This window comes from Hibiscus syriacus, unplaced genomic scaffold (genome assembly GCF_006381635.1).
Source record: "Hibiscus syriacus cultivar Baekdansim isolate YM2019G1 unplaced genomic scaffold, ASM638163v2 tig00111387_pilon, whole genome shotgun sequence".
In the NCBI taxonomy this organism is placed as follows: Eukaryota; Viridiplantae; Streptophyta; class Magnoliopsida; order Malvales; family Malvaceae; genus Hibiscus; species Hibiscus syriacus.
The window spans coordinates 286,879-358,967 of record NW_024063075.1 but is presented as its reverse complement, the minus strand read 5'-3'; the positions used below and the strand labels follow the sequence as shown (position 1 = coordinate 358,967).

Below are 72,089 nucleotides of genomic sequence, written 5' to 3'. Positions count from 1 at the left end.
AATAAACCTTTCCGAGATTATCTTTGCTGAGATCGTTGAAACCGTTAACTTAGTGCCAAATAAGAAACTCTGTTCTTCACTAGTTTACGGTTGTATCCTTAGTAATCTCTTTTCTAAAGCCGAACTCCGAGTTGGTCTAGATGCCTCATTTTCTCTTAAGAAACAAATCAATCTTCTTTCTTTAACAAGAGCGGGATGGGTCAAAAATAAGGAAACCAGTGCATGGGTTCGATCTTCTACTCCGGGAGCTAGTTCTTCACAAGCTCCACCCGAAGCTGACGAAGATCCCGAGTTTGAACAATTAATGAGGGATATCGATGAAGCTGAAGAAGAACCTGAACAACCCGAGGAGCACGCACAACAATCGACTCAAATGCCTCCATATTTTCAATCCTTTATGGAGACATTTGATTTCCGTTATGCGACAATAGATTCGCGCTTTTCCTCTATAGAGTCTCATTTATCCACAATGGGAGCTCAACAATTAGAGATTCTTCAGGAGATGCGTGCAAACAATGAAGCAACCAATTCTCGTATTAATGAACTAACTCATGAAATGGCTGCTATGCGAGCCCGTTTTCCTCCTACCGATCCGGATGCTTGATTTTGTGTTTAGCTTTACAACTTTGAACAAAATGAATATTGTTTCAACATTTTGAATTGTTTGATTTTGTGGATTGTTGGATTTTGGATTTATGGATAGTGTGAACTTATATGTTTGGTATGTATTATTCGTTATTGCATCATTTACATCATTATTAGCAATATGACCAATTTTGCCATATCACATTATTTATGAATATTGATTACGGAACTAATGGCTAACGTTTCTCTTAATTGTGATCTTAGCAGCTTATGCATACATATACCTAATCAATGGCTTAATTTTTCACGTTTATTTGAATCTTTTGATTTAACAAAAAGGGGGAGAAGAAGTGTGTTTAAGTGTGTGTTTTTAAAATGATAAATGGGAGAAGTGTTAAAGTAAGGGGGAGTAATTTCAAAACTTGATTTCAAAATCTTAAAATTACTAAAATGTTTTGTTATATCAAAAAGGGGGAGATTGTTGAAAACATTTTGATATTTCGATATAACAAATTAAGTTAAATGAATTTTAAGATTTTCCAAAATGATTTTCTAAAGTATGTTCGATAAATTTATTCGAATATAAAAACATTACTCCAAATATTTCAAAAATCATTTTTAATCCTTACTTAAGTGTAAAATTAAGTTTTAATCTTAAAACAATTTCAAAATAATCTTTCAAAGTATTTCGAACCATTTCAAACCCAAAATTTCCAGATTGCTCAGAGGGAACCGATTCCCTCCCATAGGGGGTACCGATTCCCCCCTGAATGGTTTGACTCCGAGATTTCCAGAATGCTCGGAGGGAACCGATTCCCCCATAGGGGGTACCGATTCCCCCCCTGTTCAACGGTCGAAATATTTGAATTTTACACTTAGGGAACCGATTCCCTATAAGGAGGAACCGATTCCCCCCACGCTCCAAGCTGTTTTATTAATTGTTTTCACACTAAAACGGCTATATTATCTTCATTAATTATCCCCAACATTCAGAAGTGATTCAATGTGTATTTAAACAAGTTCTGAAGCCCTTGATCAGTAAGAAATCATAGAGAAACAAGATAGAAAGCATCAAACACAAAGTTTGTGCAATTCAAGCCAATTTTCATTCAATATTCATTTTGCTTTCAAAGAACACTTATTGTGCTCATTTGTAATTTTCTTTGAGTGTTCTTTTCTTGTTCTAGAATTGTGCAAACATCTTACCTTGTGAGGTTTTTTTGTAAGTTTGCAAATTTGTAATCTTCTTTTTGGGAAAAAGAGTGTTCTCAAGAGTTGGGGTATACTCTTGAGGGAATTGTAAGGTTATCTCTTTGGCCTCAAAAGAAAGAACAAATTAGTGAATTTGTTGGAAAATCCTTAGTGTGGATAGCTAAGGTAGTGGACGTAGACTTTATTTGAGAAAGTCGAACCACTGTAAATCGCTGTGCAATTACTTTCAATTTTCTGCAAAAGCTTCCACAAAAATTTTAATTGCCAATTCACCCCCTCTTGGCCGATTCCGTCAATCGATTAACTCAACAAAAACCCTCGAGATAGAGGAGTTCACAAGTCACAATATTCAAGATAGATCTTAATATCTATTAAATTTGAGATAGACCTCTATAAGAGAAATTGATTTTCCAAAATTGATTAATATCTAGGTTTTAGAAGAAAAATCAAGGGGTTTTGGTTAGTGTGGGTTCGATTTTGGGTTTCATGACCATCGTTGGTGGTGGTTCGAGCTTTAGTAGAGTCATTCTATGTCGGTGTCAATCTTAAAGGGTCTCAATCATAGTGAAATAGGAGTTAGCGAAAAGAAGGTGAAGCTGTTGGCACTAGCGAGGCGAATTTTGGTGTTTTCGGTGATTTTTTGAGGTGGTCGGAGTGATGGATTTGCACCAGAGTGCGGCATTTTAAGCGTTGACAGTGTTTTGAGAAGTCTCGGTCAAGCGACGCCGCTTATGAGGGAAAGATTAGGTTGAGAGTAAAAGTTAAAGTTTTTTCATTAGGGTTAGAAAATGAATCAAACAAAAAACATGTGGGTTTTATTTTAGGGTTTTAGGGTTTCATCATTCTTTGGTCCTCCAACTTTCGTCGCATTTTTACAAAATAGTCACTTGTTTGTCTTTTTTTGCTATTTTATTCAAATATATGGCCTTAATGTGTTATTTTATATTTTTGCATTTCATTAGTTATCATGAATTAATTTTATATTTTAGTGTGTTTTTACACTTCGGTCACTAATCTCGTTTTCTTATTTCGAATTATATGTCCCAAATTTGTAATTTTGCCTATTGTTTTTTTCTTCTTAAATTTACTTAGAGTTTTAGGTACAATTGTAATTTAGCCCCGTAATAGTCGTATTTTTACTTTTTGTTCACTAAATTCACATTTTTGTAATTTGTTTTAATTTGAATGTTTTATTTTCATTTATTTCAATTTAGTCACTATTTTTTTCAATTTTTGTTTGTTTAGATTTAGTCCTTAATTAGAATTTTTGGTTTAGTATATTAGTTTGATTTCCTTTTAATCTAGTCCTTAATTAGACTAGTTAGATTATAGGTTTAGTACTTTAATTTATTTTATTTTTAATTTAGTCCCTAATAAATACTTCAATTTTAAACTTAGTCTTTAGATTTAGTTTCTTTACATTTTAGTCTGTATACTTTTAACTAAATGAGTAATTCGATTTGGTCATCACATTGAATGCTCGAGGATTCTCATTGATTATTCGATTCAATAATTTGGTAAAAATCAATTAAGTTTATCATTAGAGCCTTTACTTTAGGTTTAATTTCATTTTAGTCCTTTAATTTAGGGAATATTCAATTTGGTCCTCGTATTGATTGCTTGAGGGTTCTCATCGGTTATTCGATTCAATAATTGGTTAAAATCGATTTGGATTAATATTAGAGCCTATAAATTTTAGGTTTAGCCCCTTACATTCCTTAAATTTCATAATTTTGCACTCTAAGTTAGAGGATTACTTTAATCATCCATTTAGTATGATTAGGTTTAATACTAAATTATTTGATTGCATTTTGATTTTAAAATCAAGGCAATATTAATTTATATTGGTGATTAATAGTGTATCCTCCGCCATTGCTTGGGGTGACCACTATTAATCTCTGAAGTAAATCGACATCCTTTATAAACTCTGCAACATATTTTTTAAATTAAGGCAATGTTCATTTATTATATCCTATAAATTGGTTAAATTTGATTTAGATTAATATTAGAGCCTATAAATTTTAGGTTTAGCCTCTTAAGTTCCTTAAATTTCATAATTTGACACTCTAAGTTAGATGATTGTCTTAATTAACCAGTTAGTGTAATTTGGTTTAATAATAAATTGTCTGATTGCATTTCGATTTTTAAATCAAGGCAATGTTAATTTATTTGGGTGATTAATAGTGTATCCTCCGCCATTGCTTGGGAGTGACCACTATTAATCTCCGAAGTAAACCGACATCTTTTTAAAACTTTGCTTCATATTTTTTAAATTAAGGCAACGTTCATTTATTGAGATCGATAACGAAGCTTCCACTTATGCTTGGGTGGTCGTTATTGGTCTTGGAAAATCAACATCTTTTTTTTAAATTTTACATACATAATGGATTTTAAATAAATAAAAATTAAAACTCAAAAATCCCAAATTTAAAATATAGGGTAATCGACTATGTACCAATTTTAGGCGTTGTGGGGGTGTTAATCATTTCCCACGCGTAACTGACTCCCGAGCCTGATTTCTGATTTCGTAAACCAAAATTTAGGCGTAACTGACTCCCGAGCCTGATTTCTGATTTCTAATTTATTGAGATCGATAACGAAGCTTCCACTTATGCTTGGGTGGTCGTTATTGGTCTTGGTAAATCAACATCTTTTTTTTTAAAATTTTACATACATAATGGATTTTAAATAAATAAAAATTAAAACTCAAAAATCCCAAATTTAAAATATAAGGTAATCGACTATGTACCAATTTTAGGCGTTGTGGGGTGTTAATCATTTCCCACACGTAACTGACTCCCGAGCCTGATTTCTGATTTCGCAAACCAAAATTGGGTGTTTTTGATAAAATAAAAATGTTTTATTAAAATTACCTGATTTTAGGTGTTTTAATTACACCTTAAAAATGATTGGTGGCGACTCTCAATTTTTTATAAATCATTTTTAGAAAACATCGATAATCGATTTTCCACCCAAAAGTCGGTTATCACAATATTCTTTTTCTAAATTTGAGGGCCACATTGAGTATAAAAAAATTTGAGAATCACACTGATATTTTTTTAAAAAAAATACAGAGACTTCATATACCCTTTTACCTATTTTTTATTAATAACTAGAAGGTAATTAACTGCTACAGACGTGGGCCGTGACCTACATTAGAGAACTCTACACTGCCTAAATTAGGCAGTACTTGGTTCGGGGGGAAAAGAACTAAAATTACAAGATCAGGGGCTAATTCCAGTTGATTGGTCAAAATACTTGGTCCAACCTAAACTTTCAATGGACTAGACCTAAGCCCTTATCTTTTCAATACATGCCCATAGAAGCTCTTAATTTTAACTAGTTTATAATACTTATGTACCAAATTTTTTGTCCCGGTTGATAAATAGTTTTAGGAGATAAATTTGATCACATATAAAATAAAAAAATTATCTTAAAAAATAATTGATAGATTTATTTCGATAGATATAAAAGAATAAGATATATAAAAATAAAAAATTTAAGCGTTATTATTTGTTGATTTTTTACTAAAATATTTTGAACGATACCTTTTTTAAAATAGAGATAAATTAATAAGATAGGAAAAAGTATTGTTATTAATATTTTTGAAGCACATAACGAATCTTTTAATTATAAATGATTTGTGTAAATATCTAACCATACAACCAAATGTATTTTATTAACTCTATTTTAACTGATAATTTATTTTGACAAACTAATAAAATTTTAAAACTAAATATTGAATAATGCTGTCTGGTCTATATGAATATCACCAGATGCGGTGGCGTTAAACTCCACTAACCCTCATATTATTCACACACACACACACACACAAAAATAAAGCGAACATGAATAAAGAAAAAGGAGCTACAGTCCGGCCAGCCACCTCCTCTATTTACATATAAATTTCTTTCCTTAGAGTAGATCTTATCTTCTCATTCAATCATCCAACCATGAACCTAATACTTGGACTAAATGAAGTTAAAAGTGCATATTTGAAAATTTGAAGTTAAAAGTGCATATTTGAAAATTTGAAGTTAAAAGTGCATATTTGAAAATTTGAAGTTAAAAGCAACGACTAATTGGTTTAGTTGGATGAGATATTAGACCTTTAAACAAGGTCAAGAGTTTAAATTCTGACGTTTGCGGACGGAGTAAATTTGACTGGGAGGATCGCCCCATAATAAATTTATGCAAAACTCGATCTAGAATAATCGATCAATAGATCATATACTGATTTTTAAAAAAAGATAAATGAGATATTTTCTCATAAAAAATAGGAGGTTAATATGGATTTTAGTACGTAGAGTTTTATGTATTGTCAGCTGAGCGCCACATAATATCATTTTATCTATTGGAAAAATGTAAAAAAATAAATACAAAATTCTATTTATTAATACTAATAAGTGGTAATAAAAATATAGTATTAATTATTATACAGAAAAATAATAGTTAATTTATAAAATAATGGTTAATTTATAAAGTAATAGTTAACTCATGTATAGACAAGATCTCCATTCATAGAATCTAATGCAACTTTATTAAGCTCATTCTTAAAATCTACGTAGGTTATATTATATAGATACAAATACATATTTCACACATATACATATTTCATGTACAATAAACACGTTGGTGAATGTAGAATCTTGTCCCCTTGAATCTTGATCATAATCCTTCCGGAGGATTTGAAACCCACCTTCATTAATTTGTTTTTGTTTGAATAATTTCTCATATTTAATTATATTTTTATATAAAAACATAATACACGGAATATTAATATAAACTAGTATATTACTCCAACAAATTAATATAATTTTATATATTATATATTAATATTTTACGTACAATAAAATTTGTATACTAGAAATAACATTATCTAATTTTTTATAACGAAAGACTAAGGTATCTGTAATACCCCAAATATTAGGACAATCATTAAATTGAAAGGAATTAAAATATGGAGGACTAAATTGATTAATTGATAAAAATGAGAGTGATGTGTGAATAGTAGTCTAGACTAAATTGTAGTGAGGAAAGATTAAAAAGGGCATTTATGGGTATTTGGATATAAATGAATTTAAAATTCATTTATAATGGTATATATATATTAGAGAAATAAACATTAGCTGATCCTTTTTCTCATATGTAATGAGGTAAGGGGGAGGTATGATAGTAGGCTACCCCCAATACCAGGTTTAGAGCAGCTTCTATGGGAGACCTCCGAATTATGAAATGCCCTCCGTGGGACTCGATCCCACAACCACAAGGTTAAGAGTCTTGTGCTCTACCAACTGAGGACACACTATCTTCTTCTTCTTCCTCTTTTACGTGAAAAGCCTTCAACCCTAGCTAAAGGTAAGTTTCCAAATTAATGAATTATTCCTTCAATTTTTGTTAGTTATCAAATCCTTGAATATGATGGAAACTTAATAAAGGTTTAAAGGGGATTAAAACTAAGTTAGGAATGAGATATTAAAGATTATAGAAAATGGGTTTTATAACGATATGTTAATTTATGAAGGTTTAGTCATGTTTGTTGGTAAAATTGGCTTGTCAAGAAGGTAAATGAAAGATTAGAAGCATTTGTTGAGAGAAATAACAAGTTAGAAATTATGGTGTGATTCTTAAAATTGAATGCTCTTGAGGAATATTAGATGTTTTAAGTGGTTAAAGGAAGGAAAGTTAGTAAGGTTAAGTAGAGAAGTGTTATACAGTATTGTTAGGGGTAAATGAGATGAAAATTACCCAAAGTTGGGTAAATTTCGAGTGGAAAACTAGAAAATTTGGGTAGGGGTATCGGTACCCTATGGAGCAGTACCGATACCCTAGGCAAGAATTAGGATAAATTATATAAGAGGTATCGATACTGATTCAACCAGTATCGGTATCCAAGCAATGTGGTATCGATACCATGGTAAGGGTATCGATACCATTAAACATCGAATCTAATATGTGTATCGATACCTGGCGGGGGTATCGGTACCATAGCATAGGGGTATCGATACCATGGTGAGGGTATCGATACCAAGCTACATCAAAGCTAATTTCGATATCGATACATGAAGAGGGTATCGATACCCTAATAGGGTAGTATCGATACCATAAGCAGGGGTATCGATACCTAAGGGCCAGAAATGTTAAGTTGGGGATGAAAATGTTGTAGGAAGTTAATAATACATATTTTGATTGATGTTAAGTAATAAGTGTTAGGAAACATACTAACAATTGATATTATGCATGTCTTTAATGAATATGGTATAAATCGCAAACAAGCTCCTGAGTCGAGTAAGTCGAAAGGCAAAGGTCAAGTTCCAGAATAATTATCTTCTCATTTTGGATAGCTAAGCAAGGCGAGCCAGGTGAGTACATTTATTGAACATGATTAGAAATTATTTAGAATGTAATATTTATATGTTCATGTATATTTTACTGAAATTATTGTGGGATATGGAATGTATGAAATTAATGTTGTGAATGAGGTTTTAGAGTATGAACTGCTCTAAAACAAATGTAAAAGAATAATGCATATGGGTGCATTATTGTCATGAAAGAATGTTATAGCTGAAATGTATATGGGTACATTGTCAGCATAAAAGAATAATGCATATTGGTGCATTATTGACATGAAAGGATGCCAGAGTTGAAATGCATATGGGTGCATTATCAACAGAAAAGTATACTAGAGTTGAAATGCATATGGGTGTCTTATCAACAGAAAAGTATGCTAGAGTTGATAATGCATATGGGTACATTATCAACATAAAAGTATATTATGGTTGAAATGTATATGGGTACATTATCAACATAAAAGTATATTATAGTTGAAATGCATATGGGTGCATTATCAACAGAAAAGTATATTATGGTTGAAATATATATGGGTACATTATCAACATAAAAGTATAATATAGTTGAAATACATATGGGTGCATTATCAATATAAAAGATGTTAGAATTTAAAATGTATAATGATGTATTATAAACATAAATGGATGTTACAAATAAAAAGAAAGAATCAGGAAAAATGGTTTTGATAAATGGGATATAAAATATGATTGAACACCAAAGGTTATTTATTATATCATGACTTGCTAAGATATACTTATCATGTGTATTTCCACGTGTAGGTAACTGCAGATAATCATCAAGTAAGGAGTGAAGCTATAGCAACAGACATCATCTACTGAGCTTGACACCCCAGTAACATTAGGACTTTAAAAACCATTTTAGAATTTGTTTGGCATGTAATCAAATATAACTTAATATTTTGTATTATGTTTTAACGAATCTGTATTTATGATGTTAATTATGTAGAATTAAGTTTGAAACAAGATATTAAGGATTTTCATAACGGGTATACCGTATTTTCAATAATGGGACATTCATATTTGTATACGTAACTGTATAATGATATGGGTGTTACAGTATCATCCACCATATACCAACATACATGAAAATTTACTATTAAATTTATAGTAGTATTCCTGTTATAAATAAAAGAAATGGTATTAATAGGCATGATTCATGGCAAAGAGTAGAAAGAAAAGAGTGATCCATATTCAATCTACCACCCATTGAATCATACAGAGGTAGGACAGATGTGTCTAACTTTTGGGCACATTACTTTTGTGATAAGCCCTAACTTTTCCAATGTTATGTAATAAATGCATGAAGATTTGCCACAAAGTTTGGGATTAGTCGGTTTGCCCTAAATTCTCATACCCACTATATCTTTCCCATCTCTCTCACAATATTTTTTTCTTCTAAAAAAACAATCCCATTTAGATTTATAGCTTATATACTTTTTTTTTTTACCAATGCTAATATATATAGGATCACTATAAGATTTTATACGAGTGGTGAACTTCTAAAATTTTAGGGGAAATAAAAAGTTATCATTTATTTTGTCTACAACAACAAATTATTCAAAAAATACTTTTAGCATGAACTAAGTTACCTTAATGGTTAAATGAATGATTATTATTCACAGAGATCCCAGATTCGAACATCAGAGACTGCAAAGTATTTAAGCGTTCATTGTCAAATTGTTAAGAGTCTTTAGAACAAATACTAACACTTGTAAGAAATCTAAATTAATGTAAAAAATATTTCTAATCATTTGAAGTTGATTTATGGGGAACCAGTGTTTGTCAAATCATCAAATTTTTATTATTATATCTCATTTGTTGATTCTTATAAGATGAATAATTGGATGTATTTTCTCAAGATAGAGTGTGAAGCATTATTCACATTTGGGTTATATTTGAAACTTGTGAAAAATCAGTTTGATTTATTTGTCAGAGCAATACAAAGAGATGGGAGATCTAAAATTTTCAGTCGAGTATCGATTCTTGCAGATCAAAAAACAATGACAGAGCAACATGTCTGATATACACTTGTAAACACAATGGAATAGTTGGACTCAAACATAGACACACAGGGCTTAACTTCACTATGGTAAGCTTCAATGTGTCTTAATTTGTAGTCAGGTGTCTTTCTGAAGAAAATATAGTGTATGCTCGAAGATTATGCAGGAATACTTGTACAAGGAACATTTTAAGGATAACCTGTCTTCTCTGTACTTCTTCTACCAAACGGTAGAGTTCCGTTTATGGAATAAAGGAAACTCAATTGGACAGGAAACACTCAAGTCTGATTCTTGCACATGCCTTCTGAATGTTTTCCTTTTCTTTTACTAATGTTTGACTTATTAATCAGCTATCCTTGATGTGGTGCTGAATTCTAGAATTAAGTGACCAAATTCCCCCCCTTTTAAAATTAATCAATAAAAATTAACATAAAAGACAAGCGCTACGAGCCTTGTGCCAAGGATCATGGTTGACTTACTTATCCACCTCAATTGTTGTTTAATTAACAAGAAGTAGCCATTAAGTCAGGAATCTTACTTTGATGTCATTAATCATTCACACGATTAGCAGTTAATGCGTGAATTGTGTAAAGTGAGTCTTATCTCTCACTCTCTTTTTTTCTTTCTTTTTTAAAAAATGAATTATTATTATTATTTGTTAGTATTATTTTGGTGAGAGAAGGAGCTCACACCGCTCTAGACTTAAAGACTCAGAGACATGCGGCAGCCACTACCAAGGGGATCCGATAATTGCTCATCTTACCCATCTTTTTATTTTCATAAATAACGTCACATCCCATGTAAATTTAATTGATATTGTCCCATCTATTGTGTTTTACTATATATACATAAGAGAAGATCGATATAAAGTTAAGGTAAAATTTATATATTCGGTAATTTAATTAATATATAAGGGTAAAGTACATAAGTAGTTCCCAAACTTTTAGGCCACTTGTATTTTGGTCACTCAACTTTTAAAATATAGAATATAGTCATCAAACTTTTAGTTCGTTTCCAGTAAGGTCCTCGCGTTACCTCCCAGTAGTTTTATCTGACGTGGCACTTATGTTTCGTTAACCCTCCTCCTACTCATTCTTATTCTAACACACAAAATCTCGCTTATAAAACCCTGTTGGATATATGAACTGCAAAACTACACCGTTAGCATTGACTGAAAATATAAACAATAATTAAAATGAACAAATTCACAAACCGTGTCGTGGTAAAAACCACTGCCTTAGAAACGAATTCGCCCCGATGTGTGTAATCGTTGCAGTAGGCGGACCGTCCCCCGAGGTTAACACGGTCGCTCCGAATTCCGTACACCCGAAACTGGAGTGGACTGCTGGTGGTATTGCTCTTCTGATTGGAAAGCACTCAGAGAGAACTCACAGAGAGAACTGTAGAAAACACTTTTGTAAGTGAATTGTGAATGTTTGAGAGTGAGTTGAGAAGCTGAATATAGCCCTCTATTTATAGGCTAGAAAAAGGGTTAAAATCGTCCATAAAATTTCAGGATTAAATCTCTTCTTTTGTAACAGCTGAAACGTCTAGATGAACCTGACTCAAAAATAATCCAGGTTCATTGCATCATTGTTTAGCTGTTATAACTCTCGAAATTATATCATGTAGCCCATGGAATTAAATCAAATAACTCCTGTAACTCCTGATATTAACAGCTTGTCTCCTCTGTACAAAGCTGGAAATCAGTCCAGATACATCTTAACGTTTTTATTTAATTTAGGAAAAGCTGTTTAATTTCTGATAACTCTCATAAACCAGCTGTTATCATTTGAAATTAAACAGTCCTCAGCATCCTATAAATATCAGTTGAAATCTTTCATATTTTTCCATTTGTTTCTTTCAAAGAGAAATTCCTCAAGAATTTTCTCTAAAAAGATAGTATCCGCGCGGACGTTTCGAAGACACGTATTACCACGACCACGAGCCGAGCCGTGCCGTGCCGAGACGGACAGAAAGCGACGGCGGTGCACGAGAGTCTCCCTTGTTCTCTATCACTCAACAAGGAAGTGGGAAAGCCAAGCCTTAAATACCATTCCCAATAGTGTTTCCAATACTATGTGGGATTGAGCATTACCAACATTCCCCCACTAATGCGAAAGAAATCTTCTGAAACTCGAAAACAAACTTTCCAGAAGAGCAATAGCGAGATTAGTTGCTTAAGCACTAGTGAACGTATCTGGAACTAGTACATAGTGATGATGAGTAATCATTCTCTTAGATAAGTGAAACTAGTCTGGAACTTTCTAAGATCAGGGTAAACTCATAACACACAACTAACCCCTTCAACCACCTGAGTCCTTGATGTGTAAGATATATATATACAAAGTATATATTTGGCCATCTTACATCAAGATTCTAGTAAGTGTGCTAGAAAAATGACCCAACATTTTTCATAGAAGGCGGCTAACCCTTCTCACTTACATAGGTTATTTCATCAAGTTTATCTCAACATAAACCACCCTTTAAAAAGGGATATGAAATAATTAAGAGCTTTTATAATAGCTCAACCTCACAAAGGGTATGGTGACTTTCTTCAAGTTCATTATTAATGAACCACCCAAACTCTGGGCTAAGAAGTCATTAAGAATAAATATTCAACCTTATTTATCGGTAAATTCATTAAGTCCTTCTAACTAGAACCATCCAAATACTTGGATTTGAATTTATTAAGAGTTTAACAAACTCAACCTTTCTGTAGGTAAGTTCATCATTTCCTACCCACTCACTCTGGGTTATAAACTTATTAAGAGTAGATATTCAGCCAAAATCGGTAAATTCATCAAGTCTTTCTCACTAAGACCACCCAAAGCCTGGGCTATGAATTTATTAAGATCACTTAAGCTCATCATGGGCATGCACATTATTCGTCATAGGGATAGGCAGTAGGAATGTGCACTATGAGTCTTTCCATGGTTTCGTTTGACCACATGGAACTTAGATAACTAAGTTGGGTATCCACCATGAATTCCTCAACCAATGGGCTTTAGACCCATCCCCCTCGACGAATCTAAGACCAGCGTCCGACTTAACCCTTTGGTAAGTGGCTCTGCTAAGTTCCTTTCTGACTTCACATACTCTAAAGAGAGCACTCCATTCTTTATTAAGTGTCTCACTGACTCATATCTTATACGAATGTGTATTTTCTTACCATTGTAAGCTTGGTTCTTAGCCACACATATCGCAGCTTGTGAATCACACAATAATGAAACTGGAGGAGTCGGTCTTCCTCACAACGGAATATATGCTAACAAACTTCTGAGCCACTCGGCTTCTTGCCCAGCTAGGTCAAGAGCTATAAACTCTGACTTCATAGTAGAACGAGCAATACAAGTCTGCTTTGATGATTTCCACGAGATTGCTGCTCCACCCAAAGTAAAAACATACCCGCTCGTAAAGCTTACCTCATCATTATCAGAAACCTAGTTGGCATCACAATATCCTTCCAGTGCCGCAGGAAAACCAACAAACTCAAGTTTCCAATCCAAAGTACCCTTAAGATACTTCAGTAAGCGTTTAAGAGCAATCCAGTGCTCACCACTCGGATTATGAGTATATCTACTCAGTCTACTCACAGCATAAGTAATATCAGGCCGAGTATAGTTCATTAAGAACATTAAGCTTCCGATTAACTTAGCATATTCAGTTTGGGAAACGCTACTTCCTTTATTCTTAACTAGATGTATACTAGGGTCATAAGGAGTTCGAACAGGGACAACATCAAAACTGTCAAATTTCTTTAGTACTTTCTCTAAATAATGTGCTTGACATAAAGAAAATCCTTTCTCAGTTTTGGTAACTTTGACTCCTAAGATTACATCTACTTCTCCCAAATCTGTCATCTCAAACTTAGTGGACAAGAAATTTTTAACTTTGTTAATGGACTCAATGTTAGAACTGAAAATCAACATGTCATCAACATAAAGACTTATGATAACACATTAAGTGTCAAACATCTTCGAATACACATAAGCATCCGAACCATTCACAACAAAACCAAAACTAAGAATAGTTTTATGAAATTTCTCATACCACTATTTAGGAGCCTGCTTAAGTCCATAGAGTGACTTTTTGAGTCTACAGACTTTGTCTTTCATACCAGGTGCTTCAAAACCTAGTGGTTGCTCCATGTAAATATCCTCATCTAGATCTCTATTCAAGAAAGCAGTCTTAACATCCATTTGATGTACCTGCAACTTATGAATAGAGGCTAGTGCAAAAAATGCATGAATTGTTGAGATTTTTGTAACGGGAGAATATGTATCAAAGTAATCTAAACCAAACCTTTGAGTGAACCCTTTGACGACTAACATTGCCTTGTACCGCTGAATCGAACCATCTGGCCTTAGTTTCTTCCGGAAGACCCATTTTTTGGAGATTGGTTTGAATCCCTTAGGCAAGTCAACTAATTGCCAAGTATGATTAGACATTATCGATTCTAGTTCATCATTAACAGCGCTTTTCCAAAAACTAGCATCGATAGATCTTATAGCTTCTTCAAAAGTTTTAGGATCCTCGTCTAACAGAAAAATTTGAGCTATAGGATCTGAAATGGAGTCTAAATCATTTATCTCAGAAATAAAGGAAGTAATAAAGTCTGGTCCAAAAGAGGTTTCAACTCTTTGCCTTTTACTTCTTCTAGGCTCGAAATCAATTTGTTCAGAAGACCTAGCAGGATTACTAGAAGAAGTGGATGAAATATATTCTATTTGTGTTTCAATATTCATTCTCGGTTCCTTTAAAGAAAAAGTATTTTCAAAGAAAACAGCATCCCTTGACTCAAAAATAGAATAATATTGTAAAAGCATGAATCTGTATGCAGCACTATTCGTAGCATACCCTATAAACACTGTATCAACAGTTTTAGGTCCGATGGTGGACTTCTTAAAGTCTGGAAAACCCACTTTGTCCAGACACCCCCACACTTTCAGGTATTGTAAATTAGGAGCGTATTCTTTCCATAATTCATATGGGGTAGAATCTAATTTCATATGAGGAACTCGGTTCAAGATATGAGTTGCCGATAGAATGGCTTCCCCCCCACATGTTATCAGATAACCCTAAACTTATTAATAAAGAATTCATCATCTCTTTTAAAGTTCTATTTTTCCTTTCGGCTATACCATTCTGTTGAGGAAAATAGGGGGCTGAAGTTTCATGAATTATGTCATTCTTTTCACAAATATCTTTTAAGAAATTAGATCCATATTCACCACCTCTATCAGACCTAAACCGTTTGATTCTCATATCTAACTGATTTTCTACTTCTGCCTTATAAATAAGAAAGAAGTTTTCAGCTTCATCTTTAGTTCTTAGGAGATAAACTTTTGTACATCTTGAATAATCATCTACAAAAGTTATGTAGTAGTGTTTTCCTCCTTTACTTTCAATGTTTCTAAAATCTGCTAGATCAGTATGAATGAGTTCTAATAGTTCAGTCTTTCTATTAGAAACAGTCTTAAAGTGAGGTCTGTATGCTTAGCTTCTACACAAATCTCACATTTGTTAAAGCTAGTTGTGTCTAGTTTAGGCAGAACATTCATATTCATTAATTTCTTTAAAGCATGAATATTCACATGTCCTAATCTAGAATTCCACATATCAATGGATTCAACAATATAAACAGAAGTGGTAGCTTTATTTTCATTAAATTGAGTTTCTATGATAAATAAACCATTACTTAAAAACCCTTTCCCCACATAATCACCATTTCGGGAAAGTACAAGTTTATCTGCCTCAAAAACTAACTTAATGCATGCCTTATTCAGAAGCCCACCACTTATCAAATTTCTACGCAAGGCAGGTACATACAGAACATTATTTAAAGCCAGAGTTTTATCAGAAGTCAGCTTGAGTAAAATCTTGCCTTTGCCTAGCACTTCAGAACTGCTAGAGTTCCCCATGTACACACGTTCACCAGTGTTCCCATCCTCGAACTCGGTGAAAAACTCATTCCTTGCGCAGAAATGCTTCGAAGCTCCAGTGTCAACTACCCATTCTGAACTGTTCTCTACCAGATTAAATTCTGAGACCACCGTAGCAATGATCTCATCATCTTCTTTTACAACGTGCATATGTGGCTTGTTGTCATTCTGGCGGTCTGAGCGGTGTTGGCATTGGTAAGCTTTGTGCCGGGTAAACCGCATACATAACACTTGAACGTCTTTCCTTCCGGTTTGGCCTTTCATGACTTCTTGAAGTTGGTAGCCTTCTGTGGTTTCGTCTTCTTGTCTTGATTCTCACGTTTCATGATCTTCTTAAATTTAGACTCAACCAAGTTAGCTTTAAAAGATAAATTACTCATAGAATTAGTAAGCTTATCTTTTAAACGGTTGGCTTCTTCAATCTTCATATGGCCCACAAGTTCTTCAAGTGAAATGTCTCTCTTCTTATGCTTAAGAGAGTTGCGGTAGTCGGACCATGACTTGGGCAGCTTCTCAATGAGTACATTGGCTTGCAGCACCTCACACATTTGTATCCCTTCAGCGATGATGTCAGCGACTAAGTTCTCATAGTCATGGACTTGATCCATTATTGGCTTGTCGTCTGTCATCTGGAATTTGAGCCATTCGCCAACAACGTACTTCTTGATGCCCACATCTTCCGCACCATACTTTTTGTCGAGAGTGTCCCATATTGCCTTGGCACTCCTTTCTCTAAGGAACATATCAAATAGTTTATTTGACATGTGGCTGAGCAGATGTCATCGCACCGTCTTGTTGTCTTTCTCGTATTTCTCGTAGGTAGCGAGAGCGGCGGCGGTGGTTGCTAAGGCATCATCATTGAGGACCACATCTGTATCATTACTGGCAGCTGGGGTTGGCGGCATGGTAGGTGGTGGCTTGAGCAGCACGTAGTCAAGATCAAGCTGCTCGAAGAATATCAGGATTCTTTGGGACCACCTTCTATAATTGTTTCCATCAAGTGCATCGAGCTTGGAAAGATCGGGGATTAGTTTGCTCAAAGGTGTTGTCATGATTGCAGTATATGGAATTTGTTTCTAAATTGTTGGATATATGAACTGCAAAACTACACCGTTAGCATTGACTGGAAATATAAACAGTAATTAAAAGAAACAAATCCGTAAATCGCGTCGTCGTAAAAACCATTGCCTTAGAAACGAATTCGTCCCAATGTGTGTAATCGCTGCAGTAGGTGGACCGTCCCCCGAGGTTAACACGGTCGCTCCGAATTCCGTACACCCGAAACTGGAGTGGACTACTGGTGGTATTGCTCTTCTGATTGGAAAGCACTCAGAGAGAACTCACAGAGAGAACTGTAGAAAACACTTTTGTAAGTGAATTGTGAATGTTTGAGAGTGAGTTGAGAAGCTGAATATAGCCCTCTATTTATAGGCTAGAAATAGGGTTAAAATCGTCCATAAAATTTCAGGATTAAATCTCTTCTTTTGTAACAGCTGAAACGTTTAGATGAACCTGACTCAAAAATAATCCAGGTTCATTGCATCATTGTTCAGCTGTTATAACTCCCAAAATTATATCATGTAACACATGGAATTAAATCAAATAACTCCTGTAACTCCTGATATTAACAGCTTGTCTCCTCTGTACAAAGCTGGAAATCAGTCCAGATACATCTTAACGTTTTTTATTTAATTTAGGAAAAGCTGTTTAATTTCTGATAACTCTCATAAACCAGCTGTTATCATTTGAAATTAAACAGTCCTCAGCAGCCTATAAATATCAGTTGAAATCTTTCACATTTTTCCATTTGTTTCTTTCAAAGAGAAATTCCTCAAGAATTTTCTCTAAAAAGATAGTATCCACGCGGACGTGTCGAAGACACGTATTACCACGACCACGAGCCGAGCCGAGCCGTTCCGTGTCGAGACGAGACGGATGGACGACGGCGACGGTGCGCGAGAGTCCCCCTTGTTCTCTATCACTCAACAAGGAAGTGGAAAAACCAAGCCTTAAATACCATTCCCAATAGTGTTTCCAATACTATGTGTTATTGAGCATTACCAAAAAACCCTACATCTCCCCTGCTTCTCTCTCTGACCTTGTAGTTCTTGAATCGCATGAATTCCACCATATTTGTTCCTTTTTTTACCTTCCTTTTTCTGGGATTTTTCTTATCTTTTTATGAGTATTTGTTTTGAGGTTTCAATAATGGTAGTTTCAGGGGGGTTAAAGGGTTTAAGAAGCATTTGGAGCTTCATTTCTTCGGTGATGATCCGTTTGAGAACATGAGTCTTAGGCTAATTGATTTTGAATCACTTGAACAAGTCCTCCATGTCATCCACTGCACCATCATGCTTATGTGTTATCATAAAATATCCGACCAAGATCATCATCAAAACCTATGGGACCACTCAACTTCTCAAATCGGTTCGTCCATACGATTACTCCATGAACGGAGTCGACGATGATCGTTACTTGACGATTCATGTTACACCTTAAGACATTTACAGCTACCGCTAACTTCACGTGTGTTGGCTCCGTTCACGATGAAGACATTAATATTGTCGATACCTTAAAGAATTTCGTTCAGATTTTCAAGTCGACTACGGTTTTGATTTCCATGGCGAGTAACAACCGTGAAGTCTGGACGAAGGTGGAGTGTGCTATGGAACCGTTGGGACTCAAATGTTAGACTTTCGCAATGGATGAGTTCTTTGCCATTGGTACCATTGTTTTTCAAAGAAGAAGAATAAGAAAAAAGGTTAACGGGAGGTAAGTGCCATGTTAGATAAAACTAATGGGGTGGTAACGTCAAGGAAATTGTTGAAAACAAACTAAAAGTTCAGTGATTGTATTGTTTGTTTTAAAAGTTGAGTAACCAAAATGCAAGTGCCCTAAAGTCCGGGCACTACTTGTGTACTTTACCCAATATATAATTTAATGGTTCTTTTTACTTCTGAAGTAAATTTAAGTTAATAATTTTATCTCTATTTTTAATTACATTAATTTACTATAAAAAGAAAAACAAAGATAAATTTATTAAATTAACTTACTTCAATAATGAAAAGAACCCTAAACCCTATAAAAAAATCTAACAAGCTGTTTGTACAACCCACGTCAACGGTTAAGTCAATATGCAATAGCCCGCGTGTTAGTTGAGTGTGTGGGGATATTAGTCGGTTGTGTCTACTTTTTTGGGAGAGTCAAAACTTTACAACACCGTTTGGCAGTCAATTTGATATAAAGTGATAAAAGAAGACATGGAGTGAATTTTATTTATTTATTTAATGATTTAAGTAAAAATTAATCGCATAAAATTAAAAGAATAAAAAATTATCTCATAAATTATTTAATATTATTTCAGTTTTATGAACACAAATTTAAAACTTTGATTAAACTAAAACAACTCTAATCAATTAATCGAAATGCTTGATATTGAATCTCTTCCTACATATATATTGAAATAAAACTAAACTTGTGTCAATTTTGTTTTCGGAAGAGAAGTTCGTGTGAAATTAGGTTCGAAAATTGATGGAATTTATGTTAGAATCAAACCATAATAAATATGAAAAATAATCTGAATCTAATCATTTCAAATCATCAAGAATAAAAAAAATACTATACACGAAAGTGTACTTGAATCAATTGATCACTGAATTAATTAATAGATTAAAATCCTTAAATCTTTCTTTAATTGTGATCTTTTAAAAGGATAAAATTATATTAAGTATAAAATCTATGATGAAGATAAGAGTAAATACGAGATTGTTTATTTCTTGAGAACCGTAACCCCTTTATATAGTTAATTTAAGAATCAATAATTGTATGTACTTATAATTATGCCCCTCATAAAATTATAAATACAACTTTAATAACATTTACACTTTTATTTTAATGATATTTTTAATACCTTATAATTTTATAATATAATTAGTCACTTAATTTATATTATATTTTATGATGTCAATATACATTATAAATATATACATAATTATAGATTTTAATCCAAACTTAAACGCCCGGTGGAGTGGCATTATGTGCGGAGAAATCACGTATAAAAGTACAAACGAGTTAAGTCTTGTTTATTAGACTATTTTCTCCCGTCACTTTATATGGGTCTAATAATAAAGCATCCGATGATCATTTTTTCACACTGTTGTCTTCTTTGTAACAGACTAATAGTTGTTGGGCCAATCCCAATCAAAATTTTCAATTAAAATGGGAAAAAATCAACGTAAGAGACTTTTTATGTGAAATATTCAGAGGGTCATTCATAATATTTCGTTTGTCACATGTTTTGGTTATAAAATATTTCAAACCGTATTTATTGAATTCCAGCGATATGAACTTAAATGGAAAGACAATTTGATTAGACATTAAAATAATTAAGAACTTCAACTTTTATAATCGGAATTTTTATAAATAGAGATACTCGTATTAATTATATTCTTTCCCTCCTAATTATTTTCAGACTATAACCAGTTCTCTAGACGTTGTTTGCATACGTATTGCTATTGTGATTTATCACTGAACCATTTTTTATTCGATGCATTCATATTCAATTCCTTAATCAATCCATATAACATGAAATTCTCATCTTTTAAGCTTCCTTGAGGACAAAGTAAAAGGCATTCATTCATGGTGTTTCAAAAACCCTAATTTACTACATTAGTGTCACAAAAGGAAAGGTTACTTGTTTGGAAAGCATGAAATCAAATGCTACATCTGCACACACACACACACACATAAATGGTCTGCAAAAAAAAAATGAAAATGCTAGTTTATGTTATAATTTCTTCTTGTCAAGCATAGTTGGGATTTCAAGGTGTTAAAGCACTAAAAAAGCAAACTTGGGCAAAAGAAAATGAAAGAACAATAAGCTATTTCTAATCATAAAGAAATAGTGGGAACTGAAGAATGATTTTGGGGATGGTGACTCACTTATTTCAATTGATAATTTGATTTTGTCTGATTACGCTATTAGTCCTCTTACTATGATGAAAATTTTACTATGATTGCGGTATTATTAGCATGTTCAAATTGATAATATTATTAATTTATTCTATTAAAATGGTAACGTAAATTCTTTTTTTTTCTTCATGATTCAGTCACATAGTTAAGAGCATATAAAAATTCAATCAATCAAATTCTACTAATAATACACGTGTATGTAAATCAAATACTTAATGCTATTTTAAGAAATCATATTACCACTTTAACAGTAACAACTAATATATTCTCGATTTACACTTACTTATATTATAAAATAACAGTGGAGAATCAAATAATGTCAAATTAAAGTATAAGGATTAAATCTTAAATCTTAAAATAATAGAGGGACTAAAAATAGAATTAAACCAATACGTGAACTTGCTCTGTTTTAGTCTGGAAACAGGTTAAAACAACTTCCAACGAAATCAGGGTAAAAAAGGTTAAAAAAACTAAAAATTGGTAAAGAAAAGTTCAGGTTTTGATTTGTCTGCTGTAATTTTTAAGTAATAATCTGACGATGATTTCTTGCCAGAAGAGGCGGCTTTAAACCCTTCTTCTTCAACCTTCCCCGTTGTACTTTTTTTAATTTTTAACTTAGGTGAAAGCAGTAAAGATAATTCTCCTATATAAGGCAAAAGTGATTTCTTGCTTGTTTTGGCTTTTCTCAGTAGTCAATTTACATAACGACACATCCATATTTTAAAAGGGAACTGTAAGTTCGTTTTCTATTAGGAGTATTTCAGTAATTCAATACGACGAAACCATCTTTCCACTGTTTTCTATAGGGATATTTGGATTTGATTATGTTATATATATATATATTTTTTAAATTTTACTAATAATATTTGTTTTTAAATTTTAATTTTACAGACATTATTTTAACGAAATGACTTTTATATTATTCAAAGTTTGACAGTTGTTATATATATATATATAGAAAAAATAAAAATATCTAATACTTTTATATAATGTTTTTAAATTTTTTTTATTTTAAACATAAAATACTTATTTTTATAATATAATTGATGTACTGAACTATTATGCTCATCAAAATAAATATAATTCCAAAACAAAATTAATAGGAGAAAGAAAAGACTGAAATTAAAAATCCAAATGGGACCGAATCTCATTATAAAAAAGTAAAAAACACACCCTCTCTCTTTCTCATCATCTATCTTTCCATTGCCCCGTTTTTCACCTCTCTCTCTCTCTCTCATTGCCCCCATTTTTGTTTCGTTTTCCATATTAAGAAAACGTAAGCTACGTTGGCCGGCACATGTTGTATGAGAGATTTAGGAGGGGAGCAGTGGCAGATTTGAATTCTGTTATTGATCAGGTTTCCATGTTTTAGAATAAGAAAACGCCATTTTCGATCATATTTTCTTTACGGGGATGGCTCAGATTTCACCAAAGCTGCTGATTCCGGAGTCGTTTCAAGTGTCGAGAGATGATATCACGGGACAAATGGGTTTGATTTGGGAGCTGATCAAAGCGCCATTGATAGTCCCTTTGCTGCAACTCGGTGTCTACATTTGCTTACTCATGTCGCTTATGCTCTTCATGGAGCGGGTTTACATGGGTATAGTCATCATTCTCGTTAAGCTTTTCTGGAAAAAACCAGAGAAGCGTTACAAGTTTGAGCCCATTCAAGATGATGTCGAACTCGGCAGCTCAAATTTCCCTGTCGTTTTAGTCCAAATCCCAATGTTCAATGAAAAAGAGGTCAGTAAATCAGTGTTTTTCTCCTCTGTTTTGGTATTTTCATTTCTGGGTTTCAGAGACGCGATCCATTGTTCCTTGGAACAGGTTTACAAGATCTCCATTGGAGCTGCTTGTGGACTTTCATGGCCGTCGGATCGTCTCGTGATCCAAGTACTTGATGATTCAACTGACCCTGCAATCAAGGTAATACAAGTCAAAACCCATCATTTTTAAACACTTCCCAATACCGTCGGAGAAACTCATTGAATGCAAAGATTATTACCCATTTCTCTTCAAATTCGCGCAATGATTATTGCAGTTGATGGTAGAGCAAGAGTGCCAGCGATGGGCAAGCAAAGGGATAAACATAACGTACCAAATAAGGGAAAACCGGACCGGTTACAAAGCAGGGGCGTTAAAAGAAGGTTTGAAACGAAGCTACGTTAAACACTGTGAATACGTCGCCATTCTCGACGCCGATTTCCGACCCGAACCCGATTTCCTCCGACGGAGCATACCGCTCTTGGTCAACAACCCCGACATTGCTCTCGTTCAAGCTCGCTGGAGATTCGGTAAAGCTAACCATTAAACATGACATTAATTTTGATATAGGGTTAAGCTTTGCTGCTTAATTTCCTCAAACTGTCGGTGGTCTTATCTTTTGCGTTTTAGGTTGTGTTAATTGCGTTTTTGGTTTTTTGTCGGCGGAATTGGTTGCAGACTGCATGGAGGGTTAAAGGGCGGGTCCACAATAAAATACCCACCAATCACTGGCTGTGGACCCCCTCTCCTCCAAACCCACCATCATCAGCCGTACATCAATGGCCATGGGACCGTCTTTAGGAATATAAAATAGTATTACAACACGTAATCAAGTATACCATATGCTAATTGAAAACAGTACAAGTAGTATGCATAACAGAATTTTATTCCTATTTTTCATTTTTGAAAATTGGTTTTGTCATTTCAATTGACATAATTTATTTATAAAATATTTCAAAATTAATATTGAAAGAAATTTCTATCCTCTCGTGAACTCTTCACGTCAAAATAAATTATATTTACTGATCTGAAAGGATATTTATAAGATTTGTTTGTTTCTTTTATTAGGCTTAGGGTTTAGTGCATTGCTGATTAGTAAGTTTTTTTTAATTTATTTTTCCACATTAATTCTATTACATGTGACATCTGAGGGTTCTTTTGTCTTTTTCAAAAAAAAGGAACGGTAGGAAATGGCTCTTTTGATCGACGACCCTGATTGTATGGGTCACACGTCGTCATTTCAAACCTGTAACAGCCAATCCGCTTTCCACGTGCCGTTCTAACCTTTCTTCACATAAAAGAAATCGGGTCACAGGATAAAGTTAAGATGCGGGCAGTACTATATCCCTAAGCGGTGAACCAAAACTGGATTTTGCCGACACCTGGATGTTTTTTATTTTTTAAAATTAAATTAGAATAGCAGTAGAATTTTTTGTTTGGATTGAAGGAATTAATAACATTATATAAAATATATGAGAGTCAGATTTGCATAGATTTCAGATGCTCCCTCGTGTAGTTGTGTGACGTGTCGCATTATAATTTGGACCACACGAGGACAAAAAGGTCTAAACGGCTTCCCTTTTGTTTTTGCCCACAAATGACTAATGCGCTGAAACACAATGGAAATGATAATCGTATGCCACTTGTTCGTATTTGAATCATCATAAAATCTTTAAAACATATCGATACATAGAACATAAGAATAGCGTTTCCTTTCGCAGTGAATGCGGATGAATGCTTGTTAACAAGAATGCAGGAGATGTCGTTGGATTACCATTTCACAGTGGAGCAGGAAGTTGGATCAGCAACACATGCTTTCTTTGGTTTTAATGGTAACCAAATTCAAGTGTTTTATTTGATTCTGCCAGTGGCTACTTGAGGATAAGAATTAACACTAGTGAATTACTTAAAATTGTATGGATGAACCGAATGCAGGGACTGCTGGTATTTGGAGAATTGCAGCCATTAACGAGGCCGGTGGCTGGAAGGATCGAACCACCGTGGAGGACATGGACCTTGCCGTCCGAGCTAGTCTCCGGGGTTGGAAATTCGTTTACCTCGGTGACCTTCAAGTGAAAAGCGAACTTCCTAGTACTTTCAAGGCATTTCGGTTCCAGCAACATCGATGGTCTTGCGGCCCTGCAAATCTGTTCAGGAAAATGGTGTGGGAAATCATTCAAAACAAGGTACATTTACTGCAAATCATCTTTTAGAAATTTCACTTCTCGGTTTATATCTTGACACCGTTAATTTGTTTTGCAGAAAGTGAAATTCTGGAAGAAAGTATATGTTATCTACAGCTTCTTCTTCGTACGAAAGATCATTGCTCATATGGTCACCTTTTCCTTTTACTGTGTCGTTCTTCCCCTTACCATTTTGGTTCCTGAAGTTGAAGTCCCGATCTGGGGAGCCGTTTATATTCCTTCAGTCATCACCATCCTAAACTCTGTCGGAACTCCGAGGTATATCGATGGCCGCATCGGCCTACATTGTTCCTATGGTGATTTGACTTCTTTATGCATACAATTTTTCTGGTATTTTTTGCAGATCGATCCACCTATTGTTTTACTGGATTCTGTTCGAGAACGTGATGTCGTTGCACCGGACAAAGGCCACGTTTATCGGTCTTCTCGAGGCTGGGAGAGCCAATGAGTGGGTTGTCACTGAGAAACTCGGAGATGCTGTCAAGAAAGCAGCAGCAGATGCTGCTAAGAACAAGAACCCCACCAAAGCAATCAGAAAGCTTTGATTCAAATTCACTGATAGGTAAACAACATGTCATCCCTCTTAAACCGAATTCATACTTATTTCGAACTATATGCATTGAACCTCCGGTTCGTGTTCCATCGACAGACTGAATACCTTGGAGCTCGGATTCGCGGCGTTCCTTTTCGTTTGCGGATGCTACGATTTTGTTCACGGGAAGAACAACTACTTCGTGTACCTCTTCCTGCAAACCATTAGCTTCTTCATCACCGGGATCGGCTACGTCGGCACCATCATTTAGTAAAACTTTTCAAGTGGAGAAGTTTATCTGCAACAATTGGACTGCAAAATATCAGTTTACAGGTTATTTTTAGTTAATTTTCAAACAGAAATAGTTCATTCAACATATTCAGCACTGTCACCAAATCTCCCTCAAAAAGATTGTTGTTAATGGAAATCTTCACCAGCAAAACAAAGAAGTGGTGTTATTGCCGATATATATTTATACAGAGTGACGGACCAAACAAAACATGCTTTTGGATAGTTTGGTTTGGACAATTTGCTTGTAATTGTGAGATTTTTCTTTTTCTTTTTGGGGTTCTTCCTTTGTTAGTTTTACTCGAGCATTTTCAAGGGGAATAAAGTGATGAATAGAAGGGTGAACTTTGTAATCACAGTTAGTTAATTTATCAAGTTCTTTGGTCAAGTTATGGTTTTGGTCCCTATGTTTTGTTTAAGCTTGCGATTCAGTCGCTGTACTTTCGTACAATTTGGTCCCATTAATGAAAACATTGGGTTTCCCCCTCTGACATCATTTTCCTATTGTTTCTTTTCTTACATTCCCAGGATTTTTCTATTCTTTCTCACGTTAATACAACTGTAAAAAGCTATTACAGATCCTGAAATCATGTAAAGTACAGCTACAAATCAAATTACAGAAAATAAACTTGTTGCTAAAGTAACATGGATGTCACACTTAACTTATCTTGAAGTTCAAGCATGACCTCAATTTTCTCCTTTCTTTAAGAATATATAAATAAATAAAACGTATAATATTGTATCCATCTGAACATCGGATTAAGCTGTTTCTAAGATGTTCAGACATGCCAATAATCATTTCTAGATCTGTAATTTTCGGACACTTCATCACTAGGTAAGAAAATAAAGAAACAGTTTCAATGCTAAACCTGTCATGTCATGTCCCAATCATTTGCAGCTTGTGGGATGAAATTATGATTTCTGGATTCTTTTAATATATCTTTTCTGAATGCATGTTACTTTATGTACAAGCCTCATTATATCTCAGCTAATCCTTTTTTTTTTGTTACCTTTACTTCAACAAGTGGGGGAGGTAAAGATGGAGGGGAGGTAAAGATGGAGACAAATAAACAAAAAGAGATAATATATATATATATATATATATATGTATGTATATGTATGTATATGTATATGGTACTGGCTTATATATTAGAGAGAGTAGGTTGGAGTTTAATTGAGTGATGTGGGAGGCCTGCAGAATCTGTTTTTTAATTAAATGTTGAAGGGTTGGTACAGCAAGAATAGTATTTATTAATTGCTGGCCACAGGTTAAGAGAAACTTCCAAATTAAGTTTTCTGACAGTTTTGTTTAAAGAAAAAAAAGAGCAAGATTCTTCAGGCATTAACTGCCCTCTATAATCACTCTTTTATGATTTCCTGAACTTTATGTTTCATCTTCCATGATTCATAGGGATGAACCAAGGGAGTTAACAGGGTCACCTATAAAATTTATAAATTCATCCCTCAACATAAAATCTTGCATCCATTTCTGATGGTATATATTCACAGACAATGTTGATGAGATTATGAGCCTTAACTGGTGCCAACTATGTAGTGAGAGTGAATAGTGTGATGCCATGGCCAATATGGCATTATTATTGCAAAGCACAAGGTCCTTTAAACCAATAAATATTGCATTATAGAGGTAACAGCCATGTTGTGTCAGTCTGCACTAATTATGTGGGGAAATTCCACCTTCGACTGAAAAAAAGAAAACAAAACCAGTGGCTGGCCTTGTTTGTTGCAGCCATTCATTTAAGAAATTTGTCTGCAGGACCACCTTGCAAAACAGTTGCAGCTCTCTTCGTAGTTTTTCATTTCAAAGGAAAGGAAAAGGCAGAGTGAAGCAAAGTTGTAAACTGAAAATGCCATAAAAGGACTGATAATGAAAGGGAAACAAGTTAATTTGCAGTTACAAAACTGACAATTTAGGGGGTGTTTGCATCATTTCCTTTCAATAAGTTAAAAAAGGGTTCATTCCATTTTATCTTCTAAAGACTGGAGCTGTAAAGAAAGATTGATTGTATGAAAATGATAGAAAGGGACAAAGAGATACAATAATTGTTTGGTGGGGGAAATCAGCTCAACTGGGTGATCTCATGTATAAAATTTTGGTTAACATGGAACGACGGATCCCCTTATGCAACAGCCACACTTTCTGAGACCATGGCGTCACCTTTTCATCTTTACGTTTCGCAGCATCAATCCACGATGTTCATTGAATAATTAGTAATCCCCTTTGTCCGTTTCTAAGTTTGTGATAAATGAATGTCATATCATTTAATTAACTCATAAAATTTAACTGTTTTTTTCAAATGTAATTGTCATGATTGAATTTGAAAAAAAAACAATTGCTGGCTGTGGGGTTCGAACCCACGCGCACTTATGTGCAGCAGATCTTAAGTCTGCCCCCTTAACCTCTCGGGCAAACCAGCTTACGTATGCCATTTAAAACACACAAAATATCTTATCTTCTTAAAATTTAAAAAATTAGTTACTTTTTGTTTTAATTTATTTATTTTTTATGATGTGATTACAAGGTTATATTATCTTATATTATAATCATAAATTAAAATGGTTAATAGAAAACAAAGAGGACTAATGATAATTCTAACCTCTCTACCATGCTTAAAGTTTGAATGTAATCTATATTTAATTTAGTATGATTAGGTTGGTTTCCCAATTTTTATAAGGTTATTATTAGGTCCGAAGTAATAATCTCATTAGATGCCATTGCTAAAATGACGTTATGGTTTTCTTTTGAATAATAAAAGTATTTACTTGACATGTAAATTTATTATTGAATAACTTAATTGATTGAGTTTTCGTATGAGTCAATTCTGAGATAACTAGCAATAAAAAAGCTAAAATAAAGTAGAGATTAAATATCAAATTTCAACAAAGGACAGAGACTAAAACAAGAATTATACCCATTTTCTGCGGAGGGGCTAAAACAAAAATTAGACCAAAAAAGAAAAAGGAGAAACACGAATGAGATGAGAGGTAGCCAGCCAATTTGTAAGAATTTAAATTAAATTTTAACGCACCAAACTTTACTCTCTCTTTTATTTTACTCATTTTACTTATTTATTTTTTCATTTTAATCATTGAACTTTACATTGCATTTTTTTTTTCAAAATTTTCCCAGATATTTTACTTTTCAACTTTTTCCACTAGCGTCCACTGCTCTCCCAACGCTTCCTTAACTGCACTTATTTTGGCATTGCAGTAGAGGTGGAATGTGCGGAAAACATAGTGTATTGTTACCCCACCACTCCTCTTGTGCACTTCCACAATGTCCTTGAACCCTAGAGCCCTCAACATTGCCTTCTACTTCATCTGAAAAATCCTTTCATCTTGTTGGAATCCAACTTGTCAAAAACTTTCCTCAACTCATTTAAGTCGAGTTGGAAAACAGTTGATATTCCAACGTCTTGTCTGTCTCTGGAACAATTAAGATTGAACCAAATAATGCATATTACCAGTGATGATAAGTCTCAGAAACCACGATAAACAAGTCTGCCATAATACACTTTAAATGGACACAAATGTAATTAAATCACCAACCTGAAAAATACTAGCACTAGAACTGGAAGTAAAGCGAACATCAAGCCCATGATAGTTCAAAATATCATGCCTGCTAAGCATCTATGTTCAAGTCAAATAAATAAAACCGTGATAGCTAAAATTTTCTTGCTGGCTAAGCATTTATGCTCAAGTCAAGTAAATATTCTTTTAACGAATGTGGCGACCAAGAAAATAAGTACATGTAGGATAAGAGTACCAATTATCACCTGACCATGAAGGGCACTTAAACTATTCCTTTCCATTAAAAGTTTCAAAACCTGGAGTCATAAACAAACGAGTCATGACAAGCATGAAAAGAAACTAACGTATGGAACACCAAATTTTGCATAATTAGTTCGTTGAATAAGCACTTTTTTCCATCAAAATTGAGAGATGCTACCCTATCTACCAACTCAGGATATATGTGAACTGTGAAATAGTAAAAAGATTTAACAATCCAAGTTCTCAGTCAACAATGCAGTTCATAGAGGTTTATCACTCTTGTACAAAACAGAGAAAAGAATGCACTTCGGAAGCTTTACCTCCACATAACTGCAAAAAACATGTAGTTGCATCCATCAAAAACTCATAACCAATACTAAAGAAAGTAAGAAACTCAACCCGGTAGCTATCCCGGCATGATCCATGCCAGGTACCCACAATGTATTTAGGATCTTTTGGGTGGCCGGTTTTGATGGAGCCGGATTTATCAGTTTCAAGTACTTGGTATAAGTGCATAAGAGGAGCGGTGGGGTAACAATGATGAATATTCAGAACGATTTCCACACATTCAGTCTCAACTGCAATAGAAAAATAAGTGTAGAGGAAGTAATGAAGATGTTCAAGAGGATTGGGGAGAGTTGCAGCTTGGATGAGTGCAAGAAAATGATGATAGTGGGCACCAATGAAAAAGTTGAAAAGTCAAATTAGTAGAAAATTTGAGTTAAAATGCCATTTCATTACTCTGTTAGTAATTTAAGAGTGACAAAAAAATCCAATATACAAAGTTCAGTGATTAAATTGAAAAAAATTAAAAGAACAATGAATGAAATAGAAGAGAGAGTAAAGTCCAATGAGTAAATTTGTAATTAACCCATAAAACTTATACAGTGGCTGTGGAGTTCGAACCCACGCCACTTATGTGGCGGCAGATCTTATAAAAAATAATCATAGAACTAAATGAATATTGTAAGGTTTGATTTGACGCAAAATTACATTATTTAACAAAATTGAATTTAAAATAATTATCAACATTTATAGTTAATTATTTTAAGTTCTACATTCATGTATTAATTTATATCAAAAGCATTACTTTGTTGGTCCTAATGCTGATACACGTCGGTTGTATGGCTGGTTCAGTCCTCCGTAAAATCAAGCGGAATTTGAGATATGTTTTTCATTGTCCCAGCTGATAGTATAAAACATCGACATGCAACCCTTAGGCTAAACATAAATCTTTCAATTTAACGCCAAATCACGACAACATAATGGCCAAAATTATAAGCTTGGAGTCTTAAATATGGGCCTCAAAGAGACTTCTTTTAAAAAAACGAATCCTTCATTTACTAGGAAAAACATGATGTACCAAAACCACGCTGGTATCAAGCTCATTTGCCACCATGTTTGGCCTTCTTGTGGGATTCTAGGCCCCCCTCTGAACCGAAGGACCTGTTAATAAACCAGGGAGTTAGTAAAGCAAGCAAACTCGATCAAAATCGGAAGCAGTTTCGAAAGTTGTAGCTAACTACTTTTTACAAGATCCACAAGAGAATTGACCACCAGACTTGGGACACTTTCCAGAAGATTTCCCAGCTTGGTTCGAGGGGTGTGGTGTTGCAGTGTGACCGCCCTTCTTACCATCTGTCGACAGCAATGAACAATAATAAAAAGATCATAAATGAATGAATGACCCAATCCTAGTTAACCATTCTCAAAAAGATGGAGAAATGATAGATAATACTGCAGTGTCTCTTGTAAACTAAGTGAAAGACCTGTCTTCTGAGGTGTAGCTGCTGCAGATTTTGCCTTCTTTGCAGAGACAGGAGTGGAAGCTTCAGCCGGTCGCTTTTTGCTAGACTCAACCTTGAAAGCAGAAGAGATAAAATTGCATCTAATGAAACAGGGTCGGGCCAGATTAAACAATCGAATATTGCTTAGAATCTATGGAACGTACCTTCTTAGGTGTCTCCTCATCCTCATTTGAACTATCATCCATAGACATCTGTCCAAATCAATTGACCATTCAGAATAAGTAATATAAGGAAAAGCATCTGTTACAAGAATAAATGAATTAAAACTTTTGCCTTGTTTGAGGGGGAAAATACCTCATTGTCTTCATCCTCAGAGTCATCATCATCAGTTCCATCCTCAGAATCACTATCATCATCATCCTGATTTTTTCCTGTTATTGCTTGGTTCTTCTATCTTGACAGCTTTTTTTTTTTACAGCTTCGGGTTTCCCAGCACTAGCCTTGGCTGTTTTAGCATCAGTCTTAGGTTTTCCTGGGACGGAGTAAAATGTTTCCCAGTTTCAAGTAAAAGTTAATAAAATCTTCGATATGTGATATAAATATAAGTACATGAGAACTAACCATTTTCAGCAGCAGCCACAGGAAGCTCATCATCGCTGCTTTCTTCCTCACTATCTGTATATAAGAATAATGTGCATGAGAAATACTTGATCAAACCAATTTGCAGTAGTGAAAGTAGGCAAAATATATAACAATACTCACCGAATTCATCATCAGTGGTGGCAAAAGCCATCACTAAAAGTCAAGGAAGCACAAAATTGCAGAAGCAAACTTCACTTTCATGAAGAACAAGTTTTGTTATCAAAATTAATAATATTTCATAGTAACAAAAGGATATCCTTCCTCCGGGACCACAGTCTTGTAACCAAGGAAATATACGCTGCCGTTTTTCCACTTGTGAGAGAGCTCAAAGTCTTGCTCAAATACTAAATCAAAGTTTAATTGAGGGCAATTCTGTGGGAAAGTGTTCCGAGAACAAGTTTCTTCCCATCAACATTCACATAGAGTGGAACAGACTCCGCTTTGTTCTTTGACTCACCAAGTGATGCCTGAAATACAAGCATCATTCCAGATAAATGCAAACAAACAAAAACGAAAACAGTGATAGATAAGCATATCAACTTCTTCAAGTAAATCTTTTCAAACCTGGGATAGATGGATAACATGATTGGCACCAGGGTCTGTTTTGATAGGCTTTCCTGCTTTAACTTCAATACCTAAAAATACCTTAAAGATTAATCAATCACCCAAACTGCGAGTTCAATGTCATAAATATGAAGACAGGACCACATAGTTGAAAACAGGGTCTTTAGGTTTTGGACAGGGATGGACTGAGCCCCAGAAATTTGAAATTCTCATATAGCTTAGGTACTTTTTATATTTTCTATTGATAGATCTAATTCGACGTCCCTGAAAGTTAATAATTTCGCAACACTTAAATTTCTAATATAACTTCTTAAAAGTTCATACCCCTGGCACAAAATCTTGTTTGGATATAAAACATAAGTATATGATCATTTTCAACAAGCTTTCATTCAAAGAGCACAAAAATGAATTGAATGCAAAATCTACTAGGCACCCGGCATTCGCTGAAACATGTTTTAATGAACAACCTTTTTTTTAAAAAAAAATCAACATGTGACGTATCATACCAGTGTTTATAGCAGTACACCCAAAACAATCACGCGTAAAATCGAAACAAAAACACAACATTTAGAAAAACAAAAGACACATGAACATAAAATCGAAGAGAACTAAGTAAAATAAAATATTATTGCAAGAAAGCGGCAACATCAACAACATAAAAGAAGGAAAAAACAGTGGAAGTAAAATCCCAGAGCTTCAACATGTAAAGGTAATAGGGGCTTACCCCAGAACTCCATGGATGAAAGAGAGTGCTGGAACTAAGGTTTTAGTGGCGTCGAACGACTAGGGTTTTAGGGGAAGCTAGACAGAGTAAATAAAATAGCATTTTAAAGAGTGGAAACGAGCGGCCATTGAAAAACTATTTGGGTAAACAACTCATTTGGCCACTCATCTATTCTCGTATTTATTCATTGTCCATTCAACTATTTATTTTTTAAAATTATAACTAAAATTACGTTTTATTTCTGTTTTAGTCACATACCATTATGACTTAACGAAAATGGTGATGTGGCATGCTAGTGAGCATTCGATCGAGTCGAGTCAAAATATTTTGAGTTATTCGAGTTGACGAGTCGTATTTTATAACTCGAAGTAAATTTGAAATTTTTTCGAGTCAAGTTTAAGAAACTTAAATCGAGTTATTCGAGTTTTTATGTTAATTTTATTATAATTATTATAGTATTATGATAATATTGGTTCCAATTTTTTGAATTTCTCTAACTATATAAGATATATATTTCATATTCTTTCACATTATAATTTTATTTAATATATCCAATACAATTTAAAATTATAAAATATATTCACATATTATATTTTAAAGAAAGTATTTTAAAGATAAAATATTGACGAGAGTATAAAGGAATCAATAAATTGATGAAAAAAAAGAATTTGTAAATAATTGCAGTCAAGAAAACAAATTGAGTAAAATGCAAAGTTAAGGGACTAAATAAAAAAGAGAGTACATGTTTAGTAAAAAATAAAAATTGAAGTTACATAGGTATTCTGTAGTGGTGTATGAGCATGTGGTTCAAATTTGGTAAAAATAGACTTAAAATAAATGATGAATTGAAGAAATAAATGAAATTATGAAAATTAAGAGACTAAATTAAAAAATAGAAAACTTGTTATCAAAAAGAAAAATTAAAAGTACATATGTATTCTACGATGAAATTAAGGATTAAATCGTAAAACTATCAAAATACTTAGTCAAATTTTTAGTTTTTCGAGTAACTCAAAATTTCCAAATTTCAAATCGATCGAACTCAAAAACATAAAATTCGAGTTGACTTAAATAACTCGAACTTGAAAAATAAAATTTGATTTTTCGAATCGAGTCAAGTTTTATTCAACCCTAACTAAAATTATAGTTTTAGTCCCTACAAATTACAGATGCTAATTTAAAATAATTCATTAAATCCTTAACATTTAAAAATCTTATAAATTTAATTTAATATAAAATCCCAAAATCCACCTCCCAAATGTCAATCTTCCCCAAAACTCATTTCCCAAATTCATGGCCACTCGCACCGGCGAAACTCAATAATTTATTATGAGGGTGCCATTTTTAAAATTTGTATATATTAACCTAAATATTTTGATTTTATCAATATAAATTATATATTTATATATCGAAACATCATACTAATATAATAAAATTTTATAAATCCTTAAAATTCACATTTTTCACATAAAAATTTAAAGAAACAAAATTTATTTAGTCTTTTGTATAATATATCAATATAATTTTATAATAAATCACATAATATACAAATTTAATGAATAATTTTTAAATATATATTTTTATAATTAAAATATTACAGACATTTTAAAAATATTTTCACACACACATATAGTCTAAGTTTTTATTTTTAGAGATGAAAATTATGAACTTGCATAATAAATATAGATATTTGAAATAAAACTATAAATATAAATTGAATTTAAAATATTAAAAACTATTTTCAACTTGTAGACACTCATTTTCGCCCGGAGTTATTTTGTTATATATATATATATTATTTATTATACATATGTATACATATATATATGTATATAGTAATATAGGTTGTGAAGATGTTTTTGACAAAATATTATATAATTTTCAAAAAAGGATTTTCGAAAATTTATATATTATAGTTTTTGAAAATATTTTTAAAAAATATAATATATAATTTTGAAAACATTTATATGCTATATAATTTTTAAAACATTTTGAAAACTTATATAATAAATAGATTTTAAAAGCATTTTTGAAAAATTATATAATATATAGTTTAAAAATATTTTTGAAAAAATATATAATATATAATTTTAAAAACATTTTTGAAAACTTATATAATATTTAATTTTTAAAACATTTTTTAATATTATATAGTTTTTAAAAAACCTTTTTTTTAAAAGTATATAGTTTTTTAAAAAACAATTTTGAAATTTTATATATATATGTTTTTAAAAAACATTTTAAAATTTATATATATAGTTTTTTAAAATATATTTTATTTATATTTATTTATTAATATTATTTGTTATTTATTTATTTCTCTTTTTGTTTTGTTTTTCGGTCCAGGTTCAAGTTAGGGTCCAACCAGTTCAAATTGGGGCCTCAACCAGCCCAACAGGGAAACTAGGGTTCTCATTTGTCTCAACAGCGCCGCACAAGTCAAGAAAACCAGACGGTCAAACGGCGCACCGGCTGGCCGGGAAAATCGGTACTGCACCATCTCGGGATTCCCGGCTACGTGAACAACGTTAGCGCTAAGTACACGAGAACAACCCCATTATCATCGAAACAGACCACCGGTGGGATGGGTATAAATATCCCACCACGGTGACACCGGAAATGAACCACCAAAGCCTCAACAAGGCACGACCACACATCAACAGTACACCGAGAGAACAACGACCAACAGAAAACGAGAGTACACAACAGGACACCAGAGTATCAACCGTAAACCCATCGACGAACACAATACACAAAAATCCACAGAACATCAACAGTACCAGGTACCATCAACACAAAAAGCCAAACCATCATCGAGAACCTACGAGACAGTAAAACCGAGAGCCCAGAAAAATAATCGGGACAAATCGAGCCACAAACCCACATCAACAACAGACGAAACAACCCATCACAGTACCAAAATACGAACCAACCACCAGAACCAAAAACAACATCAGAGGGTTACAACTACAAACACAACCGAGACAAAATACGACACTACGAGAACAACCAAAAAACAACAGAGACAAAAAAGCACAAGGGCAAAGGAGAAACCGAACCAACGGTCACCGTGAAACGGCGAAGGGCGACGGAAAGGTAAAGCCTTTCGGCTTAGATCTAGGCTGATTCAGTGCGTTTTAGGGTGATTGAGCTTGGGATTTATAATTGGGGTGTGGAGAGGAGTGTTCAGTGAGGTTTAAGGGTTGTCTGGCCGCTGGAGGTGGCGGTCGTAGCAACGGCTGGCGGCGGACAGGCGAGGGGCGTAGAGAGAAGCTGGAGAGAACTTTGTTCTCTCCTTTTGAAGAGAGAGAGAGAGGTAAGCATGGAAATGAGAGGGCTGAACCGTGCGTTGGGCTTAAGTGACGTATATATATATATCATAACCAAACGTCGTCGTTTTAAGCCTAGGGATTTCCGTGTTTTCCATTCATGGTATAACATCCACGTGGGTCCTTTCATTTTGGTAATGTTATTCTTCAGCATTTTAATAGAGTTTTATTTTACACGATTTTGGAGCATTTAGTTTTAATTATTGTGTTTTAGTCCATTATCCCACGTTTTTGTTATGTTTGTTAGAATTGAATTTTGATCACAGTATTTGTAATATCTTCATTTCAGTCACTAATTTATATAGTATATTGTGTTTGATGATTTTCAAATTTGACTCTTTAATTTATGTAAATTTTGTTTTAATCACTATTTTACACTTGGTTTCATCATTATTTTAGTCCTTTAAATATCTGATATTCTCTCTTTAGTATGTTTAAGTTTTTTTCTCTATTTTAATCCTTTAAATATTTTATTTTTATTAATTTTTCTCTCTAATCATTTTTATTTGTATTTTTTTTTTATTATCATTTTTATTTTCTTGTTTTTTATTTATTTAATATTAATTTTCTTATCTAACATTACTTCTTGATTTTTTAGTAATCTTAACCAATTGGAGGTAAGTAATTCGAATCGGATTTATAAATTTTAATTTAAATTTTTAATTCTCGCAATTAAAGACAACCGATAAATTAATTGGTACCGAAAGGGCGATTCAAGGGTGCTAATCCTTCCTTGACCGTAACCGACTCCTGAATCCGACACGTTTCTGGTACAACGTAGATCAGGTAAGATGGTATCCGACCCACCTAAATTCGTTTTAAAGTGGTCGGTGACGACTCTAACCCATTAATCAACGTCGAAGGCCAACTCCGGGGCCCAACCGAAAGACGGTTCCAACACAACTAAAATGAAATATTTAATAATTTGATTGAAATCCCAACTTAAAGAAGATAAATAACTCAAAGAAGAAGATACCAATCAAGTATGAAAAACATATTTTTTTCAGTTCCTTGAAAAAAAAATAACAAATGAAAATAAATTTTCATTCATTTATAAATAAAAATTATAACACAAAAAATAAATGTTAACTCTTCTTAATAAATAATATTTAATTGTTTTTAAATTTAAAATTATATATATATAGTAATTAAATTTAATAATTTATTAATAAATATTTAATGGGTGAACAATTCCTCGAAACATGGTTAACAAACAGATGAAACTTGGGAGTTGGCACGTGAAATTTGTCTTTAACTTTAGTTCAAAGAGTTTATACGGCAACGTTTCAAGCCTTACCTTCAAAGGAACATCAATGGCCAAGTTGATACATCATATGACAGCATCAAATTTGAGAGTTTCCGACAGCCAACTACCTCTATGGGCTAGTTGAAATTATCTAAAAAAAACGATTAATTTATTTTCAATTTAAGCACCAATAATTAAATAAAAGAGATTTTATGATTAATGAAACACTCCCTTCCCTTCCCAAGCAATTTTAAAATGACCCCTACATGCAAGACTTCCCGAAATTGCATGCTTTTTAATATAAACTATTTTTAAATTATTGTTTTTTTTACAGAATACAACTCCCATAAAAAATGCTTCTACAACAAGAAATCCATGAATATCAGCCAAGGTATCGAGCTCTTTGTAACAATTTCAGCTTCATTGGAGCACGACGTCGTTCTTTTCTCACCGTCCTTTAACGCAGCCGTTTTGGTGCACAAAAAGAAATTTCTGGATCCCAACGCCATCAGCTTCTCTTCTCTTTCCAAACCTGCGGCCAACCACACAAAAATATTTATTGGAAATCAATCTTAGCCGTACGTTAGTCTTAAAACATTAGTTAACTGATCTAACGGCTATAGAATCTTCGGAGATGGTCCCTTTTTTCCCTTACTTTCTAAGCTGAATTGAGAATAGTGGAGATTGAAAAGCGCAACGTCCGTTGGCCGCAAGATTGGTCGACGGCCTTCCTTGGAGTACTGCCTGACGGCGGAAGTTATCAAGTCTCTGACAGTGTTTTCCGGCGATATCACCACCTGAACGGCTCCGAGACTGTCTTGAATAGTCACGTTCAGTAGCAGCTTCGTCAACTTCGGCCTCACATCGGAGGAGGTGGAAATAGCCTTCTCTTGAAGTAGATCAGGCTGCGTCTTCGGCCGCCTCAGATCTGTCGGTGCCATCGTCGGGATTCTCCCGTGAAATGACGACGCCTTTTCAGATAGCCTTCCCCGCCGGCTCTTCTCCTGTTCCTTTCGGTTATTTTTTGAATTCGGCATCGAATTGGATTTATAGACTGTAGTATTATACAATAACACAAACAAAAAAACAAGAAACTTTTCTTCGCTGTTGCTTGCTTCTGGTTGGCGAGTGGAAGAACGATTACCTCAATCGCCGGTGACGGTAGAACATGACCCGAGGGAAACCCAGAGCGGGATCGGAGCGACGGCTCTCGGATTTCTGATCACTGTAAGCTATCATCAGCTGAATGGTATATCCGTACATAAACAGGGAATCCAAGGGTAAACGGAGAAGCTAAAAATGCAATAAGATAGGAAGCAAGCTGCCCCTTCAAGTGCCTAACCATCGCACCTTATTTATATCGGGAAGGAAAGCGAACAAAAATAAAGAGAAGTGGCTATGACGAAATCATCGAATCCCGAGACTCTTTCGTTACCGGCTACGTCCGGTTTATGAAAAATAGAGTACTGGTCAAATTGTATAAAACGTCTCTATACTATGTGCTTTTGATGAATTTAATCTCTATTATAATTTAATCATTTTTTCTTTGGGGTAAATTATGCACATGACCTCTTAACTATTGGAGATTCTAATATGACTATTGATCATTTACTTTTTTCAATAAGATCACATAACTATTTAAATTATATCAATCAAGTCATCAATTGTTAATATTCAACGAAAAATGTGATGCGATGGTTAAAGGTTTTGGTATAATTACACATTTGATACATGTTACTTATACATTCTATCAATTTAATCATAATTTTATTTAATAAATTTAACCATCTAATTAGACAATGACATGTGTTATTGGTGAAATTAAAATACAAATAAATTTAATTTTTAAAATTTAGATGTAAATTTAAGTTAAGATATATAAAATAAATTTTTACATAGTAAATATTTTTATTTTATTTAAAAATCCACATACGATAGATATAAATTGGTCCCTAAATGAATCTATACAAATTCATACCAAAAACAACAAATAACTCCAAAATTTCCTTTGTTATAGCATCTAATGACCCCTTTGTTATAACAACAAATTATGAATCTATACAAATTCATAATTTTATTTAATAAATTTAACCATCTAATTAGACAATGACATGTGTTATTGGTGAAATTAAAATACAAATAAATTTAATTTTTAAAATTTAGATGTAAATTTAAGTTAAGATATATAAAATAAATTTTTACATAGTAAATATTTTTATTTTATTTAAAAATCCACATACGATAGATATAAATTGGCACCCTAGATCCCTGGACTTGGCACTTAGAATCGACATATTCCGTACAATATATTTTGTTGTAATGTTTTTATCTTATGAACTGTCTTTATTTTGGGTGACATGCATTGATATTTGATATACTAATTTTATGATTTTTTTTGTTTACTCCTGATATATGGATTATACTTGATACTTGATATTACTATATTTGACGTTATCTGCTATTTTGTTTTACTCTTATACTTTTATGTTTTATATTACTGAATTTGACTTCATTATTATTACTATAATTTAAACATGTTTTGGGAAGTTAAATGTTCTGAAATTAGTTTGAGAAATTTACTGTAATCCGCTGGATCTAGTTGTAAAGTATAGGCTGAGTCTAGAGGTTTATATTACGTAACTGAATGATATATATCAATGTATATATGCCATAAACAATTTCAATCGAGGCTGTGAAAACCCCAGTCTCTTCCTCCTTACCCTTTCCCTTTTTTCCTTTATAGTTTGTGTCGTTTTCTATATATCAAATCAACTTTTTATTTTTTGATTTTCTTTAGTCTGCGGCGACACCAATTTTAATATTGGTTGTCGATCGTCGGTTTTTTTCTCTTTGTTTCTTTTTTAGTTTTTTAATAAGAATAATTTTGTCTTCACGACACGTTTATCTATGCCTTTTGTGGCATGTTTTTTTCTGTATTTTGGTAGTTTTCGGTCGTTTGGTGGATTTGACATCGATCAAGATGACACTAATTTGTTATCATGTTGATCTTTCCTACTTTGGACCCTCATATTGTTTTAGATACGCGTTTTGCGTTCGTGGATAGTTTTCTCACGTTGCTCAACTTTGATTTGCGATTTGTCGGCGGTCTTGCACTAGTTTCATCCCTTTTATGGTTTGTTTGCCGATGCAGTCAGATTTGTTCGTATTTTTATTTTATTCGAGCTTTTGGTTAGATTTTTTTTAACCTTTTCGTTCTTTGGTTCTTGCGTAATCTAGATGACTAATTTTGTGTCAATGATTATAAAAAATATCCTAATTATATTTTAGTTTACAATTATGCTTGTAAATCTTCATTGTAATTCTATATATTTTCTACATTTAATAAAATTGACTGCTTTCTATGAAGGAAAAGACCACAAACCGCAACAAATCAATTGATGAATCTAACTGGAAAAGAAAAACAAATGTAAGGCTGAAAATATACATCTCAAAAAGTTCTATACTAAAATTATTAAATTATAAATTTATATTTTAATTTAATTAACTGAGTTGATATTATAATATTCGAGGAACATGGGTTTAAACGCACTTAGATATATATTATTCTTCGATTTATAAATAAATTATGATATGAGTAATATAGATATTCTATTAAATAAATAAATAGACTATATCCGTAAAAATATACCGTATAGGGACTTGGTATAGAGTTTGACCTAAAGTATTTTCCTTTTCCGTGCTTTAATCAGATCTAGACCGGTAACAGCCCGCGGATGCGACATCTCTGCGGTTACTTGTGGGGAGCTGCTCCGTGCTAAAGTGGGCCCGTGAAGTGGGGATCTTGTTCTTAGTATGAAAAATGTATGATCCGGTAATTTTGCAACACGTTAGGAGAAGGTAGGTTTACGTTTGTATCATTTTTGTTTTAGGTTAAACGACACGTTGTGTATTCCTATTTTTATTTTTATTTTATTTTGATCATTCATTTATCTTTGAATAAAATCATATTTAATATTCTATTATAAATAGAGTAAATTAAATTAAGAGGATTATTTGATATATATAATACTCGGTCAAATCAGTTGACTAATAAATTAAATATTTTTTATTTTTATATTTTTTTATATATAATTAAATATATAATCTTACTGGATCTTTTATCAAATTGGGAAAATCACTAGAGTTTTTCTTATGAATCGAAATGGATTGAAGCAAGCACGTGCATATGTTTATACACAAGGGGATAATTAAAATTGACGCAATGAGTCATGTTGAGAAAAATATTATATAATTAGATATGAATAAAATATTTTATTAATTAAATAATATTATTAATAATTTGATACTATCCGTCAAACAAGATGCTGGTCATGAGCGAGATTAATCCTTTTTCCCTTAAATTATGTCTTTTTTTTTTAATTTTCGAATGATTAGTTAAATTAATGAGATCAATCATTTTTACTTATAATATATGTTTAAAATATTTTTAATTATTTGATAATAAATATTTAAATAGTTCTATAAATATTTAAATAGTTCTATAAATATTGTGTTCGAACTCATGATGTCTAAGAATAATAATTATCTCTTAATATCAATCAATTGGTTCATGTTTATGTCATTAAAATTATGATACAATCAGAAGCCATAGTCCAATTAACTTTAATTGTGTATCATTTTATATATCATAATAAACTATACGATGATTCGTGTTATTAAATTTATTTAAAATATTTTTATTAAAGTATTATTATAGAATTAATTAATGATATATAAAATCATATAAGGATTTAGAGTTACACTAAAAGTGATGAGTTTAACTTGTGGTCGTGAGATCGAGTCCCATGGAGGACATTTTATAATTTGGAGATCTCCTACGGAAGTTGTTCTCAATCTAGTGTTGGGGGCAGCCTACTATTCTACCTCCCCTTACCCCATTACATATAGGAATAAGGGACAATTATTTTTACTAAAAGTGATGAGCTTCTGAAAAATATGGAAACACCTCTAAAAATAAACATCCAAATTGAATGGGTCTAATTAGCCAGCCAGTTGAAGTGGGGTCCTAAGGAACAGACAGACCACTTTGCTAGAGAGGGACTTGACCGACCGGTGCCGCCGGTGGGTCACCCTGAAAGTGAAACCTTAATGAAATAAAAGCATACCATCCAAGGGGTGACTCAGTTACGGGCCCCTTTGTTTGGTCTTTCATGAATACACACTATATCAACTTGTTCATATGATTACGTTCTGCCTTTATACTCCTTACTTCTTTCTACTGTCAAATAAAATTTAAATAAACTAACGCTGTTCCGTATATTGACCATAAACTTTTTTAGTTAAATGATCTTTTAATCTCGAATTTTTTAATCATGGTATATGTAATTTAATTATTGTATTATGAAAATTACATGATTTCTAAAAAATATTTCACACATCGTATAATATGCATCACATTTGATAAGTTCAAGAGTTAAACTGAATAAAAAATTATGTAAATAATTTAGTTTTTAATTATTTCTCACTAAAAATGAGAGAAAAAAATAGCTACAGTTGTGAGAAAGTGGGAAATTAGTACGATTATTAGATGGGAAATGTTAGGGCAAAAACAAAGGGTTAACGAGGCCCCGCGAGTCACTATTATTTGTATGGCCAGCAGGTGAGGTAACGTTTATTTCGCTGGAATGTTTATGAGGGAATTGGAATCTGTGAAGGAATTGAAATCTGTCAGGAATTGAAATCCAATTACATATTCTGTTTGGTTGGCAGAAAATGGAATTGGAATCCAATTTCATATTCTGTTTGGTTCGCAGACATGTCAAATGAATTTGATTTTAATAATGTAAAATGACATAATTGCCCTTCTTGTTTTTTTTGCTTTATTTTAGTTTGTTTTACAACTTACATGTAGTAATATATTATAAAAAATTTAAAAAATATTAAATTTTCATTTTATTGATTGATTATTCATTTCAATAAATTATAAAAATCATGCTAATAAACATCATAAGTTAAAATCATCGCAATCAAAACATGTTAATAAGTTAATAGAACAATATTTCGATACATTCCAATCGGAGTATGTTAATTAGTTACAAAAAAATATACCAAAAATATTTTTATTCAATATATGAATTAGAAACCTTCCGACACGACACAAAATAATAAAAACAATTATTTTTATTCAATAAAAACATTGATTTAATTGAAAATATTATATATAGAGGGGTATTATTGTAATTATTCATAAATATATAAGGTAAAATTATATATTTTTTTCGGGTCGGTCCGATTTTTTTCACCCTAAACTCGAACCCGACTAGACCCGAATATCACACTTAAAAAAACCCAACCCGAATATCACACTTAAAAAAACCCGACTCGACCCGAACATCACACTTAAAAAACCCGACCCGACCCGAACAAAATAAAGTTTCACCCGACCCAACCCGAATATATGAATTAGAAATTCGACCCGACTCGAAAAAATGAAAAATTATTTTTATTCAATAAAAAACAGTGACTTAATTGAAAAAATATATATATAGAGGGGTATTATTATAATTATTCCTAAATATATAAGGTAAAATTATATATATTTTCGGGTCGGGTATTTTTCACCCTAAACCCGAACTCGACCCGACCCGAATATCACACTTAAAAAAACCGACCTGACCCGACCAAAATAAAGTTTCACCCGACCCGACCCGAATATATGAATTAGAAACCCGACCCGAAATAAAAAAAATATTTTTATTCAATATATGAATAAGTTACCAAAAGATTGATAAGGGTAGTATGGTCAAATTTCAATTCCCTCTAACAAGGGAATTGAATTCTATCCATTCTTGGATGGAATTCACTTTTCCTCATTTGATGGAAAATTAAAGCCATGAGAGATTCCAATTCCCTTGAAAAACTTGAACCAAACATGGGAAAGTGGTAGAATTGAATTCTAATTCTCTCTAATTTCAAGGAATTTCATCCAACCAAACACCACCTGAGGATGAGTATACATATTCTAATTAATAATGCATCTTTTGAAGAATCCGATGAATGGGATCTCGTGTTTCCTTTTGAAACATTCAACCGTTATTATTTAAAATATTAATTGTTGATATGTTTTTACCTTACGTGTCTTAATAAGCTACGAGAAACAGTTTTTTTACGCAATTCTAAGTATTTCCTTTAGATACGTGTGGTGTGGTGTTGTGTTGGTCGATAAAGAAAATATATATGTTTGGCGTTTTGTCTTTAATTAAATACATGTGGTCAGAGAGTTCAGTCTAGAGGTAATCGTGCATGGGAGTGGGATGACCATTCAACTGTCATTTTTATCAATTAATTATTGATTCATTAATCATCAAGTATTGGTTATTCATATAAAATAAACAATTCTTGGATATTTAACGTTGATACAGAAATATGAAGATAAAACTAATCATTTCTTTTTTTTTAAATAGTTATTTTTTTTAAGTTTTTACATTAACAAATATAAATAATAATCAATCATTTTATAAGAATATATTTTAACCTAATATATATAATAGGTTTTTTCAATGCATCTTGAATTGTTTTAATTTTTTCACTGCTTGAATTTTGTCTAGAGGTTGAACTACCTCGTCTCTGGAAAGATCCACAACCCCTCTACACAGTCTAAGTTGATCTTTGTACAGTTGGTGGCACTATACTCTCTGTCTCAGGGCGGTCTCTAATAAGGTGCTAGGATAATCCACATTCATAGCATGTCCAAGAGGCTAGATGACACCTTCCCAAGTGTCTCCTACCACAAAGCCTACAAGTCAGAAGCTGCATGATCCTAGTTGATCCTCTAGTGCTCGCCACAGAAGCTGAAGCTAGCAGTCTCCTATGGCTCTCTAATCATTGTCTACAAACTAGGCCTTGTTTCGACCTTTGGAACTGAGAAGATGAAGGTCTCCATGACCCTCAGTAGTCTCTAGCCCTTTAAGCCGAAGTTTGGAATGATTCGATGATGTCTGGGGCTCATCAACCTTACCCCCGGTGTCACAATGTAGGTTGGTCCTCCTGTTTAGGACTCGCTCAACCGTCTTTGATTGGAAGGTCAATTTAGAGAAGACTTTGTGTGGGTCGGCTACCAAGTAAGTAAGAATGTCTATATGGAGGCCCTCCCTAAACCTCCTGCAGTGGTGCTATTCCGTGGTAACCAGCTTTGGCGCGTAGCGGCTCAAGCGTAAAAACTCACACTCATACCTATAAACGAAGCGATCAACCTAGTTTATGTGTAATAATCAGCCCTCAGGTCATTGGTTTGGGTCTCGTTGATGTATTTCTGACTGAACTCTAATATAAAAAACTCCCAAGTTAATCGCTTATTCTCTAACTTTAACTCTACAGTCTCTCATAAGTCTATCGCATCACCCTTCAGCAAGGCGCTGATGCACTCTAAGTTACATTTAGGGGTAAGGTGAAGTTATCGCAAGGTGCAAAGGGTCTCACGAAGCCACTGATTAGCGACTACAAGGTCGTGTTATTTGATCCCAAAAAATCAGTCGTCTTGTAACAGATGAGTCTCTAGACGAGGGACTCCTGAGGGGCTACAAAGGGTGGCCCAAATGGAGTGGATGCAATGGGTGCCCTAGGGATAATCCTAACTATATGCCTCAATGCCTACATAAGGTCTTTGAAAAATATCGCTTCGTTTATCATTGCCTCCTCTAAGATGCTTGCATCATCAGAGTCAGAAACAGACTCATCTCACATATCTTCATCTAGAAAGACATGACTCTCCTCACAGCCCTCCTTACTATAAGTTAGATCGTTTGTTATAACCTACAATTTTCCAAGAAAGAATACTAGTAGGCATCACCATTTCCAGACATTTAAGAACGCTTGACACTTTAAAGGCATGTACATCATTGACACCTAACGAATCTAACCCGCGGGTCATAGGAAAGATTGAACCTAACACTCTGATACCACTAAATATAACACCCTAATTCAATCCAACCCAAAATCCAGAGGATTATAATTTCACATGAAACTACCTAAGTTGCTAACCATTTTTTTTGAAAAAATTTAACCAAGTTTTGACATTTAAACGTAATAAAAATACCAATATAAAATACAGTTACCAAAATATAAGTATTCAAATATGGGGGAACTCCCAACAATAGTCTCCAAAATACATAAGTGAGAAATAATAAGTCTTGAATTCAATGACAAGCTTATCGACTGGAATCTAAGAAGGGTCTATGACAGTACATGCCCTCTACAATATTCGAGATGCACTCTGATAAAAGATCGATTATGCAAGTCCTAAATCCAATGATGAGCTCATCGACTGGTACTTAAAAACTTGCACACGTAAACACATTCCATACGCTAAGCTCATAAGCTCAATGTCACATAAATAACCCCAATGTACTACATACAACCAACATGTAAGCATGCTACTAGTATGGTTATGAACATTTGCATACACAATCAACACAACAAAAGTAAGCATCATGGTGTGGCTCGGGGTCACTCGGCATCACAGAACTCACACCCTTATTTGCTTATTAGAGAACCTTAGGCGGGACTTGGGTTACATAGCATCAACATCTCCCTATACCTCGGGCTAAATCGGAGTCACATAGCATCGATACCTTACCCAAAAATTACTCCTCTAAAGTACTTGAGACGTGTTCGGATCACTTAGCTTCGACACAACTTCCAACTAGCATTTAAAGTGCTCAAGCATTGTATTGGATATATTCGGATTGTAACACCCCCAACCCGTATCTGACACGGATACGAATCCGACGTATCACATTGACTTTTCAAATCATTTACTTTTACAGGATAACTGACAATTCAAATTCACATTTAAAATAAAATTGAATAATTTATATTAAATACAATCATATGGTTTACAAAACTGATCAGAGCATATCCGATTTAAATCCTTAATTACATGCCAACTATATTTAGTATAACAAAATACATACGATTCAATTCTTTTTCTGATCTGATCTTCGGAAAGGATATGTTGTCCAGCCTTGTATAGCTTTGCTCTTCTTACCTCATTGAACCTATGTGTGAAACACTCATACGCTATGTCATTGACTTAGTGAGGCATATAAAGTGTATGATAAACCTTAAATACTTAACAACATCTGAGCATTTCTTACAATAATATAATACAAAAACCACATAAAATTTCATATAACAAAATACAGACATGCACATATACCATCATTATCATCATCAACATTATTATCCTTATCCTTATCACTATCACTATCACTATCATTATCATTTCATTATCATTAATCCATTTAAATATATAATGTTGTACTTAACCTTTGTAACACATCATATAAATACAAAAATCATAATACATTTCACAAAGCAAATCATATAACATCACACATTGTTTATTCATATTATTTCTTTTAATAACCCATGGTACACTTATGAGAACTTAAGGTATGTGAGTGCATTGGGGTTGTGCACAAATGCTGTCACCACAGCTCGTATAAATTGCACCGAAGTGCTGCATAGAAATTGCATCGAAGTGTCACATAGAATGTCCCGAAGGACCATATAGATGTCCTGAAGGACCTTGTAGAAATGTCTCGAAGGACTACGTAGAATTGTCCTGAATGACCGCATAGAACCATTGACTCTTGGCATGACAATTATACCCTCAACTCATATATCACATACTATGGGCTTACCATTTATATTATCAATTGTATCTTATTTCACATAGACAATTAATCATGTAGGTCATGTCACATGGCTTATCTCATATGTTCATGTAAACACGTATATCATATCACATAGTTAATATCTTGTTCTCATATCTTCACATAGATCATATAACACATAGATTCTCATCACATAACTTATATTACATGTTCCTATAATCACTTATGTCAATACCACATAACTTATATCATAGTCTCAGATATTCACATAGATCAATGATATTTAGTTTATCTAACTTTTTCATTTAATCCTATAATTCAATTATACCAATTTTCATAAATTATCACACAATCATGTATTTACATAGCTCATAGTCATGTACACATAAAAATCATATTAACAACATGTTAGTATTCAATCAATCTTGAAATCAGAACATTGGAAATAGACTCATCGCAAGTCTAATTTTCATATAATCATATACTATAATAATATGCACTCACCTTGGCTTCACTAGTCAATGCAACACTTATAACTCTTTATCTCTCACTTGATCAATCTTATCTCGTTAACTCGTCCGATACTTGCTTTCGTTCGATATCTATACAATACATATAATCGGTATGAATGCCTTAATTTGAAACACTATTAATCAATCTTATATAACATAAGTTATTATACAAAGTACTTAATTCACAATTTCCCTATGAATAGTATCGGTACCCAAGGTACAATACCGATACTTCCTTACTGTAGTATAAATACTATACTTCAGTATCGATACCTTTTTTACATACTAGAATTTGGCTCTAAAAATGGTACTGATACTTAAACTTTGGTATCGATACCCTTAATATCGATAATACTCCTTCGGTATCGATACTCCTTAAAGATTTCATCCACCTTTACCTTATGGTATCGATATTGTTCATCTAGTATCGATACTCAGACCAAGATATCACCTATTTTTTCCTTGAAGTATCGGTACTGTTCTTCTAGTACCGATACCCCTTGGCAGAACTTACTTATTTTACCCGAAAATTTTCCAACACTTTGCTAAATTCCTCATTTTACTCTTTTTTCAAGCCTTTAAACTTAACTACACTTATCCAAATCAACTTATATCACTTTAACACATATTGTTGAACTATGTTTTGATATAAAAATTTAAGGAAAATGTTTTTGGACTTGAATTGAATTTACAAAATGTTTTTGGACTTAAATTGATGTTTTAAAAGGTTTCAAAAATAATTCAAAGTCCATTAAAATTCAAATTTGAGCAAAAAAATGTTATAGGGTACCGATACCCCTTGCAGAGGTATTCATACCCCCCTAAGGCTCAAATTCCAGATTGCTCGGATGGTATCTATACTCCCATGGTATGGATACCCCCCAGGGGTATCTATACCCCTGGCTGCAACTGCTAGTTTAATTTTAATTTTATGAAGGAGTACCGATACCCTATGAAGGGGTACCGATACCCCCTATCGTGGGCAGCCTTTTTGAGTAGAAAAATCATCCCCAAATAGATCCAAAATATCCCCAACGACTATATACAACTTCAAACTCATCTCAAGCTATAAATACAAGCTGAGGACACTTGAAGAATAAAGAGAGCAACTATCCAAGCAATCAAACACAAGAGAAGAGTTTTTCATTCTTATTTCATCTTTCTCTTGTAAATATTTTGTTCTTGTGAGCTCAATATTGTAAACACCTACCTTAGAGAGGTTTTCTTGTTTACATTTTTATCCTTTTGTAAAGGGGAAATGTTCTAGTTTATCCCGTGTAAAAGCTAGGGAAAGGTTCTAGTTTATCCAGGAAAAACTAGGGAGTTGTAAGATTATCTCTTTGTCCTCAAAAGAAAGAACAAATTAGTGAATTTGTTGGAAAATCCTTGGTGAGGAGCTAAGGTAGTGGACGTAGACTTTGGTTGAGAAAGTCGAACCACTCTAAATCGTTGTGTAATTTTCTATCTTTCAATCTCCTTACTTCCTAAACACAAAAACCGATCTCGACCCTCTTTGCAAACCGTTCCGATTATCGATTCGAGATTTCAAAAATCCCAAAAATTGGTTTCAGAGCCTAACTCGTTAAGAAGGTTTAACCACCTTGAGATGATCCTCGAAGAAGCTCTACCAATTCCCGACGCAATCGACAAAGACATGACTTTTTCCTCCGGTGCTTATTATCTTGAAGAATATTCTATTATGGATTCACAACCGGTCAACAAGCTACCCTTCTTCAATGGACCAAATTATGCATATTGGAATAATAAGATGATGTATATTATTCAATCCTACAATCTAGGAGCTTGGAACTCAATCATGGATGGTTACTCCTCTCCACCCGGTAAATACAACGATTGGACTAGAGAAGAGCATAAATATTTCCAGCTTAATTCTAAGGCTATACATATTCTATTATGTGCTTTAAGCCCAAATGAATACGAAAGAATCTCATCTTGTTCCAGTGTCAAAGAGATTTGGGATAAGCTCCAAGTCACTCATGAAGGAACCGACGAAGTGAGGGAATCAAAGAAAAGTCTTCTCAACCATAGCTACGAGAACTTCAAGATGAAACTCGATGAAGACATCAAAGCTATGAAGGATATATTTTTTCGTGATTGTCAACAGTCTCAAGGGATATGGAGAAGTAATCCCAAATGAGAAGCTTATGAGGAAGATGATATATTCTCTTCTAAAGGAGCGGCAATCGAAGAAGGTGACCATTATTGAAGTAAGAAACTTAAAGTCTCTCACTCTCGACGAGCTAATTGGTTCCCTTCTCTCTCATGAGATGATGGTTGTGAAGGAAGATGAGGAAAGGGAAGAGAAGAAAAACAAGAAGAAGAAGAAGAAGAAGAAGAATGAGAAGGTAGGCATTGCCTTCAAATCCACCAATGAAAGCTATTAAGATTCAAGTGATGAGGTGGATGAAGATGATGATGAACAAGAAGAAGAGATGGTCAAGCTCTTGAAGGAACTCAAGAGATTCATGATTTCCAAGGAAGTAAAATAAGAATCAACCAAGAAGAAGAGTCCCCCGGTGTGCTTCAATTGTCAAATAAAGGGGCATGTCAAGTATGAATGTCCTCTTCTAAAGAAAAAAGGGAAGAAGGCATTTGTTGCATCTTGGAGCGATGAAGATGATTCCAATGATGAAGTAGTCAACCTATGTCTCATGACCACTCAAGAAGAATTCGAGGTATCTTCTAACTCAAATGAATTTAATTCATTTACTTTTGATGAGTTACAAGATGCTTATAATAGGTTGTATTTGGGATTTGAGACCATGAATTCCAAATATACAAAATTAATTTCAAAACTCAAAATTAAAGATAACTTGATTTTGAAAGCAAAAGTTAATTTTGAAAAATAATTTAGAGCTTTCAAAAATCAAAATAAATGATTTAGAAAAAGAAAATCTTGAGTTAACAGTTAAGCTTGAAAACTTAATAAAATAAAAAGAATTAATTTATAAAAACAACCTATTATGTTTAAATATGGCAAAATGCTCACATTACCATTATCATGGTCATATGGAACATACTTGTCCTTTGAAGAAAGGAAAACGTTTTAAAATTAGGCAAGTGTAGATTCCTAAAGAAACAAGGGGCATTGAAACTAACGTCCAAGGATCCAAAGCAATTTGGATACCAAAATCGAAATAAATGTCTCTTGTAGGTGTGTGGGAGCAAATGGTTATGAAAGTGATGATATTCAAGATGCTCTAGCCACACATGAAAAATGAATAGGTAACCTCTAAAATTAATGTTTTTGATTTTGAATATTTGGTTGCTCATTTGATTTATGCATGCATGAGTTTTGATTTTAAATGATTATGAATTGTTTTTAATCTCATGTATGTTAAAAAATGGTTATGATGAACATTTTCAATTTTTAATGATTTTTCATAATTATTGGTTCATCATAATAAAATTTTGGTCAAAATTGGTTTTAATGCAAATGATATCTCTCTAACAATTGATATCAACTTTTCAAATACTTTGATTTTATAAATCTTTAAATTTTTTTTACCTAAATTTGAATGTTTATGCATGTGGTTTAAATGAAATAGATATCTCTCTAACAATTGATATCAAAATTATTCAAATGCATAACATTTTTAGAAAACTTTATGCATATGCTCTTAATTTTAACAATCGATATCAAATTTCAACAATTGGTATTGCATAAAGTATTTTAGTCTTAGATATATTGAATTTCATGTGCTACTAACATGTTTGTTATTCTTTGTTGAAATTCAATTTTGTTTAACTGTCAAATTTTTAAAGCTAATTTTTTTTTGGAATGCACTTATTGAGGGGGAGTTTGATTTTTCAAATGATTTTTAAATGTCAAATTTACCACTTACTCTCCAAAGTTATTTTGAACTTTAAAGATTGAATTATTTTTGATATAACAAAAAGGGGGAGAAGTTTGGTTTGAACAATTCAATTTCTTAATGAAAAAGGGGGAGCCTAACATTTTCATATTTTTTTTACCAATTGGTAACAATTGATATCATTTTGTTAACAATTGGTATCTTTTTCATTAAATATTTTATTAAGGGGGAGTTTTGCCAAAAATAATTTTTCAAATGTTTTGTTATATCAAAAAGGGGGAGATTGTTGAACTATGTTTTGATATAACAATTTAAGGCAAAATGTTTTGGACTTGAATTGAATTTACAAAAACATTTTGGACTTAAATTGAAGTTTTAAAAGGTTTAAAAAATAATTCAAAGTCCATTACAATTCGAATTTGAGCAAAAATGTTATAGGGTACCGATACCCCTGCAGAGGTATCTATACCCCCTGAAGGCTCAAATTCCAGATTGCTCGGATGGTATCTATACCCCTATGGTATCGATACCCCCCAGGGGTATCTATACCCCTGGCTACAACGACTAGTTTAATTTGAATTTTATGAAGGAGTACCGATACCCCCTATCGTGGGTAGTCTTTTTGAGTAGAAAATCATCCCCAAACGGCTCCAAAATATCCCCGACGGCTATATACGACTTCAAACTCATTTCAAGCTATAAATACAAGCTGAGGACACTTGAAGAATAAAGAGAACAACTATCCAAGAAATCAAACACAAGAGAATAGTTTTTCATTCTTATTTCATCTTTCTCTTGTAAATATTTTGTTCTTGTGAGCTCAATCTTGTAAACACCTACCTTAGAGAGGTTTTCTTGTTTACATTTTTTATCCTTTTGTATAGGGGAAATGTTCTAGCTTATCCCGTGTAAAAGCTAGGGAAAAGTTATAGTTTAGCCCGGAAAAACTAGAGAGTTGTAAGGTTATCTCTTTGTCCTCAAAACAAAGAACACATTAGTAAATTTGTTGGAAAATCCTTGGTGAGGAGCTAAGGTAGTGGACGTAGACTTTGGTTGAGAAAGTCGAACCATTCTAAATCGTTGTGTAATTTTCTATCTTTCAATCTCCTTACTCCCTAAACACAAAAACTGATCCCGACCCTCTTTGTAAACCATTTCGGTTGTCGATTCGAGCTTCCGAAAATCCCAACACATCTAAACATCCAATATCTCATTAGAACACTTGAAACTAAAAATCTTACCAAATATTCAACTTTGTTATTAATCATCTCTAGCCTCTTAAATCTCTTATTCTGATTGATGACAAGTCAAATATGACTTCTAAATTCATTTACAAACTCTATCTCAACAATTCACTTAAAAACCTCTTATATTCAATCTTCCACAACTTGCAAATCTTTTAGTTTTTACTTCTCTTTAAACTTCCTTAAGCTTTCCTATCATCTCAAGAATCAAAACCAACTTAAAAATGAAAAGAAACATTAACTTGAGATCAACTTACCTTACCAATGAAGTCACGGGAAGAGAAGAAGAAGAAAAGAGCTGAACCAAAGTCTCCAGATATTTCTTTCTCTTTTTCCTCCTTATTCTCCACATGGATATATAGACACCCAAATAAATTTTTAATTCATTTCTTATCAAATGACCATTATACCCTTCCATCCTTACTTCTTTTCTATTTAATCATACACAAAGATATTCCAATTAAGCCCTTGAACTTTTCAATTTTTTGAAATTGACCACAAAGTTTTAAAAACTTACATTTTAGTCATTAGTCAAATTTTTGGGATATTACACGGATACTCCTTTACTCAATTATACCACGTCGTACATAAGTAAATCAGGTGTCCTCATTGTTTCTTGAGCATAAAACAAGACATAAGTCTTATAGAATCTTACCTCATAAAGATCTTATGTTAGCACACAATTATTAAGGTTTTCACTTGTAAGCTTTTTGTAAGGTTTTCCTCAACCCAAGACTTTTTTTTCATTCTTCCAATTCAAGTTAACCTTATAGTCCAAAAATTCGCGAGGGTATTGATACTCCCCCTGGGATATCAGTACTTCATCTCCTATGGTATCGATACTTTGTAATACCCCCAACCCGAATACGAGTCTGAGATATCACATTAACTTTTTAAAACAAAATTCTTACCAAATAACAGAATATTTGAACTTATTTTAAGAAAATGCTATAATATACTATTAAATAATGTTTGTTATAAAATTTTGAGGCAAAAACGTATTTATGAACAGTAAAATACAGTATGAACAATACCGTGAACAGTAATGAACAATACCGTGAACATTGCCCTGCTACAGTACCAAATGTTAAAATTTCCAGAATTCTTGAGGGGAACCGATTCCCCTGCTACAGGGAACCGATACCCTGCTACATTACTGCTACAATAACTTTCGTAAAACGTACATGAAACTCGTAAAAACTTAACCATTCATTAGTATACGTTTACATTTACATAATTATGTTTAAAACATTAGAAAAGTTGATCAGAGCGTTAGTACTTAAACATTTCTTACATGCCAACATACTATATACAATCAAAATACATACTTTATTAGTTACTTCTGATCTGATCTTCTAGCAGTGTTGTTGTTCTTGCCACTCCTATTTCTGTTTTTCTTGGTACCTATGTGTAAATCACTTACACGCTAAGTCATAGACTTAGTGAGACATAATAATAATAACAATGAAATATAATGATGATGCCATAATAAGATAAAATATAATGAAATCATATATATATAATCCATGTAAGCTGCATAACAATGTATCTTACCAATAATCTCCTCAAATTAACCATCATGAATTCATATTAATAAGTTCAATAGATTCAATAGCCCATGATACAATACCGAGAACCCGAGGTATGTGAGTATTGTGAGGGGTTGCACTATGATGTCACCACAACTTATATAGATTTACACTGAAGTACCACGTAGAATTTGTCCCGAAGGACCGCGTAGAAATACACCGTAGTGCCATGTAAGATTGTCCATAAGGACCACATAGAAATTCCTTAAGAATCATATACATTTACCAAGGATCAAGTAGGTGTATCAAAAGACCTCATACATGTTCCAAATAATACATATATGTCTCGAAGGACCACGTAGAATTTGTCCCGAAAGACCGCGTAGACCCTCTACTCTTGGCATGCCAACTATACCTATAGTTCTCATCTACATAACTTGGGCTTTCACATTTCACATAGTTTATATCGCGTAGACATATTATTTTCATACCTTTATCACATAGACATATCATTTCCATACCTTTATCACATAGCTCATATAACTTTTCCTACATATTCATGTCACATAATGCATATGGTATGAATTCATATCATGTTTCATAATATGATATGTAATCATGTATCAAAATATTGAATCTAGACTTATCACAAGTCTAGAATTGATTATAATACTATATTCATGCTATGCATATGCACTCACCTATATCTCTTTGCCTTTTCCTCGATCGATCTTACTTGTAACTTGTTCCGGAACTCTTTTAGACTCGATATCTACATAAACATAATTTTTGAGACAATTATTAAAAGCCTAAACCTTATAATTCGATATTAATAGCTTAAACGACTTAATAAACCAAACTTCAACTTTTCCTTTAGGGGGTATCGATTTCCTCCTTAGGGTATCGATACCCTTATTACGTTATGGAATTTTTCACCAAAAAATTCATCAACTCATCACTGAATTTCCTCATACAAAACTCTTTTCATACCACTAAATTCAACTACAATCATTTTAACTAACTTCTATCATTTACACACCTTATTTTCTCTAATACTTCATTCAAATTCTTAAAACTAATAATCATACCAAAATTTTCATGTTATCCAACTTATAACTTATTATTCACACCTATGACAAGTCAACAATCTTATTCAAACTTCAAAAACTCATCCATATCAAAATTTCATCTAAAAATCCATTTTCTTTAATCTTCTATAACTCCAAACTCTTTGAGTTTCTAAGTCTCTTTTTCCTTCCATCATGTTTCCTAAAGCTTCATGAATCAAAACCATGCTTGAATTTGAAGGGTTAACCAAAACAAATCAAACTTACCTTGAGCTTAGAGTGCTTCACGGTTGGGAGAAGAAGAAGATGAAGAAAGAAGGAAGAAGAAATGAGATAAATTTGGAAACATTTGTTTCCTACATAAGCCCCACGTGGGTTATAAGATAACCCAATTAATTTTTTATTCATCCACTTGTTCAGTGACCCTTTTACCCTTTTACTCTTCTTTCATTTGCTAATTAATCCTACACAACATCATTCAATTAATTCCTTTACTTTTCAATTTATTTAATTTGGTCATTGAATTTTAAAAAAATCTTACACTTAAATCACTAACCTTGTATTGAGGATGTTATATACTTCCCTGAGTATTGATACCAATTTTACTTTCGATTTTTTTAAAAATGTCTCAGTATTGATACTCTACCCTAGGTATCGATACCAAAATAGTCTATTGGAATTTGATCAAATCCCCAAATATTGATATCATGTCCCAAGTATCGATGCCTCCTGAGCATTATCGATACTTCTTGATGGGGTATCAATACTTTCCTCACAACCCTTAGAATTTTACCCTTTCACAACGAGCAATATTGGTACTATTCTTTCAATGCTGATACCTTATGCCCAAAATACTTTGTTTCTCTCATCTAAAACCTTTCAAATCACTTCTAAAGTACCCCCAAGACCCCCCAAATGGTGTTAAAAGCTTATTTAGTACTCAAGGGACACGAAAGGTCATTACTTTACACAAAAATAACAACAAATTCCCGTTTTCATGCTTTGAACCCCCAAGTGCACAAAAATGGATCATACACACATACAAGCAACAAAAATACACATACTGATCTAAAAGAAGTAAGGAAAAGGTTAGAAGTGTGTCACCTTACACCTAGGAGTTGTAGGAACCACCTCAAGCTCACCAAAGCATTTGTTTCTCTTTATCTTTCACCATTGAACTTTTACTCACTTCTTTCACTAGAATAATCAATGGAAATGAGTTATAACTCATCTAAAAGATTTATGAGAGGTAATGAGATGGTTTTAAACGTTAAAATGAACTAGAATCCTTATAGGGTTCCCAAACTCATAAGCCCTCCACTAAACCTTTCCCATAGCCAAACTCAAAAAGAGGAGCTTTATTGGAAACTTGAGAGGTGATGCTTTTATTTCTTACCTTCATTAATCCAGAATGAGAATGAAGATTTACAAGTCTACACTTTTTCTTGGCCACAAGAAGGAGAATGGAAGAAGTTTGAATGGTGCGAAGAAGACAAAAGATGAAGGGAAAACATATAGGAGAGTTTCTGCGTGGGTAACTTTATCCTAATTACAGATTTTCATATTTTGAAACCAAAGGGGTTTAAATTTCAGTTTTTGTCCTTCTTAGTTTAACTCCAAATAGAAAATACCATTTTTAACACTAATTGGGCCTCAACCCAAACCAAATCATTTCATTATTGTACATGAGTTTCTCACAAGCTTATTGGATTTATTTAATTCTCTCTTGGGTTAGTCTAAAACTTCTAACTTGAGAATCAAGGCGTTACACGATTTCCTCCCTAAATTTCTAAAATCACTTATAATCTCGTACTCTTCCTGACTATAGTAACCCTAAAAAATGATAACTATTTCTCTTTCCTAAATGATCAAAGCCCCTATGAGGTCTCGTGTGAACCAGGTAATAAAGCCATAATCCCTTTTTTCATTTTTTTGTTTCAGTTCGAAAATGAAGGAAGATTGGTTCCATGAAAACAAATAACATAAAATGTTTGGTATGCTCTTTTTTGCATTCGATTTTTTTTTTCTTTTGAATATGGGAATACTCCAAAAAATCTATTTATTGTTTCCTAAAAAATGAATGGAGAGAGCTCTTGTTTTTTTTTAAAAATGCTTTCAGTTTTTCGGAAAAAAATAGGTAAACCCCCTTACAAGTTACAAAATTTTGGGAGGGTTTTTTTTATAGAGAAAATAACTTCAGTGAGTGAAAATGTCTTATAATATATGATTTTAACCAACATTTTTTAGATTTGCGAAAATGACTAACAAATTCGCAACGAAATCTCGAATTCACAACGCGAACTCCAATTTCGCAACTCAGTTTCAAAATTCGCAACGCGGATATGTAAATCGCATTGCGATTTTCTGAATTCGCGTTGTGATTTTCTGAATTAAACGCGAATCTATAATTCGCAACACATAAGTCAAATTCACAACATAAAAGTTAAATTCGCAAAGCGCGTTTATTTTTGCAACGTGAATTTTATTTTCGAATTCGAAACACAATATTAATTTCGCAATACAAATGTAAACAATATAATCATAAATCATAACCTAAAACCCTAAATCACAACTCAATCCTATCTCCATCTCTCACTCTCTATGGCGACATCTGTCCCCATCTCCGACAAAATCTGTCCCCATCTCCGACGAAATCCGTCTATCTCCATCTCTTAGAGCCACCCTCACAACCATTCACGGTCAGAAATGGAAAATCAACCACCGAGGGTTAGTTTTTTTAATTATTTTTATTTTGAAAATTTTGTATTATTATTAGATTTTTCATATTTAAATTGATGATAAATTTACTGGTAATTTCAATAATAGATTAACCATTTCACTTAGATTGCTTAGTAAATTCATTCGGTTGCTGCCAATACTGCTAAACTGTTTAGTCTTTAACCCTGTGAAGTTAGTATTTGTCTTTGTTTTGTCTTTTGGTTGAAGTAATGCAATTCATTCAAGTTTTAATTTGTAGAAGACTATTTGAAACTTAAATTCGCAACAAGAAAATGAAAATCGCAATGCGAACTCCAATTTCGTAACTCAGTTTCCAAATTCGCAACGCGAATATGTAAATCGCATTGTGATTTTCCAAATTCGCATTGCGATTTTCATTTCGCGTTGCGATTTTAAGTTTCAGAAACTATTCTTCTTCTGCAAATTGAAACTTGAATGAATTGCATTACTTTAACAAAAAAAACAAAGACAAATACTAACTTCACAGTGTTGCAAATTTAAGTTTCAAGAATAAACTATTACTCTTTATGTTGTCCTTGAACCTGCACTAAACCTATATGTTGTCCTTTTAAATGTTTATATAAGTGCTTACTTCTGGAATGTTATCTGATGCATTTTGTGAAATATGATAGAATAATGACTTGGGTGAATACCGTACAAGTTTGAAACATATTTGGCTTTTTTTTTCACTGTTTAATATCATGTATGTTTATAGTGTATAATTTGTAGTTTTTGGTATATCTAACTTGGTATGTTTATTGTTTTTGTAGAAATTTTTTTCGGCTTCATTGACCTTAAGGAATAAATTAAGCCTAGCCACTATAATTGCGTCGACGCTTACACCTGTACAAAGAAAATTGTTTGAGGATACTTGCTTCGGGCCATGGCTAAAAGTACAACATTCGGGTGGAGATGCTATGTTGACCCATTTGTTTCTTCAGACCATGACTAACGATCTACCCGAGAGGATACAACGTGGTGATAAAGAGATATGGTTTCATTTTCCTCCGCGTATACTTGTTTTGGGCGGGAGGAGTTTTGCTTAATCACTTGTCTACACTTCGGACACGATGATGTAGGTTGGTACACTAGTCATATCGCCCGCCCATCATGGTTATCTCGGGTTTTTCCTGAGCTGGTAAAGGCGAAGCCGAGTTTACACGTCGACGACTTGAAAAGATTATTTGTTAAAGATGGTTTTACTCGGATGGATGACCTCGATGTTGTCCGAGTATGCCATTTATCACTTTTGCATGCCGGCTTTTTAGGCAAAGAGGTCAGACAACCTATTTCTGAGGGCCTAATATTATTGGAATGTATATGCTAATAAATAAACTTTATTGTCGGTTAACAAATAAACTTTATATTTTCTATGATAAGATAGCCTAAATCCACGTAGAAGCTCTAAATTTAATTTCTTTGCAACACGTAACATTAGAGTTTTATAAGTTAACTTTTTAATGACATTTTTAGTTGAAGATTCATGGGTAAAGACATATATTGTAAAACACCATGAACATTATCCCATGACCCTCCAAAACACAAATCTATCCAAACATGATCAACATTAGATGATTTCATTCTATAAATTGTAAATTAATTTACTAAACAAACGAGCTATAAACTACATATCATCACTAACTTAGAGAAAAACATATCTTTATTAAGTTGATAGTTAATAATTTGGGAGAGAAATCATTGAAAAATTATATAGAAATAAAAATATGTAAAAAAAATTAGAGATGGGGAAGGATGTCGTTGGATATAGGAACGGATGTCGCTGGAAAGAGTGATAGATGGAGATGGAATGAGTTACGATTTAGGGATTTAGGTTATGAGTTGATGTTGCTGCGTAGTTATATACCCAAAACATTTGTGTTGCGAAACTAAAACCTGTTGCGAAATTAAAATTTGTATTGCGAATTAGAAAATCGAGTTGCGAAAACAAAATTCGCGTTACAAATTCAGAAATCGAGTTGCGAATTTAAAATTCAGTGTTGCGAATTTGAAAATCGCGTTGCGAATTTGGAAATCTCGTTGCGATTTACAGATTCACGTTGCGATTTACAAATTCGCGTTGCGAATTTGGAAGTTGAGTTGCGAAATTGGAGTTCGCGTTGCAAATTTGAGATCGCGTTGCGAATTTGTTGGTCATTTTCGAAAATAAAAAAAAAATTGGTTAAAATCGGATATTATAAGACATTTTCGACCACTGAAATTATTTTCTCTTTTTTAAAACCCCTCCATACGTTACAATCGTCCATTGAAAAAATAATTTTTTTTACATCAATTTTGTTTTTTTGTGCATGACTGATCTGGAGCATTTCGTTGATTCGAACTCGATTAGACTATTCTGACCATAAGATGTGAATGCTGGAACTGTTTGGATCATATGCTAGCGAGAGAGGGACCATTTGATTGCTTCTGTGGAAGGAGCACTTGAGCAGGGGGACCATTATAGTGGCTTGGCTTTCTCACATGAACGAGTGACTTGGTTGCTGGAAGCTTAGTGATGGCTGAATAATCATGTGGGGGAAATGAGGGGTCATGGGCTGCGACAGCTAAATCATTAGGTTCTAGGATGTCTTAAATTCATTGTGATTTGAGACTTGGGGTAAACGGATTTGTAATGGGTTAAAGATTTGAACTATGAATTTATTGGGATAGAATTGAATGATTTGATAAATGGGTTGTTTCATTGGGCTTAATCGTAAGCCACCCACCGACGGACTATCCAACCTGCATTCCAGCCACCACCAAATTACAAAATTCAGGGCCCAATAATGAAAAATGAGGCATCAGTTCGGATAATTCCTATAGTTGCTTTAAATCTTTGGGCTATCAAGGGTCATGTAACAGTAATAGGGCTATTAAGACAGAGCGTAAAGAGTTGTTTAATCTAATAATGTCTGTCCCCAAGGTTTGTATAAGAGGCTGCCATTGATTCTTCTTCCTTCAACCACCATAACACACTTTGAAGTAGATATTTAAGACAGTCCAAAGATGTTAGTTAATGTAACCTCTGGAATCTGCAATTTCAGCCCAACCTAGTCCCTAAGATTTGGAACTTTCAACTGATGAAACTGAATAAATGCACAACAGGAATATGTCACTATATTCTCGAACAGCATAAATTCCCCCAACTGTCTCCATTTAATTTTGGACTGCTTAACAGTTAAAGCTTTGCCTTTCAACATTGTCCTTTGGCCACCAAGATTCGAGAGAACAAAGATACAAAATAAAACCATTTAGGCTACATTAATTAGGGTTTAACATTCACATTAATCATCATATTTAAGCTCAGATTAACATACATATGATCATAGACCTTAACCACAACCCAGGCTATGCAAGGTTAAGAAAAGCTTAATGATGCATAGAAAAAACACCAGACATATGTTCTTCAAATCTTTATAATAATATGCATGGACGAGCCTCTCAAGGCTTATGGTGCTGGGTGTAAATATAGTCCAGGTGAGCCTCTGATATCATTCTTCTCTTCAGGCATTCATCATCTCCAGCATCACAAGCCTCTACGCCAAATAGTTGCTTGTAAAACAAAAAACATCAAATATTTAGCCAAAATATTAGTTGATGAAAAAAGAGGGTAAGTTTAAGCTTACGTTCATTAGTTCAGTGTCTTCCCTATCTGTGATTTGGGTAAGCTCTATCTCTTCTTTTCTGCATAGAAGATATTGAATTTTAGCTTCACTGATCATCGCTTAAAGATCTGATCTGATTCGATTCCGAATTTAACCGAGACTAAATATAATTACCGGGGATGGAACACAGTCACCTCGTTTGTCTGGTATTAAACGAGCAGATAAATGGGAAGAGGAGATAAGAAATACACAGAAGAGAAGAAGAACGCCATAAAGAAAGCTTTGGATCATGGTTTGCTCACAAACTTAGAAACACATAGAGACTAAAAAGAGAAAGAGAGTGCTTGAAAGGGCTGGGAATTGGGACACTGTATAAATACATGCAAAGAAAGCTTAGGCACTGTAAATCACATGAAAGACTAAAATATCTATGATATTACAAAAGATGTGGGCCTAAAGGCTAGAGAAGCAACATGGTCTTGGATTGCAATAATATTTTTATATTTTGAGGTTGTTTAAATGTGTGGCAACAGCAGCAACATTAGGACAGAAAGAGAAGAGGGGTAAGACCGCCTTTGGTCTCGGTCTGCAATGGTGTCGAATAACTATCCAAATATCAAGTGTAAGAGTGGTTTTGACAGTGTTAAGCAACCTTTTGGACATGGTAACAGCTGTTGCCCATCATCACATTTTATGTTTTAAAACATCACAAATGTTTCGAAAATTGTCCAAGATGATTAGTGAATAGTTATTACATCAATGAAAAAACAAATCTTTAATTAATTAGTTAATCAATTTTGGGTCAGTAAAGAAAAAGTTGTCAATGCATCTTCATGTAAGCAATATTTCGTAGTGGCAACCCCCAAACTTATTTTTTTTAAATTGATAACTTTTGTTGCCGAAGAATAAAATTGTGTGATTGACGAACCAAATTACTTCGGTGGTTAAAGGAATGATTATTATTTCTAGAGGTTACGGATTCGAACACCAACGACTGCAGTAGGGTGATTGATCATACATTGTCAAATGATTATGAATATTTAGAAAAAATACAACTTTGTAATCACATGATACAAAACAAAAAATAATGTGTGATACTTTCACTAGGTGCCACGCAGAGATATGGAATAAATTTTATATGTCGATATCGTTATGAAGTTCTAAAATAATCATTGAGAAATTATAAATATTTTGATAAAATAGAGTCATGGATCGTTTGGTTTAGACGTCTCCAATTCAGAAGCTCCAACTCTTTTTCTGAAAATTTAATATGCATGGATGATATTATATTTATGGGTAAATTATACTAATCATCACTAAACTTTATTTCTCTCCTATTTTACTTACTGTATTTGAAATTTATTCAATTTTCTCATTAAATTTAACACAATTAGCATTTTGGTCACTTAATCGTTAAATATTTAATGGCATTAAAATGATGTCGGTTTAGGAAAACAAAATTTTTACTAAAACGAAGTTATTTTACATCTACATAAAAACTCATTTATAAAATTGTTTAGTGAAAAAATGGATAGTGACTAAAAATGTTAATTATATTAAATTCAATAAGAAAAGTAAATTAATTTAAAGTATCGTAAATGAAATAAGAAAGAGAGTGAAATGATTGCTGTAATTTTATATATATATACATTCCCGAACGAAGAAGTGTGGTCTTTTTCCAAAGCAAAAGCTGCCAAAGTCACCACAAAATTTTCAACTTTACTATCATTGCTACTAATAAGAACTTACAAATGGTGATATAATATTGGTTTCTCCCGCAGTTCCACCAAGTAAAAATGCTTTTGCTTTTGAACTCTTTACTAAGCAACGGCTGGGAATATGCTTATCACACCCAACTTTACCAATGTGGTCAGCAACGAAATCAAGAAATTATTTTACCGATGATCAACTTTTTAAATTTAAAATATATGATAAATTTAAAATTTTAAGAATACGATTATCCCAACTTACCTTTGATCCATCTTTGAATGTGCTGTCATGTCCAAGCTGACGAGAAAACTTATGTATTTTAGGGTCAAAGCTCATAAAAAGGTTTTCTAAGCTAATACTAATGCGATATACGGATATGTTCAAGTAGTTAAGCAGCTTTAAATTTTCAAACTAGTTTAGATGGCCGAGTTGATCTAAGGCGCCAGATTAAGGTTCTGGTCCGAAGGGCGTGGGTTCAAATCCCACTCTCAACAATTATGATATTGGGATATTTGCACAATTATGCCCCAACAAGTGTCGAATTTTTATTAAGACCCTTAACAAAATGATAAAAAAAAATCCATAGTCTGGTAAAGTCCAACAAATTTTTATTAAGACCCTTAACAAGTATAGGCCCACTTCCAAATCTTTCTCAAAAAATTGGGGAATTACGAAAATTCATGGCTGTAATTTTTTCTAGAATTTTCTCTTAGGTAATGATTTGATGAATGTTACCAAGTGAGCTGAAATCAATTATCATTTAAATGCTACCACAATGATTAGTTGGACACAAATTGGCCTTTGATATTTAATGAAAATAAAATATCAACTAAAATAAGAATAATTAACACTCCAATTAAAGACCTTTTCATTTGTTTGTTGGGTGGAAAGTATGAACCCAATTTTAATTTTACATATTATTTATCGTGTGATTATAAGATAATATTTGTTTAGTATTTTCTTAATCTATTGATAATATATACACACTCTATATCATGGGAGGAACATAAGGAGACCTTGGTCGCCGCCAATTATTTTTTAAGTATTAATTAATATTGAATAGTATATAATTTTTAAAAAAATAAAAAAGAAAAATTCATCGGGCACCCCTCAATTAAAAAAATTATTTATGAAAAATAAAAAATATTTTAATATTATTATAATAAATTCTTAGTTTCGCCTCTGCTCTATATATGTCCTTGCTCAAACTTAAAATTTTTAAAGAAAAATAATCTTCAATTTTTTCATTGATGTCACTTGATAGGTTCTCATTTAAAACGAATTTAAAATAATAAATTGAAATTGAATTATTAACAATTCTTATTGTTAGTGAATTAGAGGGTACTTGAACATAATTGTATCTAATTTTGAGGTTTAAAGATCATAGATAATTAGTTATTGTATAAAATACAAAGGTAGAATGAGTTTTTTACTCTCAAACATGATCAATTTATTCATTTTAATGCTTAATTTTTTATTACCATCTTTTTATTCTCAATTTTTTTTATTTTATCTCAGATTAATGTCAAGGATGACATAACGTTTAAAGTAATATCAGCCCCTTAAACAGGGATAAATCGATAGAAGTGGTTAATAGTCGTCCTTTAAAAATTTAAAATTATTATATATTTTAGATTTTTAATTTATATTTTATGGAGAATAAATTTTTATCTTTCTAAAATTTTATAAGTTCAAGTTTGTCCCACTAAAATTTTAAGTGTTCAAGATTGCTCCCTAATATAAATTCCTATGTCCATCTCTATCCAAGTTTCTAGATTTTAAGTTAAATAATGGTAAAATGATATACTTAAATATCATAAATTAATAATTTAAAATAATAATACAATTTTATATTAATTTTTAAAACGTGGGGTTCATTCTAGTTGTCTTCGACCACGCCACACACATGTTCTTGGACAGCGGCAAAGAAAATTGAACTTTTTTATGCACTTGCAATGTTGCAAGACTTCCGAAAAATTATACATAATATTTGGTAAGAGTTTCCATTCGTATAATTTTTATATATTTTATGTTATATTTGCAGTATTGTTTACTGAATTTATATATTACAAATGTTTTAAATTAATTTGTAATAATGTTCGATGTATTAAATAATAAAAAACTAAAATTATTTGATTAAATCAACTCGATTTTGTTTTCAAGATCAACTCAATACACCTAAAATACTCGAATATATTTTAGAATTTAGGGTTTAGGGTTCGAGCACATTTTGATGGTTGATTTCATATTACCATGTACCAAGAAAAAACAAAGGAAAAATCAAAGGCAATTAAGGGGAGTGTGGTGGAATTTTGTTGCTTTCTCATTAATGTTCTAATTTGGTTTGCCATTGACTTTTCCTGACTGGTCAAATAATTTTTGTATCAATTAGTCATTTATGATGAGTCGTTTTCATTTCAATAACAATATAGGCTTCTAAAATTCTTGTCATGTATAGAAATTAAACTTAAAGTTTTAGAGCGAAGAATTTATTGGGTGGTTTTAATATAAAATGAAGTATAATTTTTTTAAAAAAATTTAAATTTGAATAATTATGTTTATAAGATGCGTATGTTGTTCATAAAATAAGTTCTTTTTTTTGAAAATGGATACTTTATTAGATGCACGGATGATAAAAACCTCATAAAAACTCATAAAAAACTCATAAAAGATAATAGTCTCGTTAAAAAACATCCGTACACCTAATGGAGGAAAAAGAGTGCTCTGTCCAAAGCCGATTCAAAACTCTAGTCCTAATTAATCCTGGTCTAAAATTTGAACCGATTGTCTACGTTTTCCGGTGTAACACCAGTACCGCTGTACCCTCCCCTGCTATCCATGTGCATGTTGCAGCTTGAAAGTCACCAAGAAACCGGCAACCTTCCATCACGCCAAGTAATGTTCTGCGAAGCTCTTCTCCTGTTGGGATAAGAAGAAACTAGCCAATAATAATGCATAACAGAGAACCATAAATCCGTAGAGCTTGTTCAGCAGTATATCAAATTAAAAACAAAACGAGGCACCAAAGCATAATTCAATTTAGCACTAGTGGATTTCGAGCAAATGAAACCATCTTGGAATATGCATACATGCGTTGCCTTTTTGGCTCAGCTGCAACACAACAATACTTAAAACTTTTCAAAAGTTCGAACCCACCCTACTTAACGATGACAAAATATAGAGAGTATTTCTTCGAATCCCCTCTTTAGCCAGGATATGAGCCTCAATGTTCCTTTCCCTATGCACAAAATTGATGGTCCAAGTGTGTCTCTCGCATAGGACAAAAATATTACTTAGCAGATCTGCACAGGCAGGTGGAGATAGATAAGGGTTGTTAACCCACTTGACAACAAGCTTGCTATTAGATTCAATCTGCAGCATATTTCTATATTCATTCTCGAGTCCTAACATAATCTGGCTAGCTTCTAAGATAGCAATGAGTTTTGCACTTGTGGGATCCGACGACCCAATGGATCTGGAAAACCGAACGAGACAAACCCCTGAGTGGTCGCGAAGCACTCCGTCGATTTCAGTCATTCTCCCGCTACCAATTACAGCAACATCTACATTCATTTTTAATATTCCAATCGCTGGGGGGTTCCATGAACCTTGCACTGGTCTTTGAACTTTGGTGTTAAGGATTGATGCAACCACAAGACACCTAATGAACTAGTTTATATACAGGATTGACTTAGGTCATTTGCTCCTCGCCCATGAACCTATCCTTAACACTGCTACATCGAAGATGCGACGATGCTTGAGCTGTTTTTTGTTAAATAGGATTTCGTTCCCGCCTAGCCAGATGGTCCATACCACTGCAAAAAAAATAATATGCCAAATGGGTTTACTTGAAGGTTTAACCTGGATATGTTCCCATGAAGTAAAAAACATTTCAAAGTTTTTAGAACTACGACCTAACTTTCTAAAGATCACACCAGACCTGCCACACTCTCCATGAAACTTCATAGTGACAAAAGTGATGATTCACCGTTTCCAACTCCTTACCGCATATGACACTTTTTTGATGAGATAACACCAGCGTTTCAGTTTTGCAATACCAAATGCACGGGAGCGTGACCCTGGACTGCTTTCCACATGAATGCCTCCACCTTGGGGGGGGGGGGGGGGCTAAACCTGCCCAAACAAGTTCCAGATTCGATATGCATTTACACTTCCAGTAGTAATGAGATTACAGTAAGAATTTGGAGTGTAAAGCCCAGACGAATCCTCTTTCCAGCAAATGATGTCCCTACACAAAGGGTTAATTGAAACACATCTTAGAGTATCTAGGAAAGCATTCCATTGTTCCATTTTTCCAATTGAAAAGACGCCTCCTCATTGGAATAAACCATTCCCAACAATAATTCGACAAGGTCCCAAATTTTTACACTTTTCCGACTTCCTTAGATGTTAGGGTGAATATACGAGGAAAAGCAAATTTGAGTGGGTTTTCAATAATCCAACTGTCCTCCCAAAAATGAATAAGTTTGCCATTCTCAATCCTATGACCAATGTTTCTAGTGAAACCATCTGTAGGAAGTGCTAGTGGCCGAATGATATTACGCCATACCCAAGAAGAGTTATTCCCGTTTCGAAGACTAGGCAGCAAACTCCTTGAGTTCCCTCTCACATTAGCATCAACTACACGTTTTCAAGGCTGTTCGGCTCAGTCTCATAACGTCATATCCATTTGTTTAAGAGTGAATTGCTCCGGACATTAACGACAAAAAACCTAAGCCTACCAACTTCCTTTGCCTTATTATATTCTCCCAACTAACCTAATGGATTTAGCGAGTAAGCGACGAATCCCATAAAAAATTTGCAATCAACTTATTGATTTCTTTGGCAACCCCAACCAATAACTTGAAAATCGATATATAATACACCAGTAAATTTAAGAGAACCGACCTAACTAGTGTTAATCTTTCGCCGAATAATAGAAGTTTGTTTTCCATCCATTCAAGCTTGAATAAATTTTGTCCGCAATCGGTTGCCTCGAGGCTTTAGAATTGTATCTATGACCCAACAAAAGGCCTAGTTAAAACGAAGGGAAAGAGTCAACTCCACACTTAATAACTCTTTTTATATTAGTGACGTATTGTTTTGATGCCTCGACAAAAAAAAAATGAGATCGTTAGCTAATTGCATGTGGGAAACTGACAAATCCTCTAATCCCAACATAACTCCTTTAATTAACCCATTCTACAATGACGATCAAATCACAGTACTGAGAGCTTCACTAACTATGTTGAATAGGAAAGGTGACAATGGGCAACCTTGCCTAAGACCCCTTTTGATGCTAAAACTACCGGAAGGAACCCCATTGACCGGTACCGACACAGAGGCCGTCAAAACACAAAGAACGATCCACTTACTTCATTTCTACCCGAACCCCATCTTCTACATAAACAAATCCAAGAACTTCCAATCCATGCAATCGTAAGCCTTTTTGAAATTTGTTTTAATGATAATTGCTTCACGATTATGCCACCTCCAGGAATCTATTATCTAATTAGCGATAAAGGCATAATCTGATATCTGTTTGCCTGGGATAAAAGCAAATTATGTCTCCCCAATGACATCATTAATGCAACCCGCTAATCTTCTTGGGAGAACCAAAACGAGGATCTTGTACAAGTTACCGTTTCGGGCAACGCTACCTTAGGAATGAGTGTAATAAAGGAATGGTTGATTAAGTGGTCTGGTAGGTATCCTTGGTAGAATTGCTCGAAAATATCAATTACTTCATTCTTTACAAGGTGCAAAAATTTCTTAAAGAATTCCATGTTGAAGCCGTCGGGTGCCATGGCTTTAGAACCTTAAGAAGAAACGATAGCTTCCCATATTTTATATACCGAGAAAGGACTTTCTAAAGCTTGATTTGAGTTCGCAGTTAGCATCCTTAATTTGCCTTCCAAATTCTTCATTGGCACAGCTCGTACCTTGTTGTAAGGAACTCAGAAATGATACTCGAAAGTTCTTCTAATAAGATTTGGATCAGTGTAAACTTTGTCACCTTCCCGAATGGAAGATATGAGATTACTCTTATGTCTCATGGACACAACTGTATGAAAAAACTTTGTATTTCTGTCTCCGTCTTTAAACCACTTTAAGCGACACTTCTGAAGCCAAACTCTCTCGACCCTTCTATGCCTCGACTACAGGGTTACTCTTAGCGATTGGATTTCCTTCCACACACTTTCTAGATCAGTTAAAGCCACGATATCATTTTCCATTTTTAAAATTTGCACTTCCAAGTAATCTGTAGAAGAGTGTTGAACCATACTTTGATATAATCAAAAGTAAATATTTTAAAGAAATTTTAAGATTATTTTCGATTCGTTTTTAATTTTATATTCGATTCAATTGTTCGAATATGAAAATTCTTTTTATGGTCAGAAACTTCATTTTTGGTCCTTAGTTTTTTGAAAATTCAAGTCATATATTGGAGTTAATTTTCAAAATTTTTTAGAAGGGATTATTTTAATCGAGTCAAAAATTAATTTTTAACCATGTGATATTGATATTGGTACCAATATTGTTCATGTTGTACAGATAATGGTACCCAATACTAAATGTATAAAAAATGCATAGCAACACTGATACTCCAATGGGAGTACCGTTACTCCCTTTATATTTTTGACAATCACCAATTCTAGTAGTTAATTTTGGTATCGATACTCTCTAAATATCGATACCGGTATCGACACTCTAAGTGGAGTACTGATACTCTTGATAACCTTGTAAAAAGACTATATCATGTGCATTTTCACTTAGGTTATTGATTTTCTTAGGGCTTATTTATATTCATATAGGTGCATTTAGGATCATATCATTGCATGTGGTGGAACTGTTTTACCATAACATTTTATTTTGCAAACTGGTGTTGCTCAATGAGGAAGATTGTGTTTGTTTGTTGATGAGAAGGTGAATGAAAGAAAAGAGAGTAACGAGATTCGAAGTAGCATTTTTTATTGATGAAGCAGTGGAAGAATGTTGCAATAGTCTGGAAAGCATTCTTGGGATTAGAAAAGGATAAAAAGATGAAGATATTTTTTTAAAAGGAGCCAATTGTCTAGCCCACACGTGGTCCTTCCGGGCAACTACCATATGAGGACCACCATCATCATTGTATATCCCTTTATGTGAAGGGAATGATACCTAGGGTTTAAAGGGAATTTTGGCACAAAACCCTAGAATATTCCCCTAGTATAAATAGATAAGGATGTCATACAGTTAAGGGGATTCTTTTTGGGAAAAGGGTGAGGTAAGCAAGAGTGAAAGGCGACTACAAAGCTT

General features: G+C 33.3%; 2 protein-coding genes, 2 non-coding genes and 1 pseudogene across 4 annotated transcripts; 2 read left to right on the top strand and 3 right to left on the bottom strand.

Moving 5' to 3' along the window:
* Positions 1-22,271: 22,271 nt before the first annotated feature.
* On the top strand, positions 22,272-26,247 carry LOC120159896 (glucomannan 4-beta-mannosyltransferase 2-like). Its single transcript, XM_039170410.1, has 8 exons — positions 22,272-22,827; positions 22,912-23,010; positions 23,126-23,378; positions 24,570-24,680; positions 24,784-25,034; positions 25,111-25,310; positions 25,396-25,614; positions 25,702-26,247. The coding sequence occupies exons 1-7, from the start codon at positions 22,498-22,500 to the stop codon at positions 25,595-25,597; spliced, it is 1,446 nt and encodes a 481-aa protein (XP_039026341.1). The 5' UTR covers positions 22,272-22,497; the 3' UTR covers positions 25,598-25,614; positions 25,702-26,247.
* Positions 26,248-28,224: 1,977 nt separating this feature from the next.
* TRNAL-UAA lies at positions 28,225-28,307 on the bottom strand. The gene has a single exon. It is a non-coding gene; the product is annotated as a tRNA-Leu (tRNA).
* Positions 28,308-30,966: 2,659 nt separating this feature from the next.
* Positions 30,967-33,424, bottom strand: LOC120159902 (annotated as a pseudogene).
* A 4,684-nt stretch (positions 33,425-38,108) lies between these two features.
* On the bottom strand, positions 38,109-39,253 carry LOC120159904. Its single transcript, XM_039170416.1, has 2 exons — positions 38,570-39,253; positions 38,109-38,446 (listed from the first exon to the last, which is right to left on the bottom strand). Exons 1-2 carry the CDS (start codon positions 38,949-38,951, stop codon positions 38,274-38,276), a joined length of 555 nt encoding a protein of 184 aa, XP_039026347.1. The 5' UTR covers positions 38,952-39,253; the 3' UTR covers positions 38,109-38,273.
* Positions 39,254-65,204: 25,951 nt separating this feature from the next.
* Positions 65,205-65,284, top strand: TRNAL-AAG. Its single transcript has one exon. It is a non-coding gene; the product is annotated as a tRNA-Leu (tRNA).
* The last annotated feature ends 6,805 nt before the right edge of the window (positions 65,285-72,089 follow it).

Bases quoted from the DNA above. Each gene is read 5' to 3' on its own strand.
- LOC120159896 (XM_039170410.1), top strand. From the start codon at position 22,498: ATGGCTCAGATTTCACCAAAGCTGCTGATTCCGGAGTCGTTTCAAGTG. The intron at 25,035-25,110 runs GTACATTTACTG...TTTGTTTTGCAG, and splicing joins GGGAAATCATTCAAAACAAG to AAAGTGAAATTCTGGAAGAA. The intron at 25,311-25,395 runs GTATATCGATGG...TATTTTTTGCAG, and splicing joins AACTCTGTCGGAACTCCGAG to ATCGATCCACCTATTGTTTT.
- LOC120159904 (XM_039170416.1), bottom strand. From the start codon at position 38,951: ATGCCGAATTCAAAAAATAACCGAAAGGAACAGGAGAAGAGCCGGCGG. The intron at 38,447-38,569 runs GTAAGGGAAAAA...GGTTGGCCGCAG, and splicing joins TTCTCAATTCAGCTTAGAAA to GTTTGGAAAGAGAAGAGAAG.